Source organism: Curcuma longa, chromosome 20 (assembly GCF_044706935.1).
Source record: "Curcuma longa cultivar G26 ecotype Majalengka, Jawa Barat chromosome 20, ITB_CL_G26_1.1, whole genome shotgun sequence".
Classification (NCBI taxonomy): domain Eukaryota; kingdom Viridiplantae; phylum Streptophyta; class Magnoliopsida; order Zingiberales; family Zingiberaceae; genus Curcuma; species Curcuma longa.
The window spans coordinates 10,220,754-10,284,302 of NC_133880.1; the positions used below are offsets into that span (position 1 = coordinate 10,220,754).

General features: G+C 35.2%; 2 protein-coding genes and 1 long non-coding RNA gene across 6 annotated transcripts; all 3 read right to left on the bottom strand.

Annotated features, from left to right (window-relative positions):
* Nucleotides 1-15,056: 15,056 nt before the first annotated feature.
* LOC141813210 (serine/threonine-protein kinase AFC2-like) lies at nt 15,057-19,970 on the bottom strand. 4 transcript variants are annotated; one of them, XM_074701138.1, is made up of 12 exons: nt 19,791-19,970; nt 18,252-18,342; nt 17,550-17,576; nt 17,262-17,415; nt 17,107-17,155; nt 16,910-17,024; nt 16,592-16,683; nt 16,369-16,504; nt 16,214-16,278; nt 16,030-16,127; nt 15,812-15,914; nt 15,057-15,460 (listed from the first exon to the last, which is right to left on the bottom strand). In XM_074701138.1, the coding sequence occupies exons 1-12, from the start codon at nt 19,887-19,889 to the stop codon at nt 15,314-15,316; spliced, it is 1,176 nt and encodes a 391-aa protein (XP_074557239.1). In that variant the 5' UTR covers nt 19,890-19,970; the 3' UTR covers nt 15,057-15,313. The 4 variants fall into 4 exon arrangements, with proteins under 4 accessions (XP_074557239.1, XP_074557238.1, XP_074557237.1 ...); XM_074701137.1 differs by having other exon boundaries at nt 18,252-18,438; XM_074701136.1 differs by having other exon boundaries at nt 18,252-18,444.
* A 17,396-nt stretch (nt 19,971-37,366) lies between these two features.
* On the bottom strand, nt 37,367-46,422 carry LOC141812863 (uncharacterized). The gene is made up of 4 exons (XM_074700813.1): nt 45,868-46,422; nt 39,772-40,203; nt 39,365-39,662; nt 37,367-37,971 (listed from the first exon to the last, which is right to left on the bottom strand). The coding sequence occupies exons 1-4, from the start codon at nt 46,276-46,278 to the stop codon at nt 37,829-37,831; spliced, it is 1,284 nt and encodes a 427-aa protein (XP_074556914.1). The 5' UTR covers nt 46,279-46,422; the 3' UTR covers nt 37,367-37,828.
* A 995-nt stretch (nt 46,423-47,417) lies between these two features.
* Nucleotides 47,418-60,720, bottom strand: LOC141812847 (uncharacterized). The gene is made up of 4 exons (XR_012600356.1): nt 60,685-60,720; nt 60,532-60,599; nt 47,897-47,999; nt 47,418-47,662 (listed from the first exon to the last, which is right to left on the bottom strand). It is a non-coding gene; the product is annotated as an uncharacterized LOC141812847 (long non-coding RNA).
* Nucleotides 60,721-63,549: the final 2,829 nt, after the last annotated feature.

A 63,549-nucleotide genomic window follows, 5' to 3' on the forward strand; every position in this document is an offset into this window, starting at 1 on the left:
GTTGATCCATCGGATGGACATCAAGTAGTTGATATTGTACCTCCAGGACCAGAACTTCTTGTTTCAGAGGGTGAATCCATCAAGCTTGATCAACCATTAACAAGCAATCCCAATGTGGGAGGCTTTGGTCAGGGAGATGCAGAAGTAGTGCTTCAAGACCCATTACGGGTCCAAGGTCTTTTATTCTTCTTTGCATTTGTTATTTTGGCACAAGTTTTTTTGGTTCTTAAAAAGAAACAGTTTGAAAAGGTTCAATTATACGAAATGAATTTCTAGGTGCGGGGATTTCTTAACATCAAGTTGGTAAAAGGTGCCAAATTTTTGTTGATCCATATATATATATATGGATCAACAAAAAATCTCCAAACCCCTTTTGTTGCTTTGTTTATACTTTTTTTTTCGTTTTGCGGGATGCCTGGAATTCATTACTTGTATCCTATTCTTTGTAATAGATATACAAACAAAGAGAATACAAGGGAAGGATGGCAAACCGGAACTCTTTTGTTTAGATTGATAGGAAGTTGTGGACAAACAAAAAGAGAGAAAAGATTATAGGGGAATAATTGATTGAGCAAATAGAACTTCTTCTATTAACTTAAACTTATAACTTAGAGAAATTATTCAAACAAATTTAAATTTCAAATTATATTATAGAGTAAGTTCCATTAGTAGTTTACTATAGAAAGAGAAAGAAAGAATTTGGATGATATCTCATGCGTAGAAATCCATAGAATATTGTAGTATCCAGAGATTACTCTTTTCTTCTTGCTTTGTATCGTAAGAGTTAATTAGAGGAAGGACAGAGACTATGAATCAATCAATGGCTTCAATTCTTCAAAAACATTATTAAGAAACAAAAGAATAGAGTAATGTTTAAAACATCAGAGCAAAAGATCCATTTTGTCATTTTTTTTTTCTACAAAACAAATATAATATTTTTATTATGTTGACTGTATAACTTTCCAATTTGAATTTGTATGTTTCCGAATTTGTATGTTATGGAATAGATCAAAGTCTTCTTATATTCTTATATCTTATAAGAGTAAGAACTCAGCGGGACCTTACCCTCCTTTGTCTGTCTGATTAGAGTGGTAAGGTCCCGCTGAGTTCTTACTCTTTCATGTCTACAATCTGGTTCATCCGATTACTAGAGAGATGAACCCAACCCAGAATATGAACCGTAAAAGAAAACACCTATTAAACCGATCACAGGAATACCAGTTACAGTACCCACCAACCAAAGAGGAATCCTTCCAGTAGTATCGGCCATTTCCCCTACTTTCCTCCACATTTTTTCAAATGGTCATGCTATAGACAAAAACAGCCATTGATAATTATGAGGATGGTATCTTTCCGAATGGGATAAGAGAATTCCTACTATTCTCTTTCTCTCAATTGAAGAAATAATTGGAAAATAAAACAGCAAGTACAAAAATGAGTAATAAACCCCAGTATAGACTGGTACGATTCAATTCAACATTTTGTTCATTCGGATTTGATTCTGTCATAGCTCTATAATTCGAATTAGGTTTATCGTTGGATGAACTGCATTGCTGATATTAAATCCCAAAAAAGAAACAGTAGGTACAGCTAGTCCGTGAACAGCCAACCATCGTACTGTAAAAATGGGATAGGTTCGATCTATGGTCATTGGGGGCCTCCTAAAAGGATTTACTAAATTCATCGAGTTGTTCCAAAGAATCAAAACGGCCAGTTATCAATGGAATCCCTTGTTGGCTCTCTGTGAAATACTCGTTTGGCCGAGGACTTCCAAACACATCATAAGCTAAACCCGTACTGACGAATAACCAACCCGCAATGAATAGGGAAGGTATAGTAATGCTATGAATGACCCAGTATCGAATACTGGTGATAATATCAGCAAAAGAACGTTCTCCCGTGCTTCCGGACATTCTGAGCTCCACAAATTTTTGTACATTTAAAAAGGGGGGGATCGATTCTTTGAAAGATGGGATCAGTAAATGGAAATGGAAAACTACTGATATTGCATCTTTGTGAGATCGTCAATTTTGTACCAAAGGTTTATTTAAAGTATACCGAATCAGTATAGCTATCCTCCCTCTGGCACAGCAACGCTGTCTAGATCGGTACCAAAATGCTACACAATTCTTTTCTTCTTTTTCTGTTCCTTATTTATGCATAACTCCATATTATTCAATAGATGAATAGAAAGTTACTCAAATTCCTTATAAGATTTCCATTATTGGATTCATAATAGAAAATAAACAAACATCTTGAAAAAGTGTGAATCAATGGTTTCTTGTTTCTAATAATTCACGAAAGATATTATTAAATTATATTTACTCTTTACACTTTACACAATTAAATTAATTTAATTTATACGTATAATATAATGGATCTTAAATCCATTAACAATTCTTTTTGTTGATTATAAAATTTTTTGTTTGAATCTTTTCATTTCAAGTAATTGGTTGGTCGTAGTCGTATAGTCGTATATAGTCGTAATAATAATATACATATATAATGTAATAATATATAATGTAATTGTATGTAATAATATATATATAATTGTAATATAGAATATATTATGTAATGTAATATAAAATAGTATATAATACTTAATGAAAGAAAGAAATGAAAGAAAGAAAACCCGGCGATAACAATCTATATTCATAATGCAACTGTTAGATCCAAATGAATATTGAATTTGTCACAAAATTGGTCGCTAATTGGCGACGAAAATAGTTCGTCGCAAAAGTTCATCGCAAAAGGGATGTATTTTTGTAGTGAACCCTATGACCCATCTAAGTTTAAAGTCTCGATGTTGCAAAACTCAGTCTTTCGGTATCTTCACTGCGTCATGACCAAGACCATTTTTAGTCGAGCCGAGAGTGACGACATGGTGAGGAAAATGGAACTGTATTGTATCTGGGCAATGCTTCATTAGGTGGAATTTAACTCAGGGTTTCATTTCCTTCAAAATCTAGTTAAGATAGTGATAACGTGTGTTTGTATGGGAAAATTATTATTATTTATTTACTTATTTACATTTTCCCTTATTTGGTTGTCACTTACACCCATCAAAATTAATTAATTATTTATTTACCAAACCTCTTATTATCATCTTACGTGGTATAGGGAGGTCCGGGTCATCTCTCTCACAGACTCAATGACAGGAAGTTATCCTAGACCTGGTGAAGGGTTTATTTTATTACCTTATTCATCAAGTTGCCAAATGAAAATCAAATTAAATCTATAATTAATAAAAGAATCCTAAGTATACATCATTTACAATTTAGATCAAATCATTCATCCTATCTACACATCATACATACAACACACACATTAATATACAACAATTACCTAAATTATACATCCTATACACACAATATCATACTACATCTAAATCACAATAATTTACAAACAATTACAATCTACACTTCTCTATTCACACTACAACATTAATCATACAAGCTTTACACTAAGTTCCATAAGTATTACACTAATTACACAACACTTTATATATGTATTTTACAAATTATACAACATAACATCATACAACAATAAGCATACAACGTGAATTATTTATTGATAATACAAGTTCATCATACAACATACAAGAGTAAATCCTACCACATGTACAAATCTACAACTTTAATCCCGATCATGCATTATACAACAACCATAACGATACCATACAACATACAATCCAATATCTTTTATTCACAAGCATTAATCAAATATACAACACAACACACATCGTATTATACAACAACCGTTTCATTCAAAACAACTTGAGCATGCTCAACAACATTCACTACAACATCCAATTAATTCTTGCTAGCAAAAGTTTAATACATCTACATGAATTCCACTCATGATCACAAGGCCAAGACACAACCTAGGTTATCCACAACATGAATTAAATTCCAACAATTCAATGCAAACAAGCTGTTCATGACCATTATTATGCTTAAACAGAACATTACAAAACATGTCACGAATCCCATTCCATCATCACAGGGGATGTTCTTCATGATTCCTCAAGACAAGCATAAACCTCTAATTCCACATGCCACGAATCAACAAATAAATCCAAACAAACACTTAGGGGGGGGGGGGGGGGGGGGGGGGGGGGGGGGGGGGTGATTTTGATCAATTTAACATCTAACAAACTAAAAAGAGAGCAACCAACGTTAGGATAAACTAGAATTAGGGTTAGGTTTTCCTTCCCTTGCGGTTCGGAACAGAGGAACAGAGGAGAAATGGTGGAGGTGGATGGAGGTTTCCCGGCCAACACAGAACAAGATCCCTTGGACTTCGGTGGAGTTCACACCAACAGAGACGAATCTTGCCGGAGCTGGACTACACCGGTGAGCAGCGATCGGAGAAGCCAAAGTTCGGATACTCAAGTCCTCTTCCCAAACACCTGCCGTTCAAGAACAGGGAATCAAAATAGAAGGGAAATGAAATCCTTACCTTGCTTCATCGATGGAGGGGACGATCAGAGCCAAGCATGAGCATCTCCTAACACCTCCGAACCACATCGACGAAGGGTAGCTTGTGCTAGGAATCTGGGGAGGTGAAGCACCAGGGCAGCACGTCGGAGAACCACCCACGGCGGTGCCTCTATGCTGAATGCTGTCATGCACCGATGACTGGAGAACCACTCACAGCCCTCGTTCCGCGGCGACGGTGACTAAGGAGCTCGCCTCCGAACCACATCGACGACTTCCTTGCAGTGGCATCGGCGCGGATTCACCGGGCTCAAGTCGTCTCTGCTCGTGTGCTGACCGGAGGTCGAAGAAGAAGATGGTGGAGTGGCGGTAGCGGGCCGCGACGGGGCTCAGATCGCGGCGGCGGTGAGGAGACGAGGATGAACAGGAGTAGCGATTTTGGGAGAGAACAGTGAGCCCCCGTATAACTGAACCGGCCTTTGCCTTTTAACGCCACGTGTGAACCGGCGGGATTTGAAGTGAACTAGCGGTTTGATTGCTTCTGAACCGGCCGAATTAGGGTTTAGGACCGGGCTTTGAATTGGGTTAATGGGCTGTTGAATTGGGCTGGAACCGGGTTGAGCTTGAACCAGCTGATTGGACCGGCTAATGTGATGAACCGGACCGCAATTTATTGAACCGGGATTGAACCAAAAATTTGGAATTGAACTAGCCCCATTTACTTATTTGGGCTTGAATGAAATGGATCATCTCTGATTTGCAATTAAACCAGGCTTTAGCATTGGATTTGGGCTGAATTTGAATTTTAACCTAATTTGAATCCATTTCTGATCTGATTGAGCCAATTTGAACTCTAATTCGAACCATATTTGAACCCAAGCTTGATTTCTTGCAATTTAATCCTCCAAATATTATTATTTTCCTCCCAATTTCTTGCAAACATTAAATACACAAATTAATATCCATAAATTCCCATAATTTAATGAAATTTGCAATAAAGACCATAAATTCCACCAAAATAAAGAAATAATTCAAAATTCCTATTTATGATATGAAATACGGTCCAAACCGATCCATTCTAATCCTAATTTACCCGTAGAAAATGTAGTTATCAGATAGCTAAATCTTCAACTGGAATAATAGTAGTTGGAGGTCTTATCACAAACATTGTTATCTGCTTGGGTTGTGAATTTGAACATTTAGAACCTATTATAGGCAACTCCAAGATTGACATAGATATATATTTGGCGATGAAAATGATTTGTAAGTTTGATGGGGGTACGCTTTTAATAGAGCGTCTGGATTTTCATTCTCATTACCTAACCCCTCAAGGACTACAATTAGAAAGACCGACAACTGGATTTTACAGTCTCCAGTCCCTAGTCACTCCACTTTCATATATAAACAAGCTCCAGAATATGCCCATGAAAAATCATTCCACCAAGAATCTTCTTACCATGAACCTCCTACCCTTAGAGACAAGCCTGCTAAACATTCATATGCATATGGTGAGTCAGGCTTGGCTTATGATTTTTTTGCTTTCCGTAGTTCTCTAGACACACTTCATGAAGAGCACTCTGCTCACCAACGCTAGTTGGATGAGTATAGTGCTATGACTCAGGGGCAGTTTAGAGAAGTGCATGAATATTTTAGAAGGGCGGATAATTTTTATTCTTCAGTGAATGATTTCATGGGGCATAAATATAGGGAGTGGAGCAGAGAGGAGGAATTTAGGAGGTCCATGGACCTTACACGCTAACAAGTTGCCTCATTATCAGTATCATGAGAGTTTAGGCAACCTACCTCAACTTCCTAGATTTCCTCCTAGGTATCCACCTCCTCCAGATCAAGGAAGAAGATAAAAAGGTTAGAGTCTGAGGGAAAGCAATAACTGTGTATAGTGTATAAAATAAATTATATTTTATTTTGAACTTTGTTTTAAAATTTACTTTAGAAATTCAAGATAAATAACATGTTAAGAATCACCATTGTCATCTTAGGAGTTTGTCCTCCTGTAAAAATGCTAGCATGTTTCTTGTCTAGATGATTATTTTAATACTAGTAGCTAATATTCGTAGTACTATGTCTCTTCTTATATCCAATAGTAGGAAGTGAGCCAATATATATTGAGAAATTTGAGACATTACCTAGTTTAAGGATCTCTTACACTATTGCCTAATCTAAGAGATTGATTTATTTCTGAAATTAGTCATGATTCATGAGACTCGATTAGTACTAGTGTTTCCCTAGATGATCTTTTATTGCATTTTGGTTACTAGATCAACTCAAATCATGTAAACTCTTTTGAAAAAATCTTGAATAAAAAAAAACTCAAATACTCTTTGCTTTGATTGCAATAAATTGTAAAATAAAAGAAAAATAAAAGGGGATGAAAAAAATAGTGTCGAGAGTGGAAGCATTTCATTTACCCCTTTGAGACCGGTAAGGGTTACTGAGGAAATAAACGATCTGTTTCTCTTGATCTTGAGCCAACCCTTTGAGACCATATGCAATGGAAGAGATGAACCAAGCCTGTGACAGGTAAGTATCTAAGGCTTGAAATATTTAGAAATACGGTAGCATGATGACTTGACTTTAAGTAAGGATTTGATACCAAATAAACTAAGGCCACTTTTTGCACTGACGGTGAACTTCTTCTAGGCCATGTTTTAATGAATTTAAGTATTATGCTCACCATTGCTATTGTTTGATAAGATTAGATTGATGTGCTTAGAATGTTTTATGCTGCTTTGTATTTCTATTTGAATCTAGACGCAGATTTTTACTTGAGGACAAGCAAAGGTTTAAGTTTGGAAGTGTGATGTGCATAGGGTATACATGTATTTTTAATGCTTTCATTGCACTTTTTTTTTTTTGCATTTCACGACATTATCTTATGTTTATCATATTCTTTATCCACGCATTAGGCGTATTTTCTCCATTTCCTATTTCAGAGGTCTGCTCCTGTATTTGTGTATTTGTAGGATGGATTTGGAGCGAAATAAGGCAAGACGGAGATTAAACGAAGACAAGGCAAGACAAGGTTGTGCCTCCAAGGCACGGTCGTGTCTCATCATCCTGAGGGTCGTGCCTACAAGGCACGACCGTGCCCCCTACCAGAGCAGTCCAAGCTTGGGGGTCGTGCTTATTAGGCATGACTGTGCCTCAAATTCCAGCCTGATCCAGCTTGAGACTGTGCCAAAAAGGCACGGCCATGCCTCATTTCTCGAGGACCGCCAGGGCAGGGTCGTGCCTATTTTCCCAAGGACCATCTGCTCTTGGTCGTGCCTGTTTTCCCGAGGAACAGCTGCTCTTGGCCATGCCTATCAGGCACGGTCGTTTGACGGAAGAAGGCAGGCGTGTCTCCTGGGTCGTGCCACGAGGCACGACTGTGTGGCGTAAGGCTGATAGGGGGGCATATAAATACCTCTCTTATTTGCCCTAAATGGGAGGGAGGGGGGGGGGGGAATCCTTAGCGGTGTTTGAGAGCCACCGTAGTCGCGATCCGAAGCAAGCAAGAACACTATCCATCCGTCCGGGACTACCCTGTCGTATCCATCATCCATCAACGAGGACATTGCAAGAATAAGAAGACCATACTCATTAATAAGTCTTATTCCCTTTTCTATTTCAAATTTAGGATTAAGATGTATTATTTTTACTCTTCTTTGTGTTATATCTCCTCCGTCATGGAGTAGACCTTAGATTCTAGGATGTAGGAGGAATCGAGGTGTATATGGATGATTGTATCTTTGGATTTGTTATTTACCATGTTCAATGATATGTTTATGCATTGCTATGGGGATTTGTGTCTTGTACTTATTTGATAATATGTCGATGAATGGTATGATTCCATATGGATGAGGATGAATTGTAGTTTAACTAAAATCTTAGGATCGTATGACCGGGGTGCCTTGTGATAGAAGGTGAACCTTTAATCGGACTTTTCGAGAAAATTCTTAGACTACGATGAATCTTTATGAGAGATAGCTAACGGTTATTGATTGCTAGGAAAATGTCTTTAATTGGGTACTCGGTGATAGAGGGTAAGACACTAGTAGTATTGTCGAAGTGCCCGGTGACAGCGGGAAAGCTATAGAACCAGGCTATCTGGGTGTCATCTCGGACTAGTGATCGTAATATTAGAGGATTAATGATCAGATTCTGATGAAACCTGACGAGGTCTAATTGAAAATTTTGGTTAGAATCTCTATAATTGTGTAATCATTGAGGAATGATAAGGAGTCCATGATCAATCAATCATAATCTTGAGGAATCCGAAGTCCTAGGATCGTTTCCCCAATCCTGTCACTTAGTTGATTTCTCTTCGATCGAGGTCAAGGAACTTGATTTCACTTTCACTTCCCCCATCACGAATCTAATTTATGTGAACTCCCAACTCTTCCTGTGATAGTTTAGTGATTGATTCCACGGTCCCTGTGGTTCAATATCTTTTTATTATTCGACGACATCCCGTATACTTGCGGGAAGCTATTACACTCCAATCGAGAAAAATCAGCCTGGATAAAATCGAAGAGATCGGATCGGATCGGATCTTATCCAGGCGCCCGGATAAGAATCTAGGTGCCTGAAAGGGCCTATATAAGGAGACTGAATATGCACCATAAATATACAACTTCTCTATGCCATCCTCTTCCTCTAATGGTGCTGCTGAACGCGAACGGGGTCAAGCTCGTGCAACCGGAGAAGTTCCTGGAATCGAGTGGCTCTATTGAAGCTCCACCTCTATTGGTGATCCACACCAAACTCTCATCTGGATGGCTTCCTAAGTCATGAGTCGCTTCACGGTCTTTGGTAGTTGGTACTAGTCGACGATCGACAATGGTCGATATAAGAGAAAACTCTAATAATCAAACCACACAACAACATTTGTCATTATAGATTTTTTAGTTTTTTAAACTATCATTGGCAATCGTATTTTCGGTATTATTTTCGGTGGTCAACTTTTGATCATCAATTTGGGATAAATGACTAAAACCTTTTCAACTTTGATGGAATGATCTCTGAAAGCTTTACAAGTTTCGATGGCGAACCCAATTGCTACCCGGTAGCAACTCTAGTAGCGACTCTCGATGATGGAAATCAGAGAAATGGTGCCACAATTTTGGGAACGATGGGTGGCACCATGTGATCCGAGAAGAAGAAGGACGGCGGCGACCAGGATCTCCTCTGTTCTAGCAGTCGGCGACGTTCGCTGTCGCGGGGAGAAGGCGATCGCGGAAGAAGGTGATCGCGGGAGAAGGCACCGACGCTCGTAATTTCTTCACGAGCTGAAGCCCTAAGGATGCAACGACGTTCTTCTCTCTCACGCAGTCAATCAGAAAGAACCTAATCGCAATCAAGAGCAAGAAGACCGCAGCACCCTTAGGGCTTTTCTCCTGTTATCGACGCGGAAGAGGCGGTGGCCCTAGGGTTTTTCCAACACCAACGAAGAAGGAAGGTGGCATGAGTTTCGATCGCTAGCCCATCTCAGCCAATCGCACACCCTATTTTGAAGGAGATCGCGAGGAGATTGTAGATGTGCGTGTGTGGCAGCCAAGTGAGGGAGAAGAAGTTATGGTTGCGACCCTGTATGTGTGATCGGCTGAGCGAAGAAAAACTAGAAATAAAAATAAACTGGACCGGTTCAGCCCTAAGGCCACTGTAGCGAACTAGATCGAACAAGTATTGTAGCATACCTGGTTTATTTTTAGGGTTTACTGTAGCAAATGAGTTTTAGGATTTGAATTATCATGATTGATCCTAACCATTAGGATTTAATCTCAACTGTTCATTTCTATTTCAATTGTATATCTTATATAACATTTTGTTGGGTTTGGGTCCAATCTAAAAACCCCAACCAGAACCCATATATCGATTAACTGGAGTTCAGTTTAAACTAAATCAAGTTGGTTCAATTTAGTTCAAAACTAAATTATTTGATTTAATAACCAAACAACCTCCGATTTGACCTAAATCAGTTTTGTTCATTTCATCTTCACAAGATGAAGCCCCTCATCTCTTTTATTTTGCCAAAATATCTTCCATCATGAACCAAACTAAGTTGGTTCATTTCATCTTCGTAAGACGAAGTCTATCATTTTGCCTTTGTTTAATCCAACCAGACTTTATTTTTCTTGATCTGAGAATTTAATTCTCAAACTTATTTTAAGTCCTTCAGGTAACTTGTAGTGTATGTGACCCAATAGGTTCTCAGTTATGTTGGTCATCCATAATTAATCATTAATCATGAAACGATCATGAGTGACACCTAGTAGCACATCATGACCCCCAATTGACCAAAAGATTAATAATTAATTCCAGAATAATTTCTAAATCTTTTAGCTGCTATAATAAACCGTGCCTTGTTATTTTCAAGGTCTTATACCCACTTAGTTCAGGATATAGTCTATATGGGATAGTCCCCATTAGGTTGACTACGTCACACCAATACCAAGCTTGCTTTCTTGTCATATGGATTCAAGTTACTCGTACATGTGTCCAAGAGTTGTTAGGAGCTCTCGACGTCAGAGACAGTGATAGCACCGCCACAGGAAAGGTACTCCCTTGGCGCCTTCTCCAACGCCAGCACCAACTCTAGATCTTAACCACTAGAAACACAATCGCACAATTCTATTGTCTTCATTCTTCAACCTCAATAGGAACCCTACCTTCCGCCGTCATCCAAATTTTCACTCGGTAGGATTTGAACGATTAGGAATTTAGGGTTAGTAAAACGATCAAATTATATTATAAAATATAATCTATTACCAGTTAACCCAGTAAACATATTAACCCATTAAGCATTAACCTATTAACCCATTAAACATTATTGAGTTAATGGATTCAAAGTTCAACCCCATTAAAATATATTGACTGAATAACATAATAGAAAATAATAAATATATAATAAAATTAAATAAAAGATCGTGAGAGACTCATGAATAGTTGAGCAAAATATTATAGAATCAAATTTGGCTTGAAAATTATCGAACATGTTCGAATTCAACTCGAATTCAATAATTTCAAATATGAATCAAATATTATTCGAGCCGACTTGATAAGCTTGTGAGCCGGCTTGATTCGCTTGCGTCCCTAGGTGTGAGTGACACCACAGGGACAAAGAGAGAGAAACTAGAGTTTTATATTATGTTTATACCTCACAATTTAGCTTGTTTATTTATAAAAATAAATAGATAATATGAATGTTGGATCTTAACTAATTATAAGATTACTTCGGATCTAATCCTTATATATCTCAACTAATTATTTAGATACTTTTACAAATTAATAAAATTAAGTTTCTAAGCTTTTAATATTATTTTTAAAATTATTTTCTACTTCAAATTAATTTTAGCTAAATAATTCAAATAAAAATATAATAAACTCTTAATTATTTTCTTTGCTCCTTTAATTAACAATTGATTTATATAATTATCTAGCTTTTTTATCTTTGAAAAGATAATGACTAATCAAGTCCAACAAAACTCTTTGTAGTTTTTTCAAATTTATTAATAAAGTTTGAGCTGATTGGATTTCTTTTTTATATATAAAAAGCACTTTGTATTATACAATTTATTAGGTTTTAGCTATAAGAAAAGAGAGATTAACATGCTAAATAACTTTTCTTATTTATTCATTCTTTCTCATCGATTATACGTTTCCTCCTTAGCTCAAGTATAATTATTCAATTTTTTTTATAATCTAAGTATCCAGACCTTAAACTCAATTAATTTTAAAGGCGAACAATCTTCCTCTTATTTATCTACCGAGTAAATATGAAAATACAAACGACTCCTCATCCATCAACCAACTTCATCTTAAAATTTTTATGAGAAAAATGTCCTATAATGTACTATAACTAAGATTTAAATTATGAATGCTTGAATAGTCTGCTAAATATGTTACCGTTGCATCATACCAGAGAAGCTATAATTGTTCAATCTTAGTTATACTCTTCTTTGTTAATGAAATCGATCTCTGTCTCTAAAAAACTTACTTTCATTTTAATATCAAATTAAATTTATACTTCATAAATTAGATTATACTATTCCTTGTATTTTTAAACATTTTTAGAATTTTGGTAAATATCTATTACTTGAACATAAATAACTATGATAGAAATTAAGAATTTGGATATGGAAAATGCATGAAAAAAAAAAAAAGAAAGGTAATGATTTATTCAACCCCAAAAGCGTTTACTAGTACTAAAAATTAAAAGTCTAAAAAACTAATTTATGGTTTGATCTTTATTTACAAAGAAGCAAACATATAAAATGAATAATAAAAGCATATGCAGAATACTAGTGTGTTGCCTTATGGGATGATCCCAACAAATGCATGATTATGCACCAAAATAATTGACGTTTTTAAATCTTTCAAAAATTTTGTCAAAATCATAGAATCTAGTGAAATATAAAAAAAACATAATTTTTTCTATGTTTAAGGCAAAAAAAAAAAAACTTGCAGGCACAATGTTTCCACATTTTGCATTTTTTTGTGTGTGTGTTCTTCAATTGTAACTTTGTATTTTTAAAAATTCAATCTACAAGATCAAGGTTCTAATAAATTGGGCATATTCTAGTCACAATCTCAGCCAACATGAACTATTGTTTTAACATAGTAGTTTATATTTTCTTGCTTTTAATGATTGTTTGCATTATGGATTATCATAATGATATGCGTAGGCATCTTTTTGACACATTTTGGATGCATAGCATGAGTTTTGGATCACTATTGGCACTTAGTGACATTATTTAACATTTTAAATGTTGGTAGAAAGTTACAATTTGATTGTAGTGTCTCAATTAAAAGTTATATTTAAACTTAAGATGATTATCATACTCATTGACATGTTTTCCCATACCTTGATTTAAAATTCTTATGTATACATCTTATGAAAATAGAAAATGTACAAAGTTGTACATATAAAGATGAAGTGCATGAATGTTTGAAATTGTTGAGAGCATAATTTTTAGTTGTTCAAACATTGTTCTTACATTAGTATTACTAAGGGGGAAAAGTAATTTATATTAGTGCAATTAGGCATTAAAAGGCATGGCTTAAGGGTGAGATTGTTGATGGAGTAATATTTGACTCATGGATGATTTTGATGTAGTTGGCAAAACGATTGACAATAGATTTAGGTTACACTTAATACATGATTTTAACATGTGTCAAGTGTGCAAATGCATGAATATAATAAGAACTATAATTGCTATTATTGAAAAGTCCAAACTGATGTTTGGCAAAGAGAAGTTTAACAAATGTTGACAAATGAAATCTTAGAAAAGTGAGCAGATGATTAAAAGTCCAATTGAAAAAGTTGGAAAAAGTCCAAGTGATTCTCAACTAAAAATGATAAATCTCAGTCAGTCTCATGGATTCAATCCTTGGGGTGGCCGGTACGGTCCCACGGAAGTTTCCCACCGACCACTAGGATAAATCGGGAAGCGCATACGGCGGCCAATCCAGATGCCCAGCATCTCCCAAGGTGAGTTCTCGACAAATGGAAATCTAAGTAGTTCTTGGTAGATGAATTTCTGATCAACCTTTGACATATAGAGGTTTAAATAGTTCTTAACAGATGAAGTCTCAGAGGATATATCTCAACAAGCAAGTCTTAAGTGATTCTTAGTGGATGGAGTCCTAGAACAGAAAATCTTATTAGGTTCTATGGATGTTAAAGGTGATTTATATGTTTGTAGAGATCTTAGATGGATGACTTTTGTGACCTAAATCAAGTAGAACTCTTAAGATAGAATTCAAAGAGTCGAAGGCTTGTTGAGGACGACTTGAACCAACGACATAAATACATGTGAAATCATAAGGCTTGTTGAGGAGGACTTGAAGGATAGAATATCAACAACATAAATACATGTGAAATCATAAAGCTTGTTGAGGACTTGAGAGATAGAATATCAACAACATAAATCCATGTGAAATCATGAAAGAAATCATTTTAGACGTTTTGGATAGTATTTTTATACTTAGGTATATACTCGACTAAAGAAAAGATGTTTTGGATCAAAGTCAATAAAGTAATTCAAAATTGAGCAACTTCTAGCTGAACCAATCAACTCCAATTAAACTTTTTCTATTCTTTCCAAATTTATTAATAAAGTTGTGAATTGATAGGATCTTCTTTGCTTATATAAAGAACTCTTTGTATTCCACAATTTATTAGATCTTAACTATAAGAAGAGAGACAATAACATGTTAAATAACATTTCTTATTCATTCACTTTTTGCTCATCTATCTATCTATACATTATCTCATCTTGCTCAAGTATTTATATCAAGATCCCCGTCTCAAAGAAACCTATATTATTTGCAATTTTATGAAGGCCCTAAAATGAAAGATAAGCTATTTAGTTCTCATCTAATATAATGGATTTATATTTTTATTCTTAGATATATAAATATTTTCTTTTGTTATCCATGATTAAGCCTAAATTAAAATTAAAAAGTTTATTTTTTTTTATTATCTTCACTCACATAGGTAATATAGTCCAACTTTGATGTAATATCAAATTGAATTTATACTTCATAAATTAGGTTCTATTGTTCATAATTCATAAATGAATTTATACTTCATAATTTAGGCCTTGCATACACTTCTCAGGTAACCCTTTCACCAGTTCACATTCAGTGCACAACTTTTGTTAGGGCAAACCGCATCCAATCCTTAAATCTTACTTAGAACAACTTCGTTCATGTAAACATTACAATAGTGGGGGAAAAAACAAAAAAGATGACGAAAACTGCCAACTACTCCTACAACATCTACATATCAAAGGTTAGTAGTTTCCTGAGTGCTGATGACAACCCTAGACCAGGTCGCAACCAATGTGACTGGAAAACACTGTAATTATCTAATACCGATGCTGATTCTTCGTGAAAAAAGGATGCCTAAGAGCTTCATGGGCAGTCAATCGTTCTGAAGGCTCGTACCTGAGGAGACCTTGTAGAAGATCAATAACATCGCCAGCAGAGTGATCTACATGCTGCATAACAATATTCTGCAAAATAATGTATGCCTATTATAAGATAACCAAAGATATCTTGCTATGCGACTACTCTACTAGCTGATTGAAAACCATGTGACATTAAAGAAGTAGAGATCACACAATGTCAAGGAACAATTTATATATTTACATTCTTAATCTCACCTTCTTGTGTGAGTGAGTATATATACTTCACTGGCTCAAACCCAATTACAAATATATAAATTGATCAGTACTAAAATATTGACACAGTATTTGAAGCTTGATCCATCTACTCCAATTATCATATATTAGTGAATTAGCAAAACATTTATCTTAAAAGGGACTGATTTATATATATTTATATCAAGACTATTGCACATTTACCTGCAGACGAAGTAGTTTTTGAACAGCTTTAATACTCTCCCTGGATGTAGCACCTGCTGGCCAGTTCAGCCGACCTTTTCTAATGTATTTCTCAGCATGCCGACTGGAATTGATACCACAGAACAAAAAACAGTGTAAAAAACAATGCAACTGAAGCACCACAGTTTTCATGGCATGTTCTATCGGTATATTTTGTGAAGCAATCAAATATTACTTACTCAGCTCTCTTCAGCAAATGCTGGGGAAAAGGGCCCAACACTCTCTCCATCATAGCCATGTGTTCTAAATTTTCATGGGTCTGGAACAAGGCCTCCCCCTGTAATGAAGCATCAGCAATAGACAATGTCATCTTAGAGAACCACGAATGACACCATATATAGTAAAACATAAACAGTAACATACCGAGCAAAGTTCTACAAGGATACAACCAATGCTCCATATATCACATGGATAACTCCATCCAAGCCCTGCCAACAAAATAAAAAGTTAAAATATTAAGACTTCACAACAACAACCAGTTCTGTAGTCAAAGTTGGCCTACAAAATCAGATGCCTACCCAAGATAACCTCTGGTGCTCGATAATGCCTGGTTGAGACTATATAAGTATGGTCCTTGCGGTCATAGGTTGCACTGCCAAAATCAATTAACTTGATGGCACTAGATTTTGGAAGCCTCTTGGAGCATGAACCATCCTTTTAAAATGTAAAGTAAACTATAATTGCAGAACATAAAATATAAGCTATGTCTTCACACAACAAAAATGAGAAACAATTGAATACCTTATATTCAGAGACCCTGATATACTCAGGGGACACAAAAAGAATGTTCTCAGGTTTTAAATCGGTATGAATGAGATGCAAATCATGCATAACTGCAACAAAAGAAAAGGCAACCCATCATGAACAGGAAGCAATACATGCCCAGAAAACCACTAATACTTAAGGCAAGACACTAGCCTAAAAGAATAAATTAAAGAAAATTACATGACACTGCTTAAGATTCAAGACAATTAGAAAAAGCAACCACAATACTTGGAAGGAAATCATCAACGAGAATTAATCTAATGACAAAAAAGTTGGAAGAGTTTTTCTACACACATGCAACAGATTCCAACAGTTGTCTGCCAATCTCGCGAACAAGGTCAATGGGAAATGAGCGATAACCATTTTTCCGTAGAAAATCGTATAAGCTTGGTCCAAGCTTCTCAAATACCTGTTAAAATAATTTAGATTTGTGGACAATTGAACTACCTAAAGTAGCTTGTAAATTGGTGAAACTGTTGCAAAACACTTACTATACAGACATGGTTACGATAGTCAAACCAGTTCCGTAATTGCACACAACTGCAAAATAGACCCATTTACACATGTAACCTTAATTCTACCAAAACGTAAATTAAGGGTAGGGTAAAAAGCTATTCAGAACAGCGTTAAAAAAATAAGAACTCACCGATTGCCATTCTTGTCCTGTTTACCAAGATGATGTAATACATCAACCTCAATCATAGCAGCCTCTCGATATTTTTTGATGGATCGAACGATTTTAATAGCTACCATCTCCTTCTTTTCTCGATCCCAACATTCCAAAACCTGACCGAATGTACCTAGGAAAAATCAAACAAAAAAGAGCATAAATAACCTTTCCAGGTTTTATATAATGGACATTAGTCATTATTTATTATATGAAAGATTATCAAAATACTCAAAGATTGAAATTATCTTAGGTGATGAAACTAACCTTCACCAATCTTACTGTAGATCTTATCTGAAAAAACATAAAGAAAACAAAAGAATTAGCAAGAAACAAAAGCTTTTTTTCCTTCAATGAACAACATTACGAAATGAATTTCCAATTTCTTGGTTTTTAAAAGTTTTAACTATTTAAATAATTTTAAAAACTTAGGGGATTTGTTTCAATGAAACAATAAGAATTTTTTTTTCATTTTTCTTGATTTTAAAAGACAACTATTCTGAAATAACAAATTAAAAGATGGTACAAAAATAGAGTATCAGTCTCAAATTGTCAAAAGACAAAATTCTATTCATCCTGGTTGGAGGTGCATGCAATAGTTCACTGTAGAGAAAGTCTAACCTTCAGACAATTAATGTAACTCAAGGTCATATACGTCTCAGCCTACCTTTTACAGGAAGATATAAGAGCATAATTGACACATAAAAAAGCAATGTTCTGTCTTGTCAGGCCAAAGGTAGCAAACATAAAATAACCTCAAAAGTATCATAACTCAAAATGTTTAGAAACGAATAATTTTGGTGAAGAAAAAATATCTGAACAAATGAAACTAAATAAAGTGATGAGATTCAAGTCACAATGTTAACGACATTAACATGCATGCATCAACTTTATTTAAAATCATAAATCCTGCTACACACAGACCACTCACAACCATAAAAGTTCAGAAATTGGTAAACAAGTAATTACAGCGAGAAGTCAAATTTTCTCCGACAGCAAACATATAATGCCCATCTTTATCGTCCTCTCTCCAAGGGGGGGAAGCATTTCGAGCCACTCCCTTCGAAAACAGAGAAGAACAAGTATGGTGTGAAGATGCCGTCAATGAAATTAAGCTGTTCACATCGCCAACTTCTTGCCCACATAATATTCCTATCTGATCCTACACACAACCATTCATTCATTCTTTGCACTTAATAAACACAATCATGATGCCACTTATTCCGTTAAAATCTCCTTTCAGAAAAATTAGTTCAGCAATATATTTTAAATGGGTAAAATGACGATGAGATATTAGTTTACAAGATTATTATAGCTTTAGTAACTAACAGACAAGTTACAGCTCACAACATATTCAATCGATATGGCTGAAAAAATAATATGCATCTAGAACAATAACGAAAGCGTTAATTGTTCAATACAGCCCAAACTTAGAATTTTAGTAGTCCAAACTAAAACTTAAAAAGCAAAATAAAAGGAAAACATGGACCTAGCTTGGGCATTAAGTTTTAATTCCATCCTATCATTTGAATCATATTAAGTTCGTCTTCTTTCTATGCCAACTAACTTGTCAGATCCTTACTGTCTCACAGTTAGGAAATCCAAATTGTAATTCTAGCTCAACTAAAACTAGGATTATTTAAGGCAACTTATTAACCTAACCTAAACCAATACAAGTATTCAATTTGGGTGATTATTTGACAATATGGCAGGTTGACCAGCAACATGGACAAGAATTTAACCAAGATGCACACCAAGCTAGATTTGTTACACTATCAACTTCAGCACAAATCATCATATTTATAGTTGAACCAGTTCAATTAGTAGTGTCATAATTTAAACTAAATCTAGCAATTTACACATAATGAAACAAACTTAAGCTACAACTGCAGAGTAGCAAGAGATATACAATCTATTATATTCTGTGAGAGAGAGAAAAAGTATCACTTTCAAGCACATAATGCCATATTAAACAGCAAAACATATTCTGCGGCATTTATGTGAAGATCTGAAAGTCAATATTCGTGTTGCAAGACAACTAATGTGAGTGAAACTATCACGTGATGCACATATTTGAAAGAAAAAAAGTAGTAGATGGTTAAAATTCATAAATAAATCATAAACAGCGGTTTATAGATTATTTGATATAATATCAAACAAAACATATAACTCGATCAATTGAGATCAAGTCGATCACAATATATAGAACCAAACAATAAGTAAAAAAAAAAAAACATTTTGCACATGGGGGATAATCTTCCTCCTAAGATCCAAGCACTAACAGAAAGAAAAAAAATTAAGAACAAAAGTAGCATACGGTTCTGAGGGGATACTGATAGATCCTCACCAGATCCGATAGCTGCCGAACAGACCAGCTCGATAACGATAAAAAAAAATGATATGATCAAACTTACCCAGGATCTTGTAAAGCTTTAGGGATCTGAAACACTATAAGAAGAAACAAAGGACGCGATTTCCGCCTGATAATTATTTCAAGAAAAAAATTACCTTTGAATGCTGCGAGATGTCCAAATTATGTCTCGGCCGCTTCCAGGGGCGTCGATCCACGTGGTTGTGGGGAAATTCCCCTACGCGCTCCATTTCCATGGCAGATTGAGCCAAAGCAAGAGAAACAGAGAGGAGGATCCAAACCCCTAATCTCCAAAAAGGGGAAAGTTCCTTGCCCCAATTTCTATATGGCGATGGATGGCTCGTCCCGACGACCTTTTATAAACGAGGAGGCTGGTTGGGTTACAGCTCCAAGTTAGTTGGGCTTCTTTATGGAGGCCCAAATTCTGTACGAACGAATATAATTCAGAATTTTTATGTCACCTTAAAATTCAGAATTAAATTTTGTACCACGATTTCTTAAATATCTAAATTAAACGGGATAAATATTTTAGAAATCTACTTTTAAATTAAATTATGCTTTTAATTTATGAGAAAGAATATTTTAAATTACTAAATTAAGCACCAAGTTTTTAAATATCTCTTCATCTATCCACTTATATAAATCAAATCGAAAATAAAAAATTAGATCATAAAAAAAATTAACCAACTCGTGGCTGCTAGCCCTTTTTCACGGCTAACAGCTGTGAAATTGACCAAGCAATCACGTTAGTTATGAAATCACGACACTTGAATGCGATTTCACTTTTGGTCAAACGATTTTAGGGCAAAATACTATTTTGAAAAATCATTGGGTGATTTAATAATTTAAAAAAAAAGTAAAGTATGTAATTTGAGTATTTGAAAACTCCAGAGGTATAGTATGGCTAAGTAATTGTAAAAAAAAAACTTACAATATTATATTAAATAAAATATACGCATGTAATTGGCTAAATTATCTGCATTAAAAGTAATTGTCTTTTCCATTTGACCTAATTTCATATCTCAAAAAAAAAGTCCTCTTTGATATCTTCTCTTTCTTCCATATTGTCACTTGCCTTTGTCCTCCAATATATGCATTAAGCAGTGGATGTAATTACCAATTTCACGCACCTTTCAACAACAAATGTTTATTACCCACCATCTTAATTACAAAAGTATAGAATATCACGAGTAATAAGCAAAAAAAAAAAAAAAACATAAGGCAGTAGTTCAAGAACTATGTTAAAACATAATCATTTGATGATTACGGGATCAGAGATCCAAGAGCAAGTTAAACGCAAGAAGAATGCTTTGCCTCGACAAGAATAAAAACAAACATACCGCCGCCAAAAGCAGCAATAAACTATGTGATGAAAGAGGTTCTTATCAACACTCAATTCTTATCGTCAATTTTGATTACGCAGGGCAAAAAATTGAACGAGGGAAAAGGGTTCCATAAACAAAACGTTTTTGGTTCTCGTTTTCCAACACCGCTGACTTGAGCGCACCTTATTCTCACCAGACCACCTTAGATCTAGACCTGAACAAAATATATTGTTCTTGTTTGAGATTGTCTCCAGATGAGTTATTGGGCATCGAGCTCTGATACTGACAGAGTCACACAAGACCCACAAACCGAGGAGAGACGGTGGGGCACCTGTCCAGTTGCAAAGAGAAGAAGAAGAGTGAGAACAGAAGCGGAGAGGTATCCTGGCTCAGCCGCTCCAACACTCAAGTCAATCAGTCGATTAGAGATGGAGAAAAAGACAAAGGAATGTAGAAGACTAAGAATGTTGATTGTGTGTGTACCTACGCCAGTGGTGAGTGAGACCATTATATACAAGTCAGAGGAGATGTCACGTCAACAGTAAGGAAAATATTTCATCGCGGTGGTTGGGGGTCCCATCACCTATGCTTGGTATAGTACACCATGCTGTACATATTAATGGAGCAAGTGACCTGCCGCTGAATACTTTACCGTTCCATGTGTCATTCTGGCGGCAGTTCGGCAAGTGGAGTGAGGGGGTAAGAGTGACCAAGCGGGGCTACTGGGGTGGGAGTGCAGACTCGGCGAGCCTAAGTTAATTGGTGAGTTGACCTTTATCGGGAGACCATTGAGTCAATAAAGAGCCGAGTTGGTTGGGCACCGAGTAAGTTATGAAGTCAATTGATCCAGGGATTGAGTCGAAACTCAACCCCTTAGCTAGAGTGGAGGGTTCAGTCATGGAGTTCGGAGACAGAGCTAGGATAGAGAGCTCAGGCGGATGCCTAACCGAGTGAGTTGTAGGATTAGTTGGTCTAGGAGTCAGGTGCTAAACTGAGCTAGGCGCTGAGCCAGAGTCAAGCACTATTTACGAGGTCAGAGCTGAGGTCAGAACAGAGCAAGAGCGGGGAGCTTGAGCGTGGAGCTTGGGCTTGGAGGTCAGGCAGTCACTTGGCCAAGTGGGTTTCGGATTGGGCATCGAACTAAGCCAAGACGATCATGGGGTCAGGCATTACATCGGCGTGTCTTTGCCAATTGGGTCAGACCAGATCTTGACTTTTTTGACACAAGTATACCACCTTATAACATGGGTTTCTCCATAAGTCTAGTCGAAGGAGGCATGAGTCAGACTGACTAGACCAGTCCTTCACTATGAGCTCGAATCTAACGTAAGTCAAGAAAGTCAATGGCGGCTTGGACCCACCTGAGAGATTGTGTCCGATTATATGCAACCTCGAACGGAGTGACGCACGCCATCCCCTGCATGCATGCATGATCTGTTGACATCATTTCCGAGGCGTATTTATGAAGGTGAGGCTTCCGATGCGACAATCGATTCGCCATTATAACTAGGATCTTATGGGGCGGTGAGCCAGATCCAACAGCACATTTCATGCCCCACCTTTTTCTATTGGCGCATCGGACGGTCCAGGAGATGCATCGATGCCTATATTAGGGTTGAGGATTAGTCACGCGGCGCTCCCATTGCTCCTGTTTCTCCTCACTTTTGATGCTTACTTCCTCTTGCTTCTTCTTCTCCAACGACTTGCCCCCATGATTCTGTCGTTTGTAGCCCGTAAGTCCCCTTCCTCTCCCTTCTCTTCATTGTTGTTCTTCCTCCTAGATCTAGGAACCTTAGGAATGGACCCCACAGGATCCCAAGCCCCTTGGTATGAGTCGATCTCCTCTACCATCACCCGTGAGAATAGAGAGGAGCTTAGGGCTCTGTTTGGTGTGCCGAGTAGCTATAGGATTAGGATACTAAAGCCCAATCAATGGGCACACACCCCACCCCCCGACTTTATCATCTTTTTTCATGGCCAGCTAGTCAGCGGCCTTCGGTTTTCCATTCCTGACTTCTTACAAGACATCTCGACCTACTTCCACATCCCCCTTTAACAACTTGCCCCCAACTCTTTCTGACTCCTTTATGGAGTAGCCCTAGTCTTCCAAACCTACCAAAGCCCACTTAGCTCCATCTTGTTCCACTTCTTCTTTTACCTGAAGAGGATGAAACAAGGCGTGTTCTACTTCATGGTAAAGTCAAGATGTAACTTCTTAGACAAGTACTTGACTTTGCACAAAGGCCACCGAGCCGACCAACCAAGTCGATGTCGACCAGCCCACGACATCCCACCAGGCTGGTCCTTCATAATCGGGTAGGATGAGTTCCCTCGTGAAATCGGGTCCAAGGGCTAGCACCAAGTCGACAGGCACCGAGGCACTAAGAGCAGAGAAGCGTAATCTAATGGCGTGTATCAGGGCAATAAGAGGGTCTGAGGCCTTTAGAAACGTGGACCTACTAGAGCTCAACAATCGGATGAACCACTCGATGCTAAAGGTATTGCCCTTTCTTCGGACGATTCTTACTTCGGTCCATACTAACCTAACTTCTTTCCCTTTTGTAGCTATGGTTGGAGCACTTAGAGGTCCACAATTGGCTGCCCCATCTACATAGGCATTTTCAGACGATGCAGAAGCGCGTGGTCGACCTGGAAGCTCATGAGTCACAACCAAACCTCGAGGTGGAGGAGCTCAAGGTGTTAGATTTGAGAGGTGTCCTAAGGCAACCGCCTTATGGTTATACTATTTATTGGATAAATAATAATTCACTATTTGAGTGCACATTCTATATGTGTTTGATTGGATCTTAAACTCGAATACTGAATGTTCGCAATATGATTCATAGTATGAGAGAATTTATGATTGGATCACAACTTATGAGCATCTCTACATGTGCAATTATGAATGTATTGAAATTATCTCTAGTCGAGGAATTGATGAGCACGGACGTCATCGATTCTGTCAAGACTAGCATGTTTAGACTCCTTGATTAATCAAACAACCGATCTCATTGCTAGAGACATTGGATGTTGAGGGTTAAACATGGATGTTGGTTAAAGGTAATCAGTTCATTGGAGTGATCGATTTTGAGACTTCATATGGTTCGATATAAATATGTCAATAAAGATCTCAATGCAGCTTAAGTGTGAGTTTCCTTTGACTTGCGATATTCAAGTCACCTTGATCACGAAGGCTTATATTTTGACATCTTACGCAAGCATCTCCGAGGAGGTGTGGACTCAAGATGATTGGGTATAAGACGAAGTGTCCAAAGGTGTTTGAATAACCCACAAAGGATTCACCGCTCCTTAGAAAAGTGATAAGTAGCATTTTCTACGGATAAATTAGGGTTAGATTGGACCGATTTGATCGCATTTCATATCAAAAATAGGGTATTTTGAGTTGATTTTTTATTTGGATGAAATTTTAGTGTTATCTTATTTTTTTAAATTAATTTATGGCATTTATTGATATTAATTGGTGGTAATTTATTTTGCAAGAAATTCAATTTGGAGAAAAATCAATTTTTGGCTCAAATTCGGATCAATTTGGATTCAAATTTGGCTTGATTAGGTTCGAATTCAATTCAGTTCAAGTCATGGTTCAACTAGATCAGTTTGATTTGGCTTAAATCTGAGCTAAGCTTAAGTTGAGCTCACAGTCAAGGGTGAGCTCAGGTTTAATGGTAGTGTGATCAGCCGATTCAGAACATCAAAAGCACCGCACGAGGGTTCGCGCAAAGGGGGGCTCAGATTCGCACTAGGGTTCACTACTTTCTGATTCACGATTTTCTCTCTTCTCCATCGCCGAGCTCCACTCTTCTTCTTCTTCTCTGAGCCCCCGATCAGCTCCGAACGCGTTGGCAGCTTGGATAGTAGACGAGTGCTACATCCCCCGTCGTTCCTCTTACCGCGAACGGTGCGCTCCGGTGATAGGATTCCCATCCTTGTCGTTCGTGCATCGCCGCTGTGAGCGGTTGTTCCAGCGAGCGGTCGCCGACAATAACCACAGCACCCGCCTCCATAGAAGCGCGAAGGCAGCCGAGCCTGTCTGCGGTTGTAGCAGGGTTAAACCTCGGTCTCTATCTGCGGTTGTAGCAGGGAGCCTTCGATTTGCTTCGCCTCTCCACCGTCACCGGAAAAGGGTAAGTTAAGGATAGTTTATCTTGGTTTACTAACTTGTCTGCAGTTGTAGCAGGAAAGCGGACCATGGTGGACTTCCCCGATGCTTTTCCCTTCTCCATTCATGTCTCGCCGTGAGCGCAGCGGCGAGATCCCCCCCCCCCCCTCGTTGACACAGATCCCCCTTCAATGATTGCTAGCTTTGTTCTGTGGTTAATTGGGAAACCAATTCCCTAACCCTAGCTATCCAATTTCCCTTCAATAATGTGGATATCATCTCTTGTTCTTTCTGTTTTGTTTTTGTGAATCAAAACCCCCCTGAATTAATTGTATCCTAACCTTAATTGTAATCTAACCTTAACACTGATTGTTAATTCCTAATCTTAACTCTAATTCTAACTTAGCTTTCGGTTTGGTTTTAGGTTGTTCTGTTAGCACGATTGAATTCAAAACCTTAATTCTGGTTGATTCCACAATTCCTGTTAGTAGCCGATTGTTGCTTTGTGGTGGTATCTATTTGTTTTATATAATGATTCATACTTACAGATGGCATAGAAAATGTGATTTCTGTTTACTGTTGACATGGTTTGAATATGAGAAGATGATACTTTGTTGGTTGGATTAAGATGTGTAATCACTGCTCACCTATGTAATTATCAATACAAGTTATTTTGTCTTGTGTGCACATGATTTAGTGTATTTGATGGATGTAATGAATCATGATATTGATGCTTAATCGGTTTGTGTTGAATAAAAAGATGTGTATCAATTAATTATTTCAGTTGTGATAGCTTGTCCTGATGTGTTGTTGAATTTGGGGATTAAATGTAACTCATGTTGTATGTTAGAGCATGGAATAAAATGAATTGAATTTGTATAATGAGTTAAACCATGGAATACTTGATTGCAAATGATGTGATGGAGTATAGTTGACGTCAAACTTGTAGTGATGGTTGGAAGAAATGTTAACCAGTTACGTAATATGTAGTGTTTGTGATCACATGTAAATAAATTTTGTAAATCTAATTCATGTCATGAATAAATCATGTTGTAGATTGTGTGTTCTATGTCTTGTGTTGAATGTGCATGTTATAATTGTTGTTTGTATATTTAAGTTGATGTATGTATATGATATTGTAAATATATGTTGTATGTTTGTTGTTAATGTATGTATAGTTGTGGAGTAATTCGTAATTCTGAGATTCATGTTGTATGTTGTAAGTTGTATGTTGAACTAGATTTATTAGCATTGTATATAAATGTGATAATAGTTGTTACCATGTTTTGGCATGTGTAAATTATTGTTTGATATTGTAGATATGTTCTTTTGTTGTATATTGTTCATATGTTTATTGTACATATCTGTTGTGGTGTTAGTTCATTATAGAAAGCATGTTGTAATTGTAAAATGGTTGTTGTATGTATAATTTGTAAATAGATTGTATGATTTTATTTAAATTTTAAATGATGTAAAGTTAATATTCATTTGTTAATTATAGGATTTAATTGTGAATAAATGGAGTTATAGATAGTTAGGAATGAATGAGGTCAACCAATAAGAATTCCTGCACCAAGTGTCTAGAATAAATTTCTCATCATTGAGTCCAAGAGAGACGACCTGGACCTCTCTATACTACTTTAGCGATAGTTAGGAGTTTGGTAATAAATAAATAAATAATTTTGATGGGTATAAGTGACAACAAATAAGGGATAAAAATATATAAATAAAATATTTCTAACAAAACATCCACATCAAAATTTTGGCGCCGTTGTCGGGGAACGAACCCGGGTCACCCGCGCGACAGGTGGGAATACTCACCACTAAAAAGCAGGTGTATACCCTGTGGTCGTTTGTCAGGATTGTTACTAAAAGTCTTTGGCCAAAGCATTACATGTCAAGAGTACGACACTCTTGGACACATGTACAAGTAACTTGAATCCACAGGACAAGAAAACAGTTTGGACTAGGTGTAACATAGTCAGTCTAGTGGAGACCGACATATAGACCATGTCCTGAAAGCGAGTATAAGATGGTGAAAGGAATGAGACATGTTTAATTGGAGCTGCTGAAAGGTTTAGAATTGTTCTGGAATCAATCGTTGATTTTTCGATCAATTGGGGATCATGATGTACTACTTGGGAGGCGATGAACCAAGTAAAATCTTGGTATTGTGCTTGTGGCATCAAGTTTGTTTAAAGTTTTTCGTTGCTTGATCTATCAATGCGATCGAAACTATTCACCCCTCTATCTTGCATGAGTCCTAACACCTAGATCATTAGTTTGTTAATCATGAGGACTTAAGATGGTAGGATTTTGAACCAGGGCCACTAGGCCTACACCAAGCATGACCTTTTGAATACTATTTGACAACCTACCCTCAGGTCTACTAGCCAAACCAAAATAACCTACCTTAGAAGACATCTATATAAAAAGGAAAAAAAAGGGGTGGAAAACAAAGACTAGGGACCTACAAAGAGAGCTAGGTCATGGTGCAAAGGAGACATAGAGTAGATAAAAACATAGTAAACCCTAAACCCTAAAAACATAGAAAGAGAGGAATGTAGAACTTAGTCATTTTAGGACTTCTCACCTGATTGAACGGTAGGAAGAGGGCTTGAGAAAATCAAATTGCTTGATTCAACAATTTAGAAAGACCTCAGAAGCATCAAAAGTTATAGTTAGGATCCTCACTTGATCTGATGGCATGAACAAGCCTTGAGAAATTCTTATTGCATCTAATGACACACATAAGTCTTAAAAAGATCAACAACAGTGACCAATTTGATGGGATGATTGTCAAAGAATACATTAAGATTTGATATCATAATTCAAATTACACATGATAATTAAGCAATTATGAGCACTTAGGCATGCCCCACTTAATCACCAAAGTTCTTAAGATTGTGAACTCTTTAATTTCTTTAGAGACAAGCTCGTCGACTTGGTCCCTCTTCCCCTTTGATCCCTCTGTAGGACTAGATTGTGCAATAGAGGGGGTGAATATCATGCTTAAAAACTTTCTTTTCTTTTTACAAAAACTGAATCAGAATGTAGTGAAAAAATAAATCTTGAAAGACATAATCGATTACTTGGTTCACAGTCTAACGAATGCTATTCACTAGACCATTTTCGATTAGGCAATCCACTAAAGTTCTCTTTAAAAATTTTCAGAGAAGGAGGAAAACTCGTACAAGAATGAGGAAGATAGTAACAAACTACTACCTCCTTAATGTAAATGCAAGTAAAAAAGAATATACCGACAATGTAAGATTAAAGTTTCATCATAGGTTGTTAGGTAGCCTCTCAGACTAGCAGTAGTAGTACTTACACGGATGGACCAGTAGAGAAGAAGAGATTGCCGAATGAGAATTGATGTAAAGCTTCAGATCCCGAGGCTTCTTTTATAGTTTTCATCTGGTCGATTGAACCCCATTCCATTGACTGATCATTTTAGTCGACTGAACATCCTATTAGGCGACTGGATCCTGAACTTTTCATGCTTTCTCCGATCTGATCAGATCAATCTCGTACAATTTGCTTTTACAGTTGACTAATCCTCCTAATCAGTCAACTAAACACTTGAGTTTTCTTTGTTAACTAATTCTATCATATTCGATCTATGCTTTTCAAATATATTTGATCGACTAATCCTCCTAATCGGTCGACTAAATTTTTATTTTCTTTTTTTCTAAATTTGAATATGATATGTGCCTATCCACTCTGATAGATCAATCAAACCACCTTTTTCGATTGACTGAGTCACAGAGGATTTTATTTTTCTGTAAAACAAAGTTAACACAATAGAGATAATAATAAGCTTATAAAATAGAGTTAGAAACATATATGAATGCATGCTTTAATATGATAGTTAAGACTATCTAATCTCAATTTAGAAACCTCCTTTAGTTTCTTTAGTTAGATCAATGGCTAAGATTATCCCAACTGGGGCACGCCCTCATTGCCTTCCAAAACGAAAGACGTCTCCAGGATTTACCTTACTTATCCGCCAAACATCCTGTCCTCTAGACCTGTTTAACTTTTTTGCTCAGTGTTTGATCAACCTAATCCGATAAAACTTTCTTGCAAAATTGAATTAGCACAATAGATAATGCAAAATATATTAGCAACACTATTCTTCGATTTACCAAATATGTTGGTCTGGTTAATTGTGCATGGTCGATCGAAAATCTTATTTCGATCACACTTGCTTGGAGTTCACTTCTCCAATACTTCTCACTACCTAAGCTTCACTCCCTTAGATTTTGTCACTTGTTTGGAGTTCATTCCTCTATAACTTCTTATTATCTAATATTTACTCTCTTAGGATTTTTTACTTACTTGGAGTTCACTCCTCCAAGACTCCTCACCACCTAAGGTTCACTCCCTTAGGATTTTTTTTTTTTTTTGGAGTTTACTCCTCTAAGGCTTTTCATTATCTAAGATTTACACCCTTAGAATTTTTTCTCTTGTCAAGCATCCGGTCACCCTTGACATTCTTCAGTTTTTTCTTTGCCACACATTCGGTCAACCTTGACTTGATTAAACTTTTTCTTTTGCCAAACATCTGATCAACCTTAACTTGTTTAGATTTTCTCTTTACTAATCATCCAATCAACTTTGATCTAACTAGACTTCTCACTTGATTAGGTCAACCTTGATTAGACTCCATTAAATATATTATTAAATAAATATCAAAATCCTAAAGGTCAATTGCACTAACACCCTCAACATAACATGATTCTCTATTGACCAAAATGACCAAACTAAGTCTTGTTCACCTTCCCTTCTCGACTTGACTTGAAGAAGGGGATTAGTAATACCTTGTGAAATTGACCCAACTTTAGGTCAGTAGGTCATACGTACGATCTATTCTAAATTAGCACTCTTACTTATGTACGCAAGGACTTAAAACTAGTAGTCAAACCTCTTGTAAGAGTTTGATAAGTTGGCATAATCTATATATATATAAGTTGGTTATACTAAAGAATGTTCAGTTCCCTGCTCAAAGCTCGATTTCTCAAGTTTCCTATATAGCTCGATCTCCCAAGTTCCATGTATAACTATGTCTCTCAAGTTTCCCATATAGTTTGATCATCTCGAAGCCCTGAGTTCCCCACATGGCTCAGTCTCTCATGTTTCTCATATAGCTTGTTCAACTAGGTCTCTTGAGTTCACCATGTAGCTTGGTCTCCCACTCTCCCTATCTGGCTTGGGTTCTCAAGTCTTCTATGCAATTCAATTATAAACTATCAAAGGTCACTTCCCAAACTCTTTAAGCCCAAGGTTAGTTTGACTCCCCGAAGGATTCCACCCTTGGTTATTCCTAAGCTCTATACTCAACATGGTTCTTCAAATTCTCTAAGTAATAGTCCCAAGATGACATGGCGCATAGTCTTGGTAATGTTCCCTTCATGATCACCATCTTTAGCCAATAATGATTGAACAGTAAGAAATGGTTAATTAAATCAAAATAATAAAGACAAGCTTCTCCCCCTCTGGCACTTATAAATATTAAGGTATGCCCATCTAGTCCTGACCATGGGTCGGATCCCAATTGGACCTGATCTGGAACTGAGTCAATGGGTTGGTTATTCGTTGACTCGGTTCAATGGGCTTAATCCGTAATTGGCTCACTTAGAGATGGGTCGATTAAGAATTAGGTCCCAAGTAAACTAGTGAATCGGCTATTTAAACTGCCAGTTTAAACTGTCCATTGGCAATTAATTGTTGATTTATTAATATTTACTAAAAAATATTTATTTTTAATTTTTTACAGATTTTTAAAACTATTTAATTAATATTTTAGTGATATTAATGGTGTAGGTCAATATAAATTATATTAACTCATTTGCTTAAAATTTTTCAATGTGCAACTATTATACTTTTCTATTTAGTCAATTTTTCAACAGATTTGCTTTAAATCTTTTTATGTGAGGCTATTATACCTTTGACTCATTAAATTTATTAATCTAACTCTTTTAATAGGTTACTTATTGATTTTATTTTATTCTTTTATTAGAGACTATTTAACTTATATGATATATCCAATAATAAATTTATCAAGTGATATAATTTATTCAATAATAAAATTATATATATATATAGTAAAGATTATCATCGAACATACAAAATTAATCAAAAAATATAACTTATGTGATATATATCTCATCACATTAAAATATAATAATTTTAATCTTAGATTAAAAAAATCATTGATATCAAAAAATGAAAATGGTTCATGGTTTAGTATAATATTATTCTCAATCTATATTTTGCTCCTAACCTTTTGAAAGCTCAAATACTACTTAATGATTGAATGAAAGGTATAAAAATAATAAAGGGAATGCAATTTGCAGAAAATGAAGTACAAGATTTTAATACTGAAAAAACTAACAAACTATGTGATTTTAATTCTCTTATCTCCTAAGTGGATAGATATACAACTTAAATAAATGCACGACTTTTGTTAATTTTTATTTTACACATTTATAAATTTTTAAATATTTTTTAAAAATAAAATATAAATAATAATCTTGAACTATCGTGAACCATGAACTGAACCATAATCAGCGATTGCAATCATAACTGACAATGGTTCTAAACCGTGAATCATAATCGCCTTTGAAGGTTAATGGTTGAGATTTTATTAATCGTCAAACCGGTTCGAACTATCAAACCTCCGATTCTAAATCATAGTTGGGTCTATGTCCATCATTTACAAGTTTTGAATCTCTCTCTTCTTCTAACACTTTCTACTTTGTTTTTGCTTCCACCACATTCTAACGACCTAAGCATTGGAGAGGTTTCATGGAAAACAACTCCGACACCCTCTGACATGTGCCTTTGTGTACGTAGGTTGAATCTAGTCTCTACCTTGATGCTTGACCTATTGATAGAACTCCTTGCCTAGGTTAGCTCTCAACACCCTTTTAGCAACCTTCTTAGCATCCAGATTAATATCAAATTTCCGTAGCATCATAAATACTATAGTTGTTCCAAGGAGATAACCTATCCAAAAACATTTCTCTGTATATTTTGATTAATGTTAGATAATAAAACCTAAGATATGAAATGAAGAACTAAGTGAGAAAAAGAGTTACAAAAAGTGAGTACGATGTGTTGGTACAATGATGGCTCAATTGGTCGAGTTTACTAAGGTGGTTTAAAATAGTACATTATGTGGTTGACAAAATTTTTAAGTTATCTTGTGTTTTTTATATGTGCATCAATTTTGCAGGTACTTGACAAGTTGCACATGAAGTCCGAAAGCTCTTAAATGGGAAATTGTTGGTCTAAGTTTGACTAGAAGCTTAGTAGGTTTCTTGTAAGGTCAAGTGATAGCTCCCGCAAGTATACAGATATCGTCAAGTACTAAAAAGTATCGAATCCACATGGACTGTCGATAGCTATAGTGATATCACAAGGTTAGTTATCTAAACTCCAAGAGGAATGAAATGGTTGAGAATTGTAGACTGGGTAAAGAGAGAGAAAGAGAGAGAGAGAGAGATCAGGTCTAAACTCTAAGAGAGAGAAAGGGAGAGAAACAGAGAGATCGGGTCTAAACTCCAAGAGAAACGAAATAGTTGAGAATCATGGACTGGGTAGAGAGAGAGAAAGGGAGAGAAAGAGAGAGAGAGATTGACTTGAGGATTTATGAAATGAGATGGATGAGCTTAGGATTTCAGGTTCACATCTATGTTAGGTAATGTCCATAATCCATATTCACTCTCTTACTCTCAATGTTTACCACTTTGTGAGGATTCTAACCAAGATACCAACTTGACCTCATCAGGCTTTGTCGGAAATAAATCATGACCCTCTAATGCTATGACTATTAGTTCGAGATGATACCTAGATAGCCTGGTTCTATAGCTCTCTTGCTGTCACCGGGCGCCCCAGCAATACTACTAGTATTCTATCTTCTATCACCGAGTACCCAATTAAGGACCTCTCCCTAGTCGTCAATAGCCGTAGCTATCCCCTATGGGAGTTTACCACCATACAAGAATCTCCTCGAAAAGTCCGGTTAAAGGTTCACCTCCTGTCACAAGGCACCCCAGTCATACGATCCTAAGATCTCCCTACACGGTAATCTACCCCTCACAATTATGTACATGTGCTTATAAAATAATATTATCAAACATGTTCATGGCACACAATATATGAAAAAAGTGTAAACATGTCATAGAATAGGAAAATTAACATGAACTAGTTCTTGCATCACCGTCATTACATTAATGTTCATCCTACATCCTAAACTCAAAGATCTACTCTATTACAAGAAGGCTACAACAAGAAAGCACGAAAAATTATCATCCACAAGAGAAGGAAAAACTTATCTTGATGCTCAGGCAATCCTTGGAAAGTCTTCTTGTTCTGGAGTAGGATGGATCGGTGAAGACGGATAGGTGAGGACAGATCAGCGAAGGTGAAGCGTTCAAGGCCTCCCTCGGAGAAGGGAGGCACCGCCCCCAAGCCAAGGGCTTGGGGTTTCTCTAGATCCTCCCCCGATGCCCCAAAAGGGTTGAAAAAAAAGTATTTATAGGCTCCAGTTGCGACATGGTCGGTCAAAAAACTCGATCAAAACTGCCTAGATTTTTCCTAATTTACAGGGCTCCGCCTTAACGAATTTTTCGCCCAATAAACTCAGTTTTCTTTAACTGAACTCTGAAACAAAATTGTAGAGCATGAAATTATCTTCAATTTGGTAAGTGGGTCGGCCCGTAACTCCATCTGAGCCGAAAGTTATGATGGTTCAAAGTTTGGTCTGCAGTTTGGGCCGAACTCGCAGCGTGGCCGCGGTTAGGAGGCACAGCCATGCTATTTAGCACGGCCTAGAGAAGGAATCATTCTGTACACCCTGAAGCAAAGTTGTAGATCTCAAAGTTATTTTCATTTTGGAAGGTGGCACGGCCCGTGGGTTAATCTGAGCTGAAAGTTTTGTCCGTTTTACTTTAAGTCTACAAAACTATTCAAATAGAAAACACGACCGTGTTGTGCTTAGTTATTTCTTCGTGTTTGCTACGTAAGAGACTCGTCCGTGATGACGAGCACGGCCAGTGCGAATCTCTTTTCTCCACTTCTTGCTCCACGATCAAATATGCATCGTTTTAGCTTTAAATTACATCTTGTCAATCAAAAACATACAAAAAACAGACATCTGAGCAAAAGGAGTAGAAACATGTAATAATAAAGAAATAAGGTGTGATAAAGTAGATCATATGTAATGAATTGCAAGTATATGATCATTAAACAAGGCTAGAAATCATATATAACCTACGCTCATCATCAAGGTCAACCAAGAGCTCAATAGGATGCTTGTAACTCAATGGGCCAAGTTGGAAGATTATTGGATCAAGAGGTTGAGGTCAACGAGGAGTTTGGTAGATTGCTAATGAAGAAAGATCATGGTTCAATGTGGTTCAATTGTGCTCAAATGGTCAAGTTGGTTGCTAGTTTGATGGCTTGGAGAAAAAAGTGAGGTGAACTTGGAGGCAAGATAAAAAAAAATGCCATAGAGCAAGCTTAGAGGACTTGGTGCATTTGATAGATTGAATTCCTAGTGAGATTCACTCAAGGGCAAAAGGTATCAATGACATTAAAAATTTAATGGCATGTGAATTGTGAGAGACTACGATGGAATGTAATCTTTGTTGTATTTTTGGGTAGAGTCTACCTAATGGTTTCTATGACCAAGAAATAATAAGTTTTTGGTTATAATCAATAGTGAAGCTCGATCTTGAGTGTAGTTAGGATCTCCTAGCAAATTTAATCAACTAGATGCGAGTTTTAGTTGAGTGAAATGTTGAGTTAATTATGGAGTTGATTGTGAACTTTGATTGAAATAAAGTTTCTATTTGAGTTTCAATTAGGTTTCAGATAGTTGTATATGAATTTAGTTGATGAAGGATAGCATACAATCATACTTTTGATTGTTGGCTCACAATGGCTATTTGTGTCATTTTGGTTTACTGGAGTATGTTATTTAGTCAAGTAGAGATGTTTATAAATTAAATGTTAGATGATAAGATTGCTATAAGCCTTTATAGTCGACCAATTAAATCTAGTAATTGAAGGCTAGAGCAATCAATTGATAGGTTTTTCAATCAACTCGAAAGCTACCCATTGGCAAATAATATTGCTATCTTAACTATTGGGGATGACTATAATTGGATTTAGTATTGCTATGTTAACACATGCTATTTTACATCATTTTCATCTATTTTATTGAAAAATCTACTATTTTAGCATTGACTATTGTATCAAAAAATCATCTATTTTATCGATAAATCATCTATTTTTTTTCTAAATCTACTATCTTGCGTCTGTTAACATAGCACGTGCTAATTTATCGACATAGGTGAAAGTGTATTTTCTTAACTATTGGGGGTGACTATAATTGGATTTAGTAGATAAAAAAACATGGGCAATCAAATGATAGGCTATTTAGTTGACTAACATGTTAGCCATTAGCAAATAAGATTGTGATCGTCTTAATATTTCAATCAACTAGAGTTGAGCAGTCAAATTTTATTCATGTGTGGATTTTAGGACTATAAATAAAGAAGCAAAGGAACCTCAAAAGGTATTAACTTGCACTTGGTTGGATCATTAGATGAGACTGGTGGAGGATGAATAGTAAATTACATATTTATTTTATTTTTGTTTATAATTGTATTAGTATGCAGTGAAATATCAAATATAAATACAAAATTCATTGCCCTTATCATTTATATGGTTTGGAATTCTTGATCCCTACTCCACAATTTATGATTTGACGATGAGTCATTTTAAGAATCCTTCTATATTTTTTCCTTCTTGGATGCCCTCGAGAGATGAAGAAATCTCTTACAACCTTGCTTTGTAATAAACAAGAAGACAAGATAAGAAGAGCAAAGATAAGATAATATATACAAAAATAAGAAATAATTAGAAGATTAGAGGTAAGAAATAATTAGAAGATTAGAGGTTTTTTTTAATCTTATTTTCACTTGTTATGGCTTACTTTCTATCTCTTTTGATTGCTCAATATCACTACCAAATATTTCCCTTACATCATTTCTTATATGATTCTTGTTTCCAAGTTAACTATTTATTATAAACTTCTTGATTAGTCAACTACTAACTTATCATAGTTGATTGATTTTATCAATTGAGTTGATTATTTGGCTTCCAATGACTACTTGAATCAATTAATCTTCCATCTAGGCAGTTTGTTAGATCAATGACTCTTTTCTTGAAGTGCTCTAGTAGTCAATTAATCATATTCATTAGTTGATTATTCTTTTCTCAATTGATTATCTAGTTTACTAATCCATATTTAGAATTCTATTTGTTAGTAGTTTAGTTTAGTCAAATACCTAATCAGTTAAATCATTAGTTTAGTTGATTGAAATATTGACTCTGACCAACACCAAGATCGATTCCTCGCCTAAGTCAAATCTAACCATAACTCAAATTACAAGTTACTCATAAACTCTTTATCTTACTTAGCCTTCCTTGCCAAGAGGCTCATGTCTTTAGGATTTTCTTATCTCACTAAGAAGTCTGATTTTTGAGATTTCCCTTACAAAAGACCCACTTCCTTATTTGCTTATTATCGATCAACTTATTTCTCCTTTACGCTTTACTTTTATTTATTTTACCACTTATATTTCTCTTTCACATTTTCTTTGTTTAACCTCTAATAAATTAAAATAGTATATTTACCCTTATACTTTACAAAATGAAAACAAAACATAGCTTGATTTTCTCCCAAGTTTTTTTTTTTTTTTTTTGCATGTATTGCCCATGTGACCTAAAGTTTACTAATTTTTTTCTTCAAATCGTCTCTTAAAATTTTCATTAATATATATGCAACCATTTAACATTTTTTATTTTACTATAAAGTGATCCCTCTCCAAGAAATTTTGTGATGATTAAAAAGAATGAAACAGACAATTTGGGAATTTTGATAGTAAATAATAATATTAAGGTGTTTTGAGATTAACACAAATTTAAGGGATATATTTATAAACTTATTAAACCACAAGGGCATTTTAATTAGTTTTTGGCTGTAAATTTACAATTTTGTCCTTTTGAACACCTCTAAGTCAATCAATGCCCGTGGATCGCGAGGGGAACTTTATGCTTGTTTGAAACCAACAACTAATGTTTGAACCAGTTAGAAAGATTAAATCATAAAAAATCATGAAGAACACCAAGAATGTTAATTAAACATGATGAAAATCTAAATACAATTAAATATGATGACTACAACCCCCGATCAATTTTATCACAGATGTCTCCGGAAAGACGCATCGGCCCCACTGTAATTATACAAGGAGAAGGTCATACAAAAAATAGTCACCCTGAACCAAGTGACTCACTAATTCTACCTGTCTATCAAAAGTAAACGAGACAGACGTTTTGTATTATACACTGTGGCATCTTATGTACAAATTGTGGTCTCATCTCAACAGAAAGAACGTTATTTGACCAACATAATCCATGAACTCGATTCACGCAAGGCAAAAACACAACTTGAGCTCGAGGAACAGAGATCAATCAAACCTTTTTCTTTCTAGTGGCATTTTCTTCTAAATGATTTGTGGCTCACCTCAAACCTAGAAAAAGGCTTCACCAACATTCATTACGGGCTTTGTTGACACAATCACGATGTGAGCTCTTTTTGCCTGACGCGTAGAAAGCAACCAAACGGGAGTTCAGAGCCATTTCTGAAGGGTGGTCACAAGGAAGGAAAGGCTATAGTTTTGCTAAGCACGAAAAGCACGAGCGTCAGCTCAAGGAAGAAAATGGTATTCACCAAGGTTCGGTCAACTGTCCATCCAAAGATTGTGATACCGCCGGGGTTGGACTGCAGATAAATAACTGTAAAAATAGTAGAAAAGAAACATAAGTAGAAGACCATGAGAGAATAAAAACCAATTTGTATCGTTGGCATTCTGAATCTTCTGGCAAAAAGAAAGCCATATTCAGAAGAACTTTATTATGGCGGTCAATGCAAAACCAACGTATATGATAATTAAATAATGACTATTCCATAACATACTTATCATTGGATAGTATGCAGCAGTTTCAGTTGCATTAGTCTGTGGAAACAATCTGATATGCTGGATTAATAGAAAAGAATTTAATATCAATTGGAGATGTGGGACTACCTCAATATAGGAAAACCTTTCTTTAAACATGTTTCAGAAAGTTTTCCAACACATGAGGTGGTATTTTATACTGTCTAGAGGATGAAAAACAAATCCAATAAGGGGCTCAGAACTTTTTTCCTCTCTGCACTGGACAAATGGGAGGGAAAGAACAGTCAAAATAGCTACAGATGAAATTGACAAAGTGATAGACAGGCTAGCAAGTACAAAAGGGCAACTCCTAGAAAAAAGTAAAGGAATTTGCAAACTTATCAGTCCAAACATCTGACAGAGAAGCTATTCATCTCCGGCGTAACTTTGTGGAATGCTCATTTCTGATTGTTGCAACTTCTTGGAAGATTTCTGATTGTTGCAACTTCTTGAAGCATTGGAAATTATTTAGGAATTTGTAACTGTAAGACATCAAACTCAGGATTTTTAAGCAGTTCAACAGCTTAGGCGTATCTCACATACTTAACAAATGTCATGAGACTTTTGGATCCCAGGTCCCATAGGCTGAGTAATGACCCCTAGAATCCAGCATTCTAAAGAGAGATTGTCAATCAACACTTGAGAATGCTAACACTTATGCCAGCATAAAAAAAAGAAAACTCAGTCTTTGAAAACAGGTATCAATGCTTAGTTTATATGCTCTCATTGTTGTGATTCCTTTGAGCCATTTCACAGACTGGCTTATTAATAACTGAAACGTGGAGAAACGGCAATCAATAACACAAAGGCAGAACCAAATTAGAAATTCCAAGTTGCGTCACTGTATGTATTCTATGGAATTGATTCTGATAAAAGAAAGAAGTTTTAAGTCATACAAGGAAAGCTAAGCTGTGTGAATACAGCGCCGGTGGCAACATTTTATAGGTGAGTCCCTTCATCAGTTTCATATGCATGAATGCTAAGCACACAATCAAACCACAATTGCACTTCAGCATGTATTTGCAGTGACAAAAAAGGTTGCTTTAAACCTAATTTAGATTTCTGAACCTAAGTCAAATTAACTAATTTCATATAGAACATAGACTGTTATATATGAGGCCTATAATTGGTGCACAAAGTCAAATTATGCCTCAAAAAGAACTTCAAAATAAAAGATTGTGAACATTACATACCAAGGGCTTGCCGCTTGTGATATGAAGTAAAAGAAGTTAACTGAGCATTGTTATAGGTTGTCACATTTTCTAGTGATTCCAGATCACTTTCAGAATAGTCTCTTAAAAAGGAACTTGCCGAAACACCCTCGAAATTACCAGAACCATTTGCAGTTCTCATTTGAGACCCAATCGGATAGCATGTCGCATAGGCATGCCATCTACTTGCTAAGGATGCAATGCCTTGAGCCCTATGAGAAATTTTTGAAGCTGCATTCAAACAGAGAACAACAACAACAACTTGAACAACAGAAGACACCTGTTAACATGAAAACGCAAATTAATTTTCATATTCTAGAGATACTTTTGCAGGAAATTCAGAATTAGTATGTGAAACTGAAAATTGTATGATAATAGTTTATACTTACAGCTAAGCTTCCAGCATTTGTGAAATTAATATTTCCACTATATCCAGTGGTCTGGAAAAGGGTGACAAATTGGCTCACTGTAACAACCAAGAATAGCAAAAGGAGGAATATGCGGAATCTATGACTGATTTTTGAAAGATAAAAGCGTAAGCGCATATGTTCCTCCAAACACAGAAAAGTTTCTATGTCTCTTTCCAAAAATTTTCCATAGTCTTCGAAGTGAATAATTTGCAAATTACACACAAGATTGAATAACAGACAAGCTGATAAAAGAATGATTGTTAGATAAACCCATGACAACATTGAAGCCATCAAAACGGCAGTGGATCTCCATGCAGACTCATGGAAGGTGTACACAAAATGGACAGTTTCACGAGCAGTCATTACAATGAAGCATGGCAATATCCACCGAACTAACAAATGGAAGAACTCCTGCCATTTGATAAACAATAAAATTCTCAATAACATCAAAGGTCAAATTTTCACTGAGAAACAAATGGAAAAGACTCCACCAAAACGATAAATGTAGAATGAAAAGATGGAGCTAGTACAAGAATTGGAATTAGATGTTAATATCAGTTGTTCCTTGTTTTGAGTAGAAAGAAACTGTTGAAAAAAAAGTACGGAAAATATAGTAGATGTTCTTATACAAGCTTACATCAAAGATCTGTCATATGAATTATTTGGCCTTATCGAGATGGTGGATCTTAATACATGAACTTCCAAGAAAACAGTGGAAATTAAGAAAGATAATTGAACTGATTGGTCAAATATATATTCTATGCTCTAATAAAAGGAAGAATTCTGAAAGTAATTTAGATTATGGTCTCCATCATAATATTGCATGCCCTTAACAAAGAACAAATTCTGAACTTGTGCCTTCAAAATTTAGATTCTGGTGAATACAATATGTTATTCTCTAAACAGTACGACAATTTCTGAACTTCTGATGGTATTTATGGTCTCCCAAGAAGACTTTTCCTCCATAGCATCATGAAGACTTTACATAAAATCTTTTCCAGTGTATTCTTTTCCTTAATCACGTTTTGTACTAGCACAATACAAAAAATGGAGGTGATAGCTCAATAGAATGGGGTTGTATTGTGCCCATTTCTCTTGGCGTGTGTTGTAAAAATCTAAATCTAAACATTTAAACATATGGATTTCATAGTGTAATCAATATACATTGTTTAAGTCTGTTAATATAAATTTTGATACTTGACATCTAAAACAGTTTTTGTAAGGGGGAAGAATAACACATTGGACAATCAAGAAGCAATTAATTGTATTTGCATGTTGCACAAATGTTTTAATATCATAATAAAACTACTAGATAATCCACGCTTGACAAATCATTTGTTCTGTATGCTAGTCCACTATAATAATTCATATAGCATGATATACAAGGTATATTAATCAGAAACAAAATTGGAGGTAAGTTGCATATTTGTCAAAATCCAGAGGGATCAGTATTAGCCATGTCAAATTGCTAGGATCGGTAAAATTGAAATTATTGAGAAAAATGAAAAAATGTCAAAAGAATAGTTTAATATAAAAGATGACAAATGATCTTCAATCAGAATAAGGATATATGTTATGTTCATGAAATAACATAACAATGCAATATAATTAATGAATAGTATAATTAAATAATTATCCATATTATTATTGATTTCATATTATTCTTATTAGGTTAATAATGTTATATCATTGTTGTTACCATTTAATAAGATAATAACTAAAAAAATATCAATTAATATTATATAATTAACCTAAATGTATATCTTTTAGAATATTGATAGATAATAAATCAAATTTATTAGTGCAGAAGTAATAATTAATATTTAGTATTCTCTATTGTTAAACCAAATAGATTATGTATAGTTTTTAGCACAGGTATCCAAGTTATCCAATCTGAGAAGAAGCTTACAATCCAGCAATGGGAATATTTAAAATGTAGGTTATAGAGAACTGCTACATTTCTTTCACCAAATATATCCAGGCAACCAAAGATGTTTTGGTACACCTGAACAATAATATACCCTCAGATCCTGCTGCATCTGGTCCAACTGACCAAAAAAGTAATAAAAATAAAAATGCATCCAAGCAACAAAAGTCCACAAAAAGACAAAAATTGTTTTCATAACAAGTGGTCTAATTTTTTTTAATAGATAAGTGCATGACTAGAGGGGAGATGAATAGGCACAAACCTGTAAATAAAAATTTTAATTTTGCTTTTGCAAATGCAAGACTTTAATATGTTAGTGTGCTTTAATATTTGTTAGTGTACAATGGAAATAAGATAGATAAAGATAACAAACAATAATACAAGTCCAGAGGATATAATGTGGTTTAGATCTCACATTTTACTCCATGACCTACTGACTCATTAGGTGAGTCACTCCTTGAAAATCCCCTACAACAAAAAAGACTCCTTCCAAGAGGTGGAGCAATCTCATACATAAATATCTTATTGTTCTCTTTTACAAATTAATAGGAATTAAAATATAAGAGAAAATACCAATAATAAATAAAAGAATAATCTTTCGAGAGTACCAACTCCTTCTAGGTCCTCAATGGCGCCTCTGAGCACGAAAATATAACTATAAAAGGAAAAATTAAAGCATATCTATTAAAATGTTAATCTTGGAAGCTTATTCATAGTAATTGTTTCTCTTCAGTCGCCTCAAAATCATTCTAGTTTACATCAATTGACTCATCTTGCATTAATCAACTCAATTGGATGACCTTATGACCTTTTTCTAATTGACTCAAATCCTTAATAGTCGACTTAAATTTGTGACAGTCAACTCATAACTTTGTGAATTGACTTTTTCATCTAATGAGAACTTTGTGAGTGGATTTTTGTCCAATAGTGTGTGATATTTTCATAGATGACATGGTTTGAGTTGACTCAATATATTCTAGTTGAGTCAACTCAATTCCCACTAATAAGATTTAAGTTAGGTAACGACTATTTTGGTCGACTCAATTCAAACCAACCAATTAAATAGTCGACCAAAACAACTTTAGTCAATTGGATTTGAGTTAACGCAAGCTAGAATAAAATATTTCAGTCGGCTACCGAATTGATTTGACTATTCAGTCAACTAAAACAAACTTCAGCTGACTAAATCTACTCGACTTCATCCATAACTTTGACCAAGAACACTTATTTCTTGGTGCGAAGACATCTAACCCAAAAAAAAAAAAATCCAAGATTAGATTTACTCATAATTTTGGTTTAAAATATCGAGTCGTGCCCTCAAAGCGGATAGTATTTACCATTCTAATGCAGGACCCGCATCGCACCACGACCACGAGGTCCGCAGTAGCCTCGCGAGGTCGCCACAAGGCCCTCCGCAAGGCAAGGAGGGTGTCGTGACCCTCCGCAGGGTCGTGACAGCCACATTTTCTTTGGTTACATTTTTATTTTTTAAATATGTATTTTTTATTATAAATAAATTGTTAATTATATATAATAGTTATAATTATTATTAATAATAGCTATAAAATATTACAAATTATTTTTTAATTTTTAAATAATTTTAAAAATTAATAAAATATTTTATAAAATAATTTAAATTCTTTAATATAAAAATAATCTAAAAATTTTCCAAAATATAATTCTTAAACATTTCAACTAAATTTTAAAAAAATTAAAAATTTACAAATACATTCAAAAAATAATTTAAGACTTTCAAATAATTTTATAATTATCTTTAAGCCTTTTAAATGATTTTATAATTTTAAATTTAGTTTTGAATTTTGATAATTATTTATTTTTTAAAATAATTTTTACAAAAATTTAATAGGCATTATCTTATGAAAAAAATATAAACTTATCACCTCAAAATATAACATCAATAGTGAGCATATTTAATAATCAAATATTAATAAAATTAATATACATTTATATTTAAAAATAAAAAAAATATCAAAATTGGATTGACACAATACGATACGATACTAAAACTATATCGTTCTAGTCCAGGATTGAAACTCTAACACCGGTTGAGATTTTAAACCATGCTCGTAATCTCTTGCATCTCACATTTCTTCGAGTTTTGATGTCAACGATGCTTCTTGCCCTCGGGCCAATCTCAACAAGCCTCTAATATTCGAAGTGTATCCCTTCAAGCTTAACCTTTTCAATCAGTGTTTGAGTCATTGAACCAACATCTCTTGAACATGTGGATCAACCTCAACACCTATCAAATCATTAGCTACCTACTCCATAATAATTCTCCTAGGAGATTTTACCTTCAGGTCTTCTTCAACATGCCAGGAGTCCTCGCCTCCTCATCTTCTACATTTGCCTAGAAGTCTCACCTCCAAGTCTTCATCAATAACACATGCCACACTCTTGGCCAACACCTATTGATATTCTATATTTACCAAACATTCTTGAAATTTTGACAACACCAATTAAACTTCTTCTATATCTATCAAGGACCGTTTAGATTTTTTCCAACACCTACTAGATTTTTCTATTTACCAAGTAGCTCTTGAATTTGTATCTAGTACCTTTTGAACTTTTCCATTTGCCAAGTAACATTTGGACTTTTCCACTTGGACTTCTTCATTTGCTAAGTATCTCTTGGGCTTTTCCTTCTACTAAGTACCTTTTGAACCTTCCCCTTGCTAAGTATTAATCAACCTTGACCTACTTGGAATCTTACATTTGGTATTGATATACAAAAAGTGTATCCAATGACCACGTGGTCAACTTGCAACTAGGTAATCCCCCTTTACTTGGCTTTAAACCAATCACAAGCTTAAGTAAAAGTTTAAGATTTGAACTAGTTGATGACATGCAACTCGGGAGTCCATCTCACAATTGAAGGCTTCACAACCATTAAGGCTTAGGTAGCTCAATCACTTTTAGGCAACCACAACATCATTACAAGAAGTCACATGCCTAAAGTAAAAAGACAAAGGTCAGAATCACTTAATGTAATCTTTTATGACTCTTGTGCCTTCAAATCTTCAACTCCACGAATCCACCAAGCTCCAAATTCAAGAACCCAATCCAAGCAACACCTCAATACAAGCCTCCATCCATCAAATCTACTGAGATCCTCCTCAAGCTTTAGTGCAACAATCGGATCCAAGTTAAACTCTCAACACAAAATCTCGACAATCGCCGCATCCATGAATCAATCCTATCAAGTCCATCGAGCTCATACTCCACTCAATTCAGGCCTCTAACTCTCAAGCACATGATCTCCATGATAGTTATATCTACAAGTTCCATGAGCTCCAATGGATGTAAGCCTTCAGTTCTTGAGCATGTCTTCACAATCGTCATATGTATTATCCAACTACTGCACCAATCAAAATATAAAACATAGCTAGCTTCAATATTATTGCCAAAATATCAAAACAACTTGGCCTAACTCAACCACAAGGAAGAATTCATTTCCCCAATGAGCTAAGTTATAGTTTTATATAGTCATACACTATGGTCTTATATACTAATATACTATAATTTTTATATTCATATACTAGACTTTGAATTTTAAAACCTATATTTAAAACTTGAAATTGTAGCATGATTGTTTAGAACCTCAATATGTAATTTGCAAAATTCAAAAAAGTGGTACATTGAAATATAAATTTTCGATATATAGATATATAAGACTAAGGTATATGAGTACATAAAACCACAGTATATAATGTATTTTTTTAAATACAGACATTTGTGCTAGTGGAGCTTTAGATTAGTGTTTGTATGATACAAACTCCATCCAAAAGATCACCTTATAGAGGGGATTTCATAGAATTTCTCCCAAGATAATATGAGATACTCCCTTTTCCATCCATGACGCATCTCATTATTGGTTCAAAAACTTCAAAGGTCCAATGATTTGCTATTCCATACTAATCTGATTGAACGTCGTCAATCTTAAACAAGAAGGAAGAATTCTTCGTCAATTGGTATGCTCTCAACGAAGGACTTACTCATCTGATTGATCGTCGTCACCCTTAAACAAGAAGCAACAAGTCTTCATCCACTGGCATGCTCTAAATAAAGACGAAGAGAAAAGGAAATGATCCATCTAACAGCAAAAGAAGAATCGCAATCGACCCAACCTGGATTTTGCGGACATACTCCTTCTGGAACCTCTCCACATAGCCATGGTGCTGATCCACGAACAGGAACCTCCGAATCCCGTACTTGAGAAGGTTCCGCGAGATGCAAGCGAGCGAGACAGCGGCGAGCAAGACCTGGGAGAGGAGGACGCATAGCTCGAACTGCTGGACTTTGTACTCGGCGCAGACGGAGTGGGAGCACTGGGAGAGGCCGATGGCGGCGGATGGGACAGCGACGCCGAGGAGGAGGAAGGCGGTCCAGGAGGCGGCCAGGCGAGCCCGCGAGGAGGAATCGGGGAAACCAAACAGGGCGAGGAAGCCCTCGAGGCAGCGGAGCGCGCCGTCCAGATCCTTCTCCCCGGATCCGTACTCTACTTGCACAAGCGGCGCCTCGTCGGCTCCGGCGTCCATGACCGGGATTAATTGGGAAGCAGAGCAAGAGAGGACGGCGAGCCGGCTTTATAGTGGTAGGTCGCCAACCGTCGTCTGCTAGTCTACGACGCTACTCCGTTCGTACTAGAAGACACGACGTGACACGCGAAGGCGCAACATTTGTCTCTCGTTTGCCGTGACTTGAAGTTGCGGGTGACTGGGAGAGGTTGATTACTTGATTCGACGAGCAATCTGGGGAAACGTGTCCAATTGTCTTGATGTAACTAAAATTAAATGCATGTCATATGTCTGTAATTTTTTATTTATTTTTTCTTGGGCAAAAACAATAACAATAAAAAAGATTCATTATAAAATTAAACCGACAAATTTTTGCAACTTAGCCATGTTAATATTTGTAATTATATAGAAAGGTATTTTACGATATTTACATATAAAGGTATATCGAGAGAGAGATAGAGAGGGAGAAACAGTAAATTAATCATATTTGAATATTATTAAAATTTAAATTTCTATTGTTATCTCATACTTAAAGATAGTCTTAATATTTGCAAAGAAACAATTGCAAAGATGATGCTTGTGCTTTATTTAGAGATATAAGTGAAAGGTATCGACTAGCTTGTTTATTTGTTCTTGTTATGTGTGTGCGTTTTTAGTTCTATCTGCTTCACCCTTTCGTATTCCTTTTGTTACTCCATTATTATAATCTAAAATAGCTCCGCGACTAATAACGACGTCAATAATCGTAGGAATTTCGAAGAGACTAACTTGCAAGGAACCTTCAACTCCGGCATGACTAGCTAGTCTTTTTGTTTTGGAATTTTTCTAATTATCAATGGTGGTTCATTTAATTGTTTGTTTTGAGATAGTAATCAACTTTAAAGTGGGCAATTGATCTTATATGCGTTTCTGCTTTCGTACAATATTGTCGACTTTTTCATATCAAAGTCTCTCGTGCTTGAAATTTTATGAAAATAAGGAGGTTTTCCAATAACTAACCTTTCAAACTTGCCACAATTAACCAGCCATTTTTACAGATTTATAGAAGCTCATCACAAACGCAACCACTTCCCTTGAGGGCCTATCGTGACCTATCCCAATCATCGTATGATGCACCAACAAGCATGCAAGAGCAGCAATACATTCAGTATCGATCGCAGTTACACAGGGAATGGCAATGGTTTCACTCTAACAGTAACTGTAAAAAATAAGTGTACGTGCATAGTTTATAATACTGAAATGTTGTTGCATGCTAACATAATAGGCTCAAAACAACTAGTTATAGCTTAGATTTAGGTAAGGAAAGAGCTTGGTTTATAAGCTCCCTTCTCAAAATCTTCCCTGCTGGCGACTTTGGTATCGAACTGACAAATACAGTCCGTCTAACTTTCTTATATGGTGCAACCTACACGAAAGCAAAGTGTTATAGACAATACTTGACGTTTGCTTCATAGTGATAATGAGATTATTCTATGTGAAAACAAAACAAAATGTTATAGAATGCTAGCAAGGAGTCCATATTGAGTGCAGCTTTCATTATCATATGGTAGCCTGAGCTATCAGATATAGGATCCTAGCATGACTGAATTAACTATAACGAATGAATTTACTTGATCCAACACAAGGGACAAAGATGTACCTGTTTTCTGACAAAATCTATAATTTCTTCCTCAGTTATAGTGCTTCCAGGTTGTCTAACCACAAATGCCAAGGGTATCTGTCCAGCCTCTTCATCTGGATACCTGCCAAGTGAAAAAATATATATATATATCTTCCAAGTTTGTGCAAAAACCACTTCATAATAGCTTCAGTAACAATCAGGCATGCCGTCATTAAACTGAACGCTTTGATGTGACACAATTGAATAAAACATTTGAAATCTTTGATGAAAAATTCTTATACAATCTATTTTAAATAAAAAAATATTTACAATAATTATATTAATTATTATTAATCTATTTAAGATAAAAATATATATACAACTAATATTACATATTACTGTTAATCTATAACTAATAAATTATGATAAATTAAATCTTGAAATCTCAGTCATAATTTCTATCATAATTTTATCAATAAATTATAATAAATTAGATCTTGAAATCTCAGTCATAATTTCTACCATAATATTATCAATTGATAGCCCACAATCTCTGTCATTGATACCCCTCTTCAAATTGATGCCCGATGATCAGAAAATATCAATTTGGTAATCAGAAAATGATGTCGTTATCGTGAAGAGCTTAGTAAATACATCAGCAGTTTGTTGATCAGTAGTGATGTGAGGCAGAGAAATAACATGAGCATCATATGCTTCACGAATAGAGTGACAATCTACTTCTATGTGCTTAGTGCGCTCGTGAAACACTGGGTTAATTGTAATTTGGATAGCACTAGTATTGTCTGCATGAAGCAGAGTAGGTTCCATTTGAGAAAACCCAAACTCACCCAATAGTCCTCGAAACCAAATAATCTCAGAACATGCAGAGGACATAACACGATATTCAGACTCAGTGGAGGATTTCGACACACGATCTTGCTTCTTGCTTTTCTAAGAGACAAGAGAGTTGCCCATGAACATGCACCAGCCAGTAATAGAACGTCAAGTATCAGGACAAACAACTTAGTCAGCATCACTATATGCAACCAAGTGAATAGGAGAATCCACAGAAAAGAAAAGACCTCTGGTAGAAGTGTTTTGCAGATAGCGAACAATGCGACGAGCAACAACCAAGTGAAGGTGCCGAGGGGCTTGCATAAATTGACTAACTTGTTGGACAACAAAAGAAATGTCAGGTCGAGTAATAGTCAAATAATTCAAGCTCCCCACTAAACGTCTATATAAGGAGGAATCAGGGAGAAAATCACCCTCATCACGACGATATTTAACATTCACTTCTAAGGGAGTATCAACAGATCGACCATCTTGAAAACCAACCAATGTAATTATCTCCTGAATGTATTGATGTTGATTTAAGAAAATACCAGCCGCTGTAGAATTCACTTCAAGGCTTAAAAAATAGCGTAATGGACCCAAGGTCCTTCATGTGAAAAGAGCTTTGAAGGCATTGTTGAAGTTGAAAAATCAATTCAAAGTCAGTCCCTGTAATAATGATATCATCAACATATACTAAGAGCAAAACAATTCCTTTAGCAGTCTTGCAAAGAAACAATGAAGAATCATATTGACTCAAGACAAAAGAAAAGTGAATAAGCGTGGATCGAAACTTATTGAACCAAGCACGCGGAGCCTGTTTTAAACCATAGAGTGACTTTTTTAGTTTACAAACATCAGAAGAGGGTGTAAAAAATAATCCTAGATGGTGGAGTCATATAAATTTCTTTCTTAAGATCCCCATGTAAAAAGACATTCTTAACATCCATCTGTCGTAATGACCAACCCTTAGAAGCAGCAATAGCTAGAACAAGTCATACTGTCGTCATTTTTGCTACTGGTGCAAAAGTCTCCTCATAATCAATTTCATACTCTTGTCGATTTCCGAGTGCCACCAACCTTGCTTTGTATCGATCAAGTAAACCATCAAATCTCAGCTTAATAAAATATACCCATTTACAACCAATGGGTTTGATACCAATAGGACAAGGAACAATATCCAAAGTATGATTTTCTAGAAGAGCTTAAAGTTCCTCTTGCATAGCTTTCACTCAACATACATATTTAGTAGCCTAAGAATAAGAGATAGGAACTGTAATATCGACTAAAATTATAGAAAAACCATACCAATTAGGAAAACGACTGATGCGATTAGATCTTCGAGGAACCACTGAAGTGGTCACTGGATCAGGGTCGGAAAGGATTTACAATAATGAGGATTGTCATCACTGATAAACAAAATCAGTTTTAAAACGCTCAATGGAGGGAGATGTATCATCAAAGCTAGGAAGAACACTATTTGAAGAGAGATCTTACTGATGAAAATAGTACTCATGTTCAAAGAAAATTATATCTCTAGAAACACACAATTGATTAGTGTTACCATCATAACACAAAAATCCTTTGTAAGTAGTACTATCTCTCATAAATGCACACTTTACTAATTGAGTTGTAGGCTCGTGGTGTTCATGTGAAGGTAAGTGAACAAAACAAACGCATCCAAAAGTATGTAACATATGATAATCAGGTTGCATACCAAAAAGACGAAAGTAAGGAGAATCAAAATTCAATTATTAAGAATGTAGCCGATTAATCAGAAAAACTGCAGTCGACAGTGCTTCCACCCAAAATCTTGGCGGAATTGATACCTCTAAGAGTAAAATGCGAATTATATCCAACAAATGACGATTCTTTCATTCAACCACCCCATTATGTTGAAAGATATAAGGGCATGATCGTTGAGATATAATGTCTTTCTGTTATAAGAAAGCTTGGAAATCATGCGAGATATACTCACCACCATCATCAGACCGTAAAACCTTAAAGAAGCTAAAAAATTGAGTCTCAATATAAGCTACAAAAATTCTAAAAACAGTTAACACTTCAGCTTTGGTACGTAAAAAATATATCCATGTGAAACGACTATAGTCATCAATGAATGCCACGAAATATTTGTACTACGCATGTGAAATGATAGAAGTAATACCCCAAACATCACTATGTATAATGTCAAAACATGAATTAACACGAGTATCATAAGTAGGAAAAGGTAACACTTTACTCTTTTCTAGTTTACAAACAGAGCAATCAAGAGATAAACTATTAGAACACTGATTTTTATTACCAAGAAAACCATGATTTATTAAATGAGACAATATCACATTATTTGGATAATCCAAACGTTTATGCCAAGTGTTTGCCTTATTTTTAATAATAATAGAAGTCAAAGATAGAGTTTTAGGAATAGTAAATTGCAATAGAAATAATCTGTCCACTTTAGGCCCCTTCGCGATCACCTTATTAGTAGTAGTCCTAAAGCAATTATGTGATGATTCACTAGAGACTTTTGTATCATATTCTACTATTAATAAAGATAAAATTTGATTATTATATTTATTTCATGTTTATGCCAAATAACTAAACATAATAATGTCCTTAAGTAGTATGTTATAATCTACATCATATCAATTAATTGAATTGATAGTGAGATGATGTAGAGAACACTACCCTTAATTATTTCTAGTCAAGTATTAATATTTAAGGACAATATTAATACATTAAAATTAGCATGTAGGTCAATTGATTACTTGATCTTACAAGTCATGGATATATGATATCACGTTGACACATGAGTATATATTAGAAAATATATACTGAATTGACCTGTCATGAGAAAGTTTCATGGATCGTTATATGAATGTCATAAACTTTCTCATGTGACTATTGGTATGAATAGTTCTTAAACCTGAAGTCACTACGGTTTCCTATATAAGGAGTTGTGTACTTTGGTATCGTCAAACATCACCCGTAATAAAGTTGACTATAAAGGCGATCACTGGGTATGCAACGAATTATGCGAAGGGATGTGAATGATGTAGATAAGATCTATCCCTCTCATACAACGGGAGTGATATCTGTGGGCTCCTTGATCGAGTAGAACTATTAAATGCATGGTCATGCTCAAATGAGTTAATATGAGATATTGAGCTCATTTGCTTGAGTGAGTCTATTCGGGGATCAAAAAACACAAAGATTGATATCGAGGATGACACGGTCTATGCTTCATTGATCAATCTAGATATCAAGGATAGAATGACATCATCATGCATTATAGTAGTCATAGAAAGGTTAGGTCAAATTTCGACTTTCTCGTCATTTGGATAGCAATGATGCATTACTAGATGTTGCTCATTGTTTATGTGTCTAAAGCGGTTTAGATACATTACCAACGTTACGAGAACCTATTGGGTCACACACAAAGGATACTATGCTTCAGAAATTGATTGATTTTAGTTTGACTAAAATATGATCCGAATTGGATTAATTGAATTAGACTCAAATGAATCCAATTGGATTATGAGATTGAATCTAATTTGAGTTAAACTCATTTAGATTAGACTCAACCAAATTTGAATACGATATTAATTCATTAAAATATTTAATGAATTAATAATAGAGGAAGGCCAAAAATTCTCTTCATTGGATGAAGAGAAGATGAAGAGCCAACATGAGAAACATGTGTTCTATTTGAGTTTTAATTGATTTTAATGTGCGGAAGCTAAAAAAGCAAAAACTCTTCATATTTATGAGATTAATATAAAAGGTTTTTCTTGTATTTTTCAAAGATACAAGGCATTTTGAGCTATCTTCTCCTTCTTGGCCGAACACCCCCTTTTCTTCCTTATTTTGGTTGAATCTCCTTGTGTGACTATCACCACAAAGGCGATTCTTCTTCGAAGTTTGAGATCGTGTTCGTGTGGATACGCATAAAAGCACGAACACTTGAACATGCAAGAGATCTGACAAATCGAGGATGAGCAGGCTAAGTGAAGGGCACGCTTTAAAGGTATAAATCTATTAGATAGATAAATTGAACTTTGTACGAGTTTTCTTTCGTATGGATCGCTCGTTGGGATCCTTTTTCCGCTGCAAATTTTGTTGTTTGTTGCATAGGATTCCCTACACATCTTCCCTGACCTCTGATCCTATACAAGACAACCACGGCGAGAGAAATTTACATCACAATTATTATCCATCAACTGCCCAGCAGAAATTAAACTAGTAGACAATTCAGGAGAGACAAACACATGGCGAAAGGAAGGTCCAATATCACCAATGGTTGTAATTAGAAGATTACTACCATTGACAATCTGAATATTTTGTTTACCAATATACCTCTGAAGATTATGCAGCCAATCAGGTGATCCAGTCATATGATTTGATACCCTAAAATCAACAAACCAAGGAAAAGAAACGATCTTACCTTGACCACGAGTAGAAAATGTTATGATGATCATCTGTTGAATCATTTCTGGAGTAGCAAAAGACTAATTTATGTCATTAATTATGGATGTAGAATTAATAGTGGTAGGGTCTAAAATAGCAGCCTAAAAAGCTTTGACTTCGTCGATTTACTGGGTGTGGAGTGTTGGGATCGTCCCGGTGCAATGCGCGTGTTCACACATTTCGAAAACGTGCGCACGAAAATAAAACAATAATTAATACTAATTATTACAACACACGCATACATAGTCAGAAAACATCAAGAACAAGAAATGGCAGAAATTTAAAATTTTACAGAATAAACTATTCTACGCGCCTAGCGTATGACGTTAAGCGGGAAGGGCATCAATTGCACAGTCCTCGTCGGAGTTCCGTCTCTACTGGTGATCTACGTTAAGTGATCTTCAGAACGGCTTCCAAAGCCTCAAGATGCGTCACAATCTTCGGTACTAGCCGACGAGCAATAACAACCGATACAACAGAAAACTCTAATATTAAAAACACGCAACAACACATGTCGCGATCATTTCCAAGGCTTTATGTCTATCACTAGGAATAAAATTCTAGACAATACAGAAATAAGGAAAAGGACTGGAATAGTTTTCGAAAAACAAGAAAATCATCGTAGGCATATGGTGTTCTAACAACAAAACCCTAACAAGTATCCGATCTTCCAGAAGTCGTAATTTCTCCGGCCAACAAAGGGTTAATGGCACCTTCTCCGGCGAACAGTTTGGTGGCAATAAAGGGGCTGAGCAAATACTGAACCTGGGCAAAACCCTAGCTTTGACGAGGCCATCCGATGACGACGGATCAGGGTGACGAAACAGGGCAATGGCGGCGATCAAAACAACAGAGATCAGAGGAGAAGAGGAACTCACCACGAGGATTCCTTGTTCTCGACAGCGTCGATCTTCGTTGATTGGCCGAGAGCAGAAGCTACCAAGGCGTCGTCGTCAGCGGCGGTGGCAGAACAGGGCAGAGAGGAGGAGGGAAACTAGGGTTTGCTCGTGCTCTTCCTTTGACGCTCACGGCTTATTTTAAAGCCTCCGATGAAACAGTGCGAGGTTTTCACCGTTGGATGCGAAATCACGAAGAAATCGCGATTCTCGTCCATTGGTTTCGGCAAAATCGCGAGTCGCAGGGACAAAGTCGCGGGCAAGCGTCACGAACGCGTGAGGGCGGTTTGGGCGCATGCTGAACCGAAAGGGAAAGAAAGAAACCCTAATTAAATCGGATGATTTTTCAGGGTTACTATAGCAAACCGGTTCGATGACCAAATGACCTCCGATTTGACCCAAACCAGTTTTGTTCAATTTGTCTTCGCAAGACGAAGCTCCTCATCTCTTCTATTTTGTCAAAATAATTTCCATTACAAATCAAACCAAGTTGGTTCAATATTGAATTACTTGGTTTAATAACCAATTCTTTTCTGATTTAAACCAACCCAATTTTTTCTATTATTTGGTTCAACCAAACTAACATTCTCCTCAATATGAGAATCAAATTCTCAAACTCATTTTAAGTCCTTCAGAAAACTTCTAGTGCGTGTGACCTAATAGGTTCCCGATTATGTTGGCCATCTGTAATTAACCATTAATTGCGGAATGATCATAAGTGACATCTAGTAGTACATCATGATCCCTAATTGACCGAAAAATCAACGATTGATTCTAAAATAATTTCTAAACCTTTCAGCAACTTTAATGAATATGCCTCGTTCCTTTCACCATCTTATACCCACTTGGTTCAGGACATGATTTATATATGTCAATCCCCACTAGGCTGACTATGTCACACATAGCCCAAACTCCTTTTTTGTCCTGTAGATTCAAATTACTTGTACATGTGTCTAAAAGTATTATACTCTTAACATGTGTTGCTTTGGCTAAAGACTTCTGGTAACAACCCTAATAAGCGACTGCAGGGTATATGTCTCTTTTAACAAAGAGCGATGAATCCTATGTGGGCTATTCAAACACCTTCAAGCACTTCGACTTATACCCAATCATCCCGGGTCCACACCTTATCAGAGATGTCTGCTTAAGATGTCAAAGTATAAGCCTCCATGACCAAGGTGACTTGAATACCGCAAGTCCAAGGAAACTTGCACTTAAGCTGCATTGAGATCTTCATTGACATATGTATAAGAACCATATGAAGTTCTCAAGGCAGGTCACTCCAATGAACTGATTACCTTTAATCAACATCCATGTTTAACTCTCAATATCTAATGTCTGTAGCTAGTGAGAACAACTGCTTATCAAACCAAGGAATTTAAAGCGTGCTAGTCTTAACAGAATCGATGATGTCCGTATTCATCAATTCATCGACTAGGGATAATTTCAATACATTCATAATTACACATGTAGAGATACTCATAAGTTGTGATCCAATCACAAATTCTCTCATGCTATGAATCGTATTGCGAGCATTCAGTAGATAAGTTTAAGATCCAATCAAACGTAAGAAAATATGCACTTAAATAATGAATTTTATTTATTATTAAACAAATTAATAATATAACCATAAAACGATTGCCTTAGGACACATCTCAAACATAACATGTAGGACATTACATGATAATATGTCCATTCTGTTTACAATAATTGCATAATTTCTTATCACAATTACAAACAATATGCCTCAACTCTTTGCAACTATAGCACCGCATTGCCCCTTTCCTCGGTTCTTCCCCTGAGCAACATAAGCAAATTAACAACTTCAGATATCTCCTTGGATGAACCTAAAACATCTTGTATAGTTATTCTTTGTTCTTCATATAACAATTCTCCAAGACATATATCCAAGGGACAAGATTTCTATTCAATAATCCAGCTCGTGCAACTTCAAATTCTGACCTTAGTTTTAGCAAAAATTGATCGCATCTACTATCTTTCATGAATTGCTTGAAGGCTGGCTAAGACATCTTTAGGTACAGTTGAATAGATAAGACTAGAATATTCACTCCATAGATTAATAAATCTAGAATAATACTGCTCAATAGGGAGATTACCTTGACTAAAATTACCAATCTCCGGCTCTAGTTGAAATCATCTTGCAGTGTTATCTTGAAGATATATGCGTTGCAAATAATCCCACATCTCCTTAGCTGTACTAAAGGACAATAAATTGTTCATCATATGAGGTTTAATAGAACCTAAAACCCAAGAGATGATTCAAGCATCCTTTGTCTCCCAATGATAAGTTCTGTACCTTCTTTAGGAGCAGGAGCAGACTCGTCAATGTGATTCAAAAGCTCCATCTCTTTCAGAAATATTCTGAACTGAAATTCCCAAACTGCATAATTCTTTCCTATAAATTTGACAGTCAGAGTCTCTGTAGATATTCTTCCAAGAAAATTCTAACTCATGCAACTTTAAATTATGACCTTAGTTTCATCAAAAACTGATCGCATCTACTATCTTCATGAATTACTTGAAGGCTGACTAAGATATCTTTAGGTACCTTTGAATAGATAAGATTAGAATATTCACTCCATAGATTAATAAATCCAGAATAATACTGCTCAATAGGGAGATTACCTTAACTAAAGTTACCAATCTTCAGTTCTAGTTGAAATCGTCTTGCAGTATTATCTTGAAGTTTATATGCGTTGCAAATAATCTCACATCTCCTTAGTTGTACTAAAGGAGAGTAAATTGTGCATCATATGAGATTCAATAGAACCTAAAATCCAAGAGATGATTCAAACATCCTTTGTCTCCCATTGGCTAAGTTCTGTACCTTCTTTAGGAGCAGGAGCAGACCCGTCAATGTGATTCCAAAGCTCTTTCCCTTTTAGAAACATTCTGAACTAAAATTCCCAAGCTGCATAATTCTTTCCTATAAATTTGATAGCCAGAGTCTCTGTAGATATTCTTCCAAGAAAATTCTTAGCGGTCATTTTTCCAAAAAAATGAAATCTCAAAGCTAAAGTTGTTGATCAAAAATTAATCAAATCAAAAATTGAAAGCAAACTAGAAAACTTTGTAAGATAGAAAAAAACTGACATAGATTCAAAAATTCAGTTATGAATTTCAAAGACAGACTCTGATACCATGACACAATTGATAAAATAGTTGAATGCCTTTTCTTTGATGATCTTTCCTTTAAATAAGAATTCTTGTACAATCTATTTTAGACAAGAAAATATTTACAATAATTATACTAATTACTACTAGCTTACTTAAGGTAAGAATACATATACAGCTAATATTACACATTACTGCTAATCTACAACTAATAAATAATCTTAGTCATAATTTATGTCATAATCTTATCAATAAATTATGATAAATTAGATCTTGAAATCTCAGCCATAATCTTATCAATTGACAACCCACAATCTCTGCCATTGATATGATGTATTTTCTCTCTAACGATCAACATGGCAAAAATGGATGTAGTATTAGTGATCTAGGGTACAAGAGAGATTCAAATAGCAAATGGATACGAAAAGCTCAATAGCGGGCAAAAGGGAAGAAGGATTTATATAGTGACATTTAATACCTAAAGACATTAGTTGCCTATGAAGCAACAACAATAAGAGTATTAAAAGAGGTGGATGAAGGCCAACCAAGAAATGCCTGTTTATGTATGATGCAATTGGGATTTCATTAATTATATGGATAATTTACATTTTAATAAAATTAATCTTCAATAAGTGTTAGCACATACAGTTACTGAGTAATTTTATATTTAAGGTTTCAAGCTGTCTAAATTGTCTAACAATAGACTCATGACTGATTTCTGGTTTTTCAGATGTCTTCGTAACCTCACTTGCATCACTGTCCTGTTTTCCTAAAAAGTCAATACCCCAGTCCAACCAACCAACCAAGACAATTAGTCGGCGAATGGTCACTTTTCAAAGAATTTGTTTATGGTACCCACAACTATAGGATCCAATTTCCACCATCCCAATTTGAATTTTATCTGCCATTTTCTCTATACATGGCACATATTCTTCCCATGGCAAAGCTAGTTGAATTTTCGTGCCAGTCCACACAACCACTGCAAGTCAGGCTACAAACATTAGATCCTATTTGGTGTTTTAACAATGCTTGTCCAGTAATACTATTGCAAGTCATACGAGTAATGCATCCTCAACAAACATTACAGATTAATCGATTTGAATATGGGCAATGGAAATTTCACATTGACCATACCCATGTCCAGCAAAAAAAAGAGCTCCTGCTAATAAGCTGTTAGTACAGAAACATGTGCAGCCAAAACTAAACCACATTTCAAGTTTAATTTGATGATCAAGGTTGAGCCTTGTGTTCGGCATTGACAACCAGCACAAAGCAATATCAAAATCTTATATAGATCTGAACATATTAGGCTTACATATAATTCAATGGTGGATGAAATTCACATGTCTAACCCCGAAAATTGGGACTTGTGACTTGTATTATAGGAAAAGATTCATGTAATCAACTCTACACTAGCAATTGTGGGTGTCAATGTCATGAGCAATATTTCTTATTATAATGGATGGATTCTGACTTATTAGACTGTTCAAGAAAAGTGTGGTGATAACAATAAAGAAGTCAGGCACCTCACCCTTGATCTTATCTCTTCATTATATCCTCTTTATTCTGTGGTGTTATCCTTCTAAACCATAAGAAAGAATATTGACAAGCTTCCCATGCTTGCAAAAGTGAGAAGCCACTTTCGATATTTAAATTAATCAATTCAGCACCAAAAGTGAGCAATAATCCAAAGTCTATTTGTCACTGGTTCAATCACTTCAATCTCTAGTTAATTTACTTTTCTAGCAAATATCAAAATTGCGAGACTCAATTTGGAAATTTACTCAAGTATTGAGACTGATCCAACTGATCAAGTGACTAAGCATGGATGATTAACTTAGGAATTTAGGATTTATATGAAAACAGATACAAAAGATCATTTTGAAATTCATTGAGAATTAGGAAACTAATCAATCAATCAAATAGATAGACTGCCCTTTAAACCATCTACGCTAATTAATTTGACTCTTCAAAACATAAAATCTATGGGCTCTTTTATACATGCTAATACATCTCACTCTATGTTTTTCATTCTATCATCTTTTGGGGCTAGCACGTACTGATTATTGTATATTAATATTTTTATTTTATCCTTTCAAGTAACTCTATGTATTCATCTTAGTATCCTCATCTTTGGCACACCAATTTAAACATGCTCATACATCTCACTCTATGTTTTTCATTCTATCATTGATTGGCACTAAGACCTAGTTACTCTTGCTTATTAATATTTTTATATTGTCCTTTCAATTAAATCCATGTATCCATCCTAGTATCCTCATTTTGGTATACCAATTTCTTGCTTATGCCACTTCCTAGCAATTAAAAGACTCTGATACATAACATATAGATTATGGAAGGTCATATGATGTCTTATAAATATTTTATTAGGTCCAAACGGATACACAATGAACACAAAAAAACTCAAAAGATCTCCATTTAAACTACTCATTCTTTTATCTTATAAGTAATATTTTCATCAATATCTCCTTATCTCCTTGCTGAATAATAGATCACCTAAGCTCTTGCTTACATATTTCCTATTTATCCATCTTAACTCCTTGATTATTTTCAAATTACTAAATCACATTTCATATGATCAGTTTTAGTTCTATATAAACCTTGTCTTGCAAAGTCTCTCCATAATTAAACTTGGAATTTATCCTTGTCTCCACACCAAGAAGGTTTATGTCAAATATCATTGGATCTTCTAGTACAATAAAAAAAATAGAGATTTAAGGGAAAACCTTCAATATAAATTTACTTATTGTAGTTTAATAGTTATAGGAAGATCACTTATCACGCTTCGGTAGCTATAACACTAGTAACTACATTATCAAACATCTCTTTGTTACACTAATATAATTACTAGATATTTCTTTATTTTCTAAATTACATCATAATGATTTTATAATAAGCTTCTAAGTAAAATCATATGCAAATCCTTTTCTCTATACTTCTTCTATCAATTGTCTTAGAAAATAAATGGCAGATGACATATTTCTAAATATGAATGAAATGGTTCTGTGTTTGTTGACTTCTTTCATTCCCTCTACTAAGTCTTGAAAGTTTCATATATGACAACAACTCAATTCCTTCATAATGAAACAAAATTGTATATATATCTCTATGCTAATTTTTTCTAGATTCTTCAGGAATCTTTCTAATCCTCAAAAATTTTATTGAAGAACTTAGTTAACCAAATTGTACCCTAATCTCTTAAATTCTTCAAAATTTAATGTTATCCAAACCTACATTTTTATGTTGATTCATATATTTGAATAATTAAGCATATGGAATTCATACACAGTAAAAATATTCACAAAGTCAAGATATACATACGGAACAACAGCTGCATCAGCAATTTTTGGGTGGGAAAGAAGTATTTGCTCCAATTCAGTGGGAGGAACCTGAATATTAGCGCATAAAAATAACAAAAATTCAAAAAATGTCAATGACAGTAAGAATGAGAAATCAGAATTCAAGGTTGCACACCTGATATGCTTTATATTTGATTAACTCCTTTAACCTCATCAACAACTAGAAGAGGAAACCATCATGGTCAAAATAGCATAGATCACCAGTCTTTAACCAACCTTCAGGGTCCAGATGGAGGCAGTTGCCTCAGCATCACCAACATAACCTTAACCAGGATTCTTTGCAAATTAAAACAATAGATGTATATAGCTTTTCTCATGAAAAAAATGCACAAAAATCATTTGAAAATTCAGCTAGGAAGTACACCTTGCAAAGTTATAAACATGTAAACAATGTTTTCCTTCCTAGGCAAATTGGCATTTGCCCATCCAGATAAAATGTATATAGCTGTTTGCAAGTTATAACATTAACCAGGATTCTTTGCAAATTAAAACAATAGATGTATTTTTTCTCATGCAAAAAATGCACAAACATCATTTGAACATCCATAGGCAAGTTATAACCTTAACCAAGATTCTTTGCAAATTAAAACAATAGATGTATATAGCTTTTCTCATGCAAAAAATGCACAAACATCATTTGAAAATTCAGCTAGCAAGTACACCTTGCCAAGTATAAACATGTAAACAATGTTTTCCTTACTAGGCAAATTGGTGTTTGCCCATCCAGATAAAATGTAAAAGCATTAAACCCAGCACAAGCCATAGAAGTATTTGGATAACAGTATAGTGATGAAGAGATGTATTAAAGTACTAGTAGCAAAGTTAACATATCAAGAAAAGAGATTTACTATATATTCCAATTTTTGGACTTAGTTTGGAACAATTCTGTAGCTATAATTGAGAAACAATAAAAATGAACAATTGTCAGATGAATGTATAACAAAATTATAATGCAATTTGTTGGTTGAGGTGCTTAACTCTGACAAAACAGGAAAATAATAGAAAATCATGTCATTTTCTTTTTTGATATTATAGCACATATTTTAGATATTGTTCTTTATAATTGTCATAATTTTGTTAATAATTTTCTTTTTGTTCTTTATATTATTAGAACACTTTGATTCAATTAAATAGCTAATATAACATTTATAATACTATAATCATCCACATGTATAACGAGTTTATATCACATTTCTAGTATCAATTTGATCCTTATTCAATTGTTGAATAATAAAAGGGCAGCCCGGTGCATAAAGCTCCCACCAATGCGGAGTCTCGAGAAAAGTCGGACTACATTGGATCTATTGTACATAGCTTTACCAAATGACGCCTATAATATAATCAAATTTGTTACATGGCTCCTTTGAAAATTTAAAATAGGTTTAAGACACTTTATTTGCTCATTTATTTATTTGTCTATTAAGTGTTTCAAAATAGCAATATAAACCACAATAAAATAAGAAAACAACACAATAAAGATCCTTATTAGAGGGATAACTAGAGATAAAATGTACGTAAATTTGATGACTGATTAACAATCATCTCATTCATCGCTCTCTTATTTGTTTCCCTTTCTTTGGTCATTCTTGTTAGACTGATGCTCCATTTCTTTTTCCGCAAATATAATGAATCACGATCTCTTTAATTCTGGTCATTTTGGCACCAATTAATCAAATGTCAAAGTGAACATTTTCAATTGGATTAAGCCTAAATGGCATTCAAACCTATTTCATCACCCTTAGCATTATCAGGCAATCTTTGTCACAATGATTAATCTTATCCTTCTATTGAACTTTGTACAAGGTTATATCACTAGTAAAGTTCTATCCCCTTTTATACAGAATTTGGATTATCAAAAAAATAAGTTGCTATGTGATCACTATAGTTGTTTGAAACCAATTTATTAAAAGGGAATACAAAAGTTAGACTCCTTAGAATTTATAATTCTCATACCACCAGTTTAAATGTTTTGGATTTATGTATAAATATTTTGATTTCCACTTCCCATGTTCAACACAATTACAAGAATAGTTGTTTGGACCTGGGCAACCAAACATGAAGATTCCCCATTGATTAAGAAATTTTTGTCCATTCGAGATGAGATTCTTACTTCTAGTGGTACGGTTGAGCTAGCGGCGGCTTGCCTCCAAAGTTGGTTTGAGCAGCACGATAGAGGTGCCCAAGGTTTGACTTTTTTAGGACTCAGGCCACCAAAAAACGATGGACAAGTGTGGTTTGGAAGTCATACATCCAACCTCAGCCTGTGTTCATGGTATGGTTTTTGGTACATGGACGTCTTAAGTCACGGGATAGACTATCGCATGTACAAAACAAGATCTATGTGTTTTGTGGAGCTGTAGAGGAGATCTTGGACTACTTATTCTTTTGATGCCAGACTAGCAGCCTGTTATGTTATAAGGTGCCGACTTGACTTGGGATAAAGCACGAGATGAGCACACATCAGAGGATGATGCGTCTTCAAGCAATAGTTTCGAGGTACTTAGCTTTTAACCAAGGGACGACACTTAGCCATGTCATGAATGATTTACCATATATGGATGACTAGGTCTGTTTGACATAAACATAGATTGGATACTTATTAAGATATAGACAACATTTATTCACTTTTGATTCCTAGTCAGAATTTCATGTTTTTGGGATGGGCTCTAATATGCCCAACAGAAGATATACATTCTTCTCTTATATATTTTCATTTACCCATAAAAAAAATACAAATATATTTGATATCATAATAAAATTCATAAGTATGATGATTTCAAGAATTTATAAAATATACTTTCCAAGTCCTACCTCTTGTAATCTTTTAGATGTTGTAATTCCTTCCTAATTTCCCAAAAATAGTTATGCAAATAGGAATTTTATTTTCAAGACTTATGGGCTTTTTGAAAGTTATTTTGATAGATCTTTTATTTAGGAGAATAAATTGATTTTGAGAGTTTTTAATTTAATAATTATCTTG

Bases quoted from the DNA above. Each gene is read 5' to 3' on its own strand.
- LOC141812863 (XM_074700813.1), bottom strand. From the start codon at position 46,278: ATGGACGCCGGAGCCGACGAGGCGCCGCTTGTGCAAGTAGAGTACGGA. The intron at 40,204-45,867 runs GTTGGGTCGATT...ATCAAATGGCAG, and splicing joins AGTATGTCCGCAAAATCCAG to GAGTTCTTCCATTTGTTAGT. The intron at 39,663-39,771 runs GTAAGTATAAAC...TCATGTTAACAG, and splicing joins CAAATGCTGGAAGCTTAGCT to GTGTCTTCTGTTGTTCAAGT.
- LOC141813210 (XM_074701136.1), bottom strand. From the start codon at position 19,889: ATGGAAATGGAGCGCGTAGGGGAATTTCCCCACAACCACGTGGATCGA. The intron at 18,445-19,790 runs GTAATTTTTTTC...GGTTGTGTGTAG, and splicing joins ACATCTCGCAGCATTCAAAG to GATCAGATAGGAATATTATG. The intron at 17,577-18,251 runs GTAATTACTTGT...ATGTTTTTTCAG, and splicing joins AGAAAATTTGACTTCTCGCT to ATAAGATCTACAGTAAGATT.